A 72,089-nucleotide genomic window follows, 5' to 3' on the forward strand; every position below is an offset into this window, starting at 1 on the left:
ATTCAAACAAAATTTATTTTACACGATACATGTCAACATTATTAAAGAAAATTTAGATAGATAGATAGATAGATAGATAGATAGATAGATAGATAGATAGATAGATAGATAGATATTGAATGTCACTGAAGTTGGATCTGTATTATCACTGCTTTCATCGCCACAAACGTGTTCTTGCAGATTTACACGCTAAACGCCATCAATGTGTAATACACGAAGAGCTTTCAAAACATAAACACCAACGTGTAATACTCAAAGAGCTTTCAAAAGATTATGCCATGAGCATCTATTACGCAGCCTGCTGTGTGAAGAGCATCCGAGGACTGTAGCGTCACATCCTGCGTGCCATCCACATCATCTGTGCGGCGGGATAAATCTGTGCAGCAGATCAAATATTATTGTGCTCTAAATGTAAATACCGACCCTCAGTCACAAGAGAATGAAAGCGGAATCGGAGCGGAAGGTGAAGCGTGCGTTTGCGTTACAAACAAACTGAATCCGCTGGTTTTTAATTGAACCATGTAGCGAGGACGCGTTAGTGACGTCGCCGCTGCATATCGCGTTACGTCACATGCTGGTAAATCCGTCGCGCGTTTCGCGATCTGTTTGCCAATAAAGCGGGACGCGGTCGGCGTGTGTGCGTGCCGTGTTTGTGTAATGACACTATTAAGCGATATCTATCCGCTCGTATCGCGCAGCAGCTGATGTTTGATGGACAGTGGGCGCGATTTCACCGCCGTAAATGATGAAAAACCGCGAATATCAGCAAATAGATCCTCAGGCACTCGCGACACCGACCCCGACGCCTCCACCGCGACCTCTACCCGAGCACAAGCCCAAAAGAGCCCGGAGAAAATGGGAGGTGTTTCCCGGGAAGAACCGCTTCTACTGTAACGGTCGCATCATCGTCGCGCGTCAGAGCGGCGTGTTGCCGCTCACACTGGGACTCATCCTGCTCACCAGCGGACTCTTCTTCGTCTTCGAGTGAGTATGCCTTTGGATGCTAGACCGCATGGTCACTGAGCTGGCTTGTTGATAGAACATTTAAGTTAAGCAAGTAGTGCTGTGCAATAGGCCTTGAGGAGATCGGGGTGAATATGTCACAGGTGCATCTCAACGCGGTCAGGGTTTGGAGAGAAAAGTCCGATTACATCAATGTCTGTTTTTACTCTACCAGTGGTTTTGCATGTTGGTCTCAAACACCTGCTTCAAAGCAGTCTTAAATGTGACCCTGGACCACAAAACCAGTCACATGGGTCAATTTTTAACAAAAATTGAGATTTATACATCATCTGCAAGCTGAATAAATAACCTTTCCATTGATGTATGGTTTGTTAGGATAGGACAATATTTGGCCGGGATACAACTATTTGAACATCTGGAATCTGAGGGTGCCAAAAAATCTAAACATTGAGAAAATCGCCTTTAAAGTTGTCCATTTATGTTCACGGTTGTGCTGCATTCCTTCACAAAAATAAATGTTTTATATATTTACGGTAGGAAATTTACTACGGTAAATATCTTCATGGCATAAAATAAAAATTGATAATTTTGGCCCATACAATGTATTGTTGGCTATTGCCACAAATATACCCGTGCAACATGTGACTGGTTTTGTGATCCAGGGTCACAAATTAGAATGATTTTGTGAAATAAAGCTATGCTGACACATTAAAATGATAGATCACTCTTAAAAAAATGAGAATCTCATGTCGTTCTGTGGAACACATAAGATTTATTTTTTATTTTTTTAAATGGAAGTCAGTAGTAACATAAAAAAAAAAAGAATAATGATTTATATAAAAATATTAAGCAGCATTAATAGTAAGTTAAATAAGAAGTGAGAAGAAATGTTTTTGATCAGCTTTCAAAAAGTTTATGAATGATTTCTGAAGTGACACTGAATAATTAATTGTCTTTTAATTTATTACAATTTAAAATGATTTTTTTTTTTTTATCTAAAGTTATTATAATGAAGGATTTTTTTTTTTTGCAAGATTGTACTGTGTTTTTATACATTTTTCATTTTCATAAATGTCAGATTGGGCCGAGTTGTCACGTTTTATCAGCATTTCATAAAAAAAAAAAAGTAATTAGTGTTAATAGTAGCTAGGTTTCCAATGTGACAACTTGCCCCATTTATGTGACAATGTGCCCTTCTATAGAATCAGCATTGGACTGAATCTGATATAGTTTTTTTTTTTTTTTTTTTATCAATATATTTTATTTTTAAGTGCCTGGTTAACTCTAATGCAGTACCTCATTTATTTCATTTATTATAACTGAATGATTATTAGACTACAACAATAAAATATAATTGGCATTATGCATGTTTTTAAAATTATTATCAGGAACGATTTTTATTTAATGTCATCATTTATACAAACTAGCCTATGTGACAATGTGCAATCTATACATATTGTTTTAAATTCTCTGTTTATAAATTAGTTTTATTCATAATAATCACTAGATCATTAAACTACAGCAATACAAAATAATGGCCACTATGCATATTTTAAGAACTTTTAATAACAATAAGTAAGGGATAATGTAGAGCGAGGTGGTTGTTATAGCGAATACAACCCCGACAGGCTGATCAGGACCCCGATGCGAATAAGCATCCCGCTTATTACATGGCTACCTACCAAATAAATCAATAATTTGACACAAAATATTGATTTAAAAAGGAGATTATTGATTTGAAAACGATTGTATTGCTTCCGCTAAAGTCTCTACGGTTAGAATCATGCGTCCATAGCAACACTGTTTTTCATGGCAACGGTGTGTTATACTTAGCAGCGGTCTGTTATCAAGAAATAACAGACCGCATTCTACATTAGAATTCAACCAAGCCATGTAATAATTCTGAATAATACAAGCTTGTTTTGTGATATAAATGGTTACGGATATACTGTCAAACTACATGTATATCTCAATTGTGACAATGTCTGTTATTAAAATAGCCTAAGTTTATTTAACCTGTGAATTCTTCTGTTGCAGTTCAGAGACCCAAATAGTGCCATTTCAGTAGACTTGATATTAGTCCTGATAATACTTTGCAAAGTGTGCATATGGCAAATATCAACTGGTCAAACACGCGTCTCTTTTCTTGGGCGATAATATTGGAAATGTTCAATAGCTTCATTTGTGAGCAAGACGATTGCTACAAACTGAAAACAAACTTGCCTCCCTATTCTGATTTAAACAATAATAGAAAATGTTCTATAAATCTGCATGTGAAATGTACTGTCAATATTTGTACTGAGGCCACTTTTAGGGACTTAATTAATGATGCTTAAAAGTGGCTCGCTCATTTAATTTTAGTGTTAATCATACCCCTCATTTTAAAGCAATTCCTTGTGGATACACCATATTATATGGAGATTCATTTTCATTCTGTAGATCAAATATTCATGTTTCATTAGGCTTATGTTCTTTATTTTCAATGTACTGCAACACTTTAGACATCAGTTCTTGTTTGGGTCCTCTTACACAACCACCGCTGTCTCTCGTTCTCTTTATAGTGCATTGGTTTAGCATTAGCCATTGGATTTGGGATCCGCAGAGCTGCAGGGAATGGAACCATTTAATGGAGCACTATATTTTAAAGCTTCATTGTTCCGCAATCAATGTTTTCCTAATTGAGCCGTTCTGTGGTTACAGCTGCCCGTTCCTGGTGAAGCACCTCACCAGCTGCATCCCGGCCATCGGAGGGGTCCTTTTTGTGTTTGTGGTCATCTCTCTCTTCCAGACCAGCTTCACGGATCCGGGGATTCTGCCTCGGGCAACACCAGAGGAGGCCGCAGACATTGAGAAACAGATCGGTGAGGGAGCACACATCTCCACGGGTCCATGGTTATGTTAAGAAAGGAGAGAGTATAGGCTGTATATGGCATACTAGATTTAGTTTAATCTAGTTTGTGAAACTTAATGTGTGCACTATGCCATTTTTTAAATCTTTTAGATACCGCCAAATATGATCATCTTTGTGTGAGGGACACCCATTCTAAAATGTATAAGGCAGCTATAGATTTTCATTTCTACAGACCCAATTTATATTGTACTGTGCTGTTATAAATGTGTAAAATAAATGTTTTGTTTAAAAATATTTTGTTTATTTTGTTTACAAATTTAAATGAATTTTAAATGTAGCCCATTATAATAAATTAATTTGTAAAAAAAAAAAAGTCTGCAACACTCATATTGATTCACTGTGTAATTCAGCGAGTGTTGTTAAGTTATCTATTTAATTATTTTGCATTTATTATCCAAGTTTGTCTCAAATATCTTTTGACAATTGATTATATGAGTTAAGAAAGAGATGTCTGATGTAGTTTCAGGTTCATTCATCACTGTGGAAATGTGAGGGCAAGTCTAGGGCATTGCATTATGGGATAGAGTGCCTGGTGCAGTGTGCTCAGTTGCTGCTACATTTTTACAAATGTATTAGGTCCTCCACATTCATATATATATATACAAGCACTAGTTCCTCATCTTTCCCAGGGGGCGGGACCCGCTCACGCTACAGACCTATTACAGATCAGTGGGTGGGACTTTACTCTCTGAAACTGAAAGCAATATCCTCCATCTTGTTTGAAGCTAAGCTAACAGGCGCTGTGGAGACAGATGTAAAGTTATGACAATAGCGGAGGAGAGTGCTCAATATGATATAGAAGAAGAGGATTTCGGAAGTCTGATGCTTGAATCAGGTGTTTGTGGCTACCTTTACAAGCCGCATTATAGCGAAGAGCAGCCGAGGCAGAAGACCTGCCTGCCGCGGACGAGGAGCCCGGACTGGCTCGAGTTAGGGCGGACTGGTGGCGCCGGTGATCTCACTGTAAGATGCAACTACGAACACAGAGATAGAGTCCGTCTGCGGCAAAGAATTTCAACGATGACAATTTCTCCTGGACGAAATCTCTGAATCAGACGAGGACACGGACGTTTGTGTTGAGAACTATCCTAGTTTCGCACCGCATATGATCTGACTGAACATCCAGGTACCATGCAATAATTCACCTTTTCGAAAGAAATACAAACGAGGAGTAATGAGTTCGCCAACTAACTAGACATTTTGTGTGAATGTGAAATGAATTTCAAGCTCTGGTGGTAGCTAGCCTTGTAGACGGAAGAGTGATTTCTCTTATAGGCAGATATGCGCTTTCTGGATTAGTGGGAGTGGCTTGCGGAGCTGTGCAATGTGGTGCATTGTGGGAGTTGTTGTCTTTCATACAAATGCGTCCTGAAGTTATTTTTTGTCTTTCCTTGGTCACGAAGGCACCAAATTCAAAATTTATTTTACATTTCGACTACATATATGACCCACTTTAAATAAAAAACAATGTTCAAATGGGTGGAATGCCCCTTTAAAGTTTTCTATGCTTAATTTGATTTGATGACAGTCACGAGACCGATTACTCGATCCAATCACGTTGATGGATAAAAATAAAATTAAAACAAGCATTTAACGAGTAACGACCACAAACAGAAGGAAAATAGCGGAGTAAAAGTACCGATACATCACTTAAAATGTACTGTAATGTAAAAGTAAAAGTAAAATTACACAATTTTTAAACTACTCAAAAAAGTACAATTTCTGAAAAAAACTACTTAATTACAGTAACGTGAGTATTTGTAATTCGTTACTTCACATCCCTGCCGGGTAATAACAGAACTGACTGACTGTAATGTATGCCATGACTGATTTTGAAGGCAAAAGTCCCGCTGAGCTCATTGATTTCCTTCAAAAATCTGTGTGAGAGCATGGGTCAGCTGTACACATCGTCATGTTTTGCGGTGACTGTCCCTGTGTCCACTGCTTCTGTCGAGCAGACACTCTCAGCCCTAAAGCGAATTAAAACTTATGCCAGAAATACGACGGGACAGACTTGACTTTCAGCATTAGCCTCGATGGCGATAGAAAAGGTCGTTGGGACTGAAACACAGATAACCTGTACAACAGAGTAATTTAAAGCGGCGCTTTGCAGTTTTGGCAATTTCTTCACTGTTTTCTCGCTTTTTGCTCGCGGGTTTCTCTATAGAGCTCCCCCTACAGCTTCGGAATAGATATTTGACAACACTGTCAAAAACTCGTTTGCGACTCTCCACCCTCCCATCTTCTCCCTCTGGTCATGTGCATTTGTTTTCAAAGAAGCCGGCGACGCACAGAGCCATGTCCACTGAGGTATGTATGATACACAGAAGGCTGGCATATAAATGTATGTGTGCAGTGCCGTAAAGCAATTCATTACATTGCGAGACCTGATGTCACGCGATACTTCCCGCTGGCCCAAAGTTGCAAGGGTGTTTTTTCCGCTCACAGGCGCTAGGGGGAAGCGAGACGGCCACCATTCAACCTGAAAAAGAGTCATATAACCATTCCAATGACTCCGAAGCTGTTCAGTTAAGCTAAATTAAGCAAATTAAAACAATTAAAATTGTTTTTTGCATTGTGTCTTTTTGAGGAAAGAAATTAGGATGGATTTTGTGTAAATAATCAGTAGTTTTGGTGAGTATAATGTATTTTTTGCCCCCCGGTTTTCCCGTGGTGAATATGATGTTCTTCATTTTCTTGGAAATTTATGATCGAAACTTACTTTGCTTGTTTACATACATGTGTAACATTTCAGCCGTAAATAAATTATAAATATTAGCTAGATTATGATCATGTGAACATTTCAGTGTACTGGAAGGATTTTGCGATTGAGACAGCCCTTAAAATGGCCGACTCCTTCATCAGTGTCCTGACCAGGGGGGCAGGGATTTGTATTATTTTGAAGGTACCCCCGGGCGCCGCCATTGGCTAGCGGAACCCCACCTGCAGTTAGCATCCCATTGACTCCCATTCATTTTGGCGTCACTTTGACAGCGAATAACTTCACATCTGAGGCGTGTAAAGACTCCATTTGTCCATTATTTATTTCTAAAGAAACACGAAAATGTATAAAAGGCTCCATTACCTTGTATCTTACGTTATGGCCCTGAAGAAGCAGTTTTTGTAAAAGTAGGCTAACGATTGCGCCATAGCCACGCGACTCTCTGTCGCACAGTAGGAAATTACCGTATGGACAGGAGTAGAAGCTCGCGGGCAATCGGGAGGACGTCGAGGCAAAATGACAAAGTAATTAATCAGAACACCTACAAAAAGTTTCTCCTGCTCCAAGATCATGGACAGCTCATACTCACGCTCTCCGTCTCTGCGAGTTTCGGAAGGTAATGATTCAGATTGATCTTGGCACAGCTACTAGAAGACAGACGGTTTGCTCACGTCACATCTACGTCGTCGAGCTCAGTTTGAGTCTGCGCAGTACGCTGGACCCCCAGGAAGTAAGAGTTTCTAATTGGCTTCACTTTGTCTCCGTTGAATCCAATGGGGTCGCTGTGTCCATTTCTTTTACTGTCTATGGTCCTGACTGCTGATCTAGGGAGCTGAATGAGATGCACCTCTTGTTCAACTGGATGAATCATCCTTTTTGAACAAATCTCTTGAATGATTCGATGACATATGCATTTTATTAAGTAACACCACCTACTGGTGCAACAATGTCATTGATACAATCTTTATTTTAAGTGTCATGTTACTTTCAAAAGGTAATTTACATTTGATCGCTACTGTAGACATCAGTGTCTATATCCAAACTATACTCTTTTATCAGAGTACTTCTGTGATCATTTGAATTATTGTAACAGAAATTATAGTGTTTAGTTAAAAATATTGTTTGTGAAGTGGTTTCATACCTAAACATGACAACTGCTCTCTCTGGGTCGACGGCAGCGCAAACGCAGTTAATCGCTAATAGTAGCCTAAGTAAGAGACGGTCATAATGTTATTCTAAAATTTCAACTATAAAACTGGAATAAAACAATTGATTTGAAAACATTCTTATGAACAAAATAAAATAAGTAAATGAAAACTGAACAGAAATTGAGTTATTGTTAGTTATTTGACCCGTGTCTGTGATCGCATTTACCGTTGGTTGTTTGACAAATTTTTGCGGACAACATTACATAACTGTATACAATTACTTTTGTTATTTATTCATTAAATTATAGCCTTAATAATTAGATAATCATGTTTTAAATTTTTTTATTTATTTTTTATTTAATTTAATTTGTTTACGATAGCTTCTGACAATTAAAACAAACATCAGCCTCATTATTTATGACCTCAATTACTGCTTTATTTGTTCAGAAACAGAAGCTTAAGATAACTTAAAATGTTATTTGTGTATTTTACTTGTCATATTTTGCCAACACAGGGAACTCTGACGGCATGCCCACGACAAACACCCATTTTATATATATAAAACTTATTATTAAAGCCTATTATTAAATTGTATATAAAATAATTTATTTACTAGTTTCGTTCTTGCCGTTCTTTCGTTCTTAAAACATCTCAAGTTAACGCTGACTGCATAGTTCTAGCTAATTACATCCTTGTGTTGGTTTGGCGAACATGAACCAATTTAGAAAGAAAAATGGATTTACCCCAAGCGGCAACATTCTAATCTGAAAAATGAAGCCTACCCGGAAGTGCGAAAAACTGCAATACATCGAAAATCCGCTAGAGGGAGGTCCCAAAAGGGAGCAAATGTCCATAGACCCCATGTTAAAATGTCCGTTTTCACAGCATAAATTCATGTTTTTACAGGTTGGTCCCATGGACTTTTATTGTATTTTTCGATAGGTTCCGAGTGCCTGACAACTGTGAGGGGGGTGAATTTTTTTCTAACTCATTAGTTTAGATCTTATTTAGATATAAAATGTATGACAAATAAGGGCGTGGTTAACTTTGATTGACAGCTTGATTGACAGCTGATAACGAGCATAGGCTGCTCCAAGGAGAATGACAACATAAGCGCCATTTTTGAACACAGTTGAAATATAATACTGCTGTTTTTGAATCATGAAATGTAGTTTTAAGAGTTTTTCAGGCGAGAATGTAGTTTAAAGCTCAAATCTGTGGTTTATTTATAAAGATTTATGAAAATTTTATCCAGGTTGTGAGATCCAGCGACGACCGGGCGCTCGGCGCTAATGTACCCCGCCTGGAACAGCCTTTCCTCGGCTAGTCGTTCTGACATTTGCCGCTGACTCTGGCGTCTCTGTAGTGGTTAAACATGAGATATAATTCGTCTTGTGTATATCTAACGGGCGATATTTGGTCTCGTGAATCTATAATTTGTTCCCTCGCCAATCGTTTTGGCTGAGGGGAAGTTTCATAACTTTATAAGCTATATAACTTTACCGTTGTATGGTTAGACTAGAGCGCTGACTTTGTATGTTTGACTGAATTGTTTGCTTTATTTGTATAGCTTCTTGTACCTTTTATTTATACTTTTATAATAGCTAATATTGATAAAACTGAAGTTTAACAAAAAGAGACTGGGTTGAGTTTTGTCATTTTAAATTTTAATACAACGAAGATGATCTGTAATATTGTTTACTGCAACTGTTGTTTACTGTTTAGTACAAATGCACATATTGCCTGGACCATATTAAAATGTTTAATATTTTTATATTATATTTAAAACGAAAAGAGGCAGGTTTGTGTTTTATATTTCGTTTTGTTATAAATAGGCAAATATGCAGTGAATATAATCAATACGTGTTGCCTGAACCACATTTGTGTGGCTATAATGTTTAAGATTTCTTTAAATGAAAACGAAAAGAGTTAGTATGGTGTTTTATAACATATTTCGTTGCCTAAAATATACAGAGATAACTGGAGTAGCAGAGCGAGCTGAGTGACGCGCGCTGCGTCCTTTATTGGCCAGAAGGTGGGCGGGGTTAGGATTTCCCAAGATTTTCCAAGATGGCGCCGCCCATACCCCCCATAAACGGCTTCAAAACCGTTCTTCAGAAAGTCTATGGGTGATGTCACAGACGCTTTGTCCATATTTTTTACAGTCTATGATTTACCCACCTGTCCAGCAAAAACAGAGCAACTGAATGTCGGATTGGAAGCCCTTCTGCCGGTGGAGTTCTCGCCACCTTTCGAAGGTTTTTCCGATGTAAATTCGGTACTTCGCGCGTTCGTTATCCTTGTCCCTCTTCTTTGTAATTTGTTCATCGGAACGTCGTCTCTTTGGTTGTGTGTCGGCCCCCCCCCCCCCCCCACACACACACACTTCACTTTACACTTTGTGCGCTCTTAAAGGGATACTCCACTTTTTTCGGAAATATGCTCATTTTACAACTCCCCCAGAGTTAAACAGATGAGTTTTACCGTTTTAGAATCCATTCAGCCGAACTCCGGGTCTGACGGTACCACTTTTAGCATAGCTTAGCATAGATCATTGATTCAGACGAGTCCAGTAGCATTTCTTTCAAAATGACCAAAGAGTTTCAATATTTTTCCTATTTAAAACTTGACTCTTCTGTAGTTAAACCGTGTACTAAGATCGACGGAAAATGAAAAGTTGCGATTTTCTAAGCCTATATGGCTAGGAACTACTCTCATTCCGGCGTAATAATCAAGGAACTGTGCGGCCGTAACATGGGTGCAGCAGGCGTAGTGATATGACGCAGCGCCTAAAAATAGTCCCCAGCTCGGTAACTTCTTCCAACGTGACCGGGACTAAGTTTGTCTAACCTATTAGACCTATTTTCAGGCGCTGCGTCATATCACTACGCCTGCTGCACTCATGGTACGGCAGCAAAGTTTCTTGATTATTACGCCGGAATGAGAGTAGTTCCTAGCCATATAGGCTTAGAAAATCGCAACTTTTCATTTTCCGTCGATCTTAGTACACGGTTTAACTACAGAAGAGTCAAGTTTTAAATAGGAAAAATATTGAAACTCTTTGGTCATTTTGAAAGAAATGCTACTGGACTCGTCTGAATCAATGATCTATGCTAAGCTATGCTAAAAGTGGTACCGTCAGACCCGGAGTTCGGCTGAATGGATTCTAAAACGGTAAAACTCATCTGTTTAACTCTGGGGGGGTTGTAAAATGAGCATATTTCCGAAAAAAGTGGAGTATCCCTTTAACACTACAATCCCGAACTGTGATCAATATAAAAGGGCCGTTAATAAGACAATGACAATTGTCAAAGACAATAAGACCTTCTTTCCCAACAAAATTTTGTAGAAGTTTTGCAAATGTGATGTGCCTTAAAACATTTGGAAAATCAAATCTATAAAACCCTTGTTTGAGAAGATTAGAGGACATTCTGCCCTAATTACAGAGGGTGACACTGACATGATGACTGTCACATGACAGGATGATTGTCATCTGGAACACACACTCCCGCAGGCCTTGAAATATCTTCACCCGCTCAGTAGTAGCACACTCTTGTCTGATTGTTGCAATGAAATGTGACCTTATTCATCCATGCAGATTCATCTATTATTGTCCTGCCAATAAGAGAACTGAAAGAGTCTCTAGATTTTAGTTTTACTAATAAAATAAAATGTCTGCTCTATTCAAGCTGTTCAGGTTGAACTGTTTGAGAAGAACTGAGAAATGGAATATTGCATGATGGATCACTTTCTGACCTGTAACAGCGTTTAGTTTTTTTCCCAAGTCACATTTATAACCTGTATTTCTTCTCCCTTCTGACCTTAACTGGAAAAAAGGCTTAATTTGTTTGCTGGAGTAATAATAAATGTTTTTTTTTTTTACATATTTGAACCATTTATTTCTGACCTGTAAATTTACCATTTGCAAAATGTAATTTCATTTTCAACAGGAATGCTGTGCTGAATTTAAGTCCGAAATGACATCCAAGTGGCAGAAATTAAGTCTAGTTTGAGGATCAAATACTGTATAGTTTATGATGTGATTGGCTGAATTGGAATCAGAAAATTACGGATTAGAGGCTTAGAGATTAGATTAGAGAACACCGCGAAAGATGCAAGATTGGTCAAAGACTTCTGTCAAGCGCAGATTTACATAGGAAAAACAATGAAAATGCAGCACAGTGGAATGCAAAAACAAGTTCTGCATCTTTTGTTAGTGTAGTTTACAGTTTATTGAGGTGATCACATTCATTTAAATGTACAATTTTCCATTGTTTCATTTACATGTTGGATTGAATTTTAGTGTAAGCATGATTGTGTGCCTCTGGTTAGATGAATTGGATGGAAAATATTTTCCAGTAAATAAAACAAGAGACCAAATTAGTTTGGTTAGTATGACACAGAATAGGACCGTGTGCATTCATTTCTTTTACTTAATGTGGCTTACAGAGTGGAATACAACGACAAGCGCCAAAGTATTTTATTTTTTTTCTCTGAAGCAGAGCTTTTTTTATTGCTGTTTTGCTTAATGTTATTAATGTAGTTTTTTGCATGTGAAGCAGTGAGGTTTATTTTTTTAAAAGCTTACAACAAAAGCAGTATTATCTTGCTTTAGAATAGTTTTTTTTTTTCTTGTTTTTGTGCTTAACACCTTTAACCTTATTCTGTTCATCTAGTTGTTCCGATAAACAGGAAGTCTTAGCTGTTTGGAGCCACTTATTAGAAACTGTTCAACAAGAGCTTTTAAAAATCAGAATGATCCTAACTGCATAGTTTTGTTTTCGTTAACTTTTGTTATTGAAATTCCTTCATGCCACAAGTATGTTTCTCTCTCTCTCTCTCAGACAACCCAACAGGCTCGTCTTCATCCTACCGCCCCCCTCCACGCACTAAGGAGGTCATCATCAATCAGCAGGTGGTTAAACTCAAGTACTGCTTCACCTGCAAGATCTTCCGCCCACCGCGCACCTCCCACTGCAGCCTGTGTGACAACTGTGTGGGTGAGTGTTGAGGAGGAGATGTACGGCAGAGAACAGTGAGATCCAGCTTTGTTATTTGGCTTGGTTTGCAAATCTAGTCATTTTACTATTGCTTGTACTTCATGTTAGAAGTTTACATTTACCTTTATGCATTTGTCATATGCTTCTATTTAAAGGTGCATCAATTCCATGACATTAGCAATGCTAGCGCCATTCTGTACTGCTCTAGAAAGCAGGTCGCCCAGATATCACCTAGAACACCATAGCAATTGTTCACACCAGATTTTTTTTTTTATCGCAATCACAATTTTTATCATAAAAATCGCAATTACATTTTTTTCTTTAGCAAGTAATTCTATTTATTTTTCCCAATTCATGTTTGCAATAGGAATTCTTTGTTAAATTGTTATAAGCAAACCAAACTAACCAAATTTTTTAAAATCAGACGAAAAGACAAAGGTACAAAATTGTGTACTTAATGCTTTAGTGAGGGAAAGAACTACAATCCCATGAAGCATTGTGATTGTCAATTCAATTAAAAACTATGCAGAAATGTATATTATGTATATAGTGCAAAATGTGCATATGTATGACTACTTAAATTCTTAAGTAGTTCAAGAGCCTCGGTAAGACATTCAATGTGGAACTAGGCAAAGCTAGACAGACTTTCTTCTCAAATATTATAAACAGAAACATACACACCACATACGCACTCTTTTTGCTACTGTAGAGAGTCTAACAAACCCCCCAAGTCAGATTCCCAGTGAAATGCTCTGACAGCAAGTGCAGTGAGTTTGCTTCCTTCTCTGAGAAAATGCAATCAGCATATCCTCGTGCGGCACTGAGGTCAGACAGATCAGACCACATCTGCAGAAAGTTACTATGTCTGATTTTGAAGAAATTAGTGGTAACATTTTGGAAGAAACAGTACAGCACCTTAAAACATTAACCTGCGCCCTTGACACAATCCCCACTTCCTTTTTCAAAAGTGTGTTAAACTGCTTAGAAGCAGATCTCTTTGAAGTGGTAAATTCCTCACTTACCTGTGGGATTTTTCCAAAGTCCCTTAAAACTGCAGTTGTCAAGCCCCTCCTAAAAAAGAGCCATCTGGATAGCAACATATTGAGCAATTTCAGACCAGTCTCAAATCTTCCTTTCAAAGGCAAGCTCATTGAAAAAGTTGTCTTCAATCAGCTGAACAAATTCTTAAAGGACAAGTTCGGTATTTTACACTTAAAGCCCTGTTTACAGATCGTTTCTGATGAAATAGAACGGTTAAGAGTAAAATTTGGACACATGCTGCTGTCCCGAGAATTTTAGGTTTATTTCGCTTCCCCCCCCCCACCTACAGAGTGGCTGCATAGGTGCACTCGAACATATCCTTCCTAAAACGCATTAAACTTTCGTTTACAAAGAGATGAAACTCACCGAGTGGTCAGGGGTGTTCACTGATATACTCGTATAAAAATCGCGGCAAAATATGCTTTCCAACAGGTTTTATCGTAGTTTTTGTCCAACTCCATTGACTTGTATTGAAAGAGATATGTGAGGTATGGTATTACTCCGCCGCTTCTTCTTCTGCTGCTTCTGTGTATTCAATGAAATGCCAGTGGTTTGCTTGCAATTGGCAAAGGTGCATTATCGCCACCAACTGGGCTGGAGTGTCTATTATTCAAGCTCTCAACGGAATAATCTACGGGTGTGAGACATTTGGAAAAATAGATCCACAGTTTTACAACGAATGGTAAAACACCTGTTGGAAAGCATATTTTGCAGCGATTTTTGTATGAGCATATCAGTGAACACCCCTGACCACTCGGTGAGTTTCATCTCTTTGTAAACGAAAGTTTAATGCGTTTTAGGAAGGATATGTTCGAGTGCACCTATGCAGCCACTCTGTAGGTGGGGGGGAGAAAGCGAAATAAACCTAAAATTCTCGGGACAGCAGCATGTGTCCAAATTTTAATCTTAACCGTTCTATTTCATCAGAAACGATCTGTAAACAGGGCTTTAAGTGTAAAATACCGAACTTGTCCTTTAATCTCAAATGGATACTTGGACAATTTTCAATCTGGTTTCCGACCACATCACAGCACAGAGACAGCACTCATAAAGATAATAAACGATATTTGTTTAAATACTGATACAGGCAAAACATTAATTCTGGTACTACTCAACCTCAGTGCTGTGTTTGACATTGTCGATCATAACATACTTCTTGACAGGCTGGAAAACTGGGTCTGGCTTTCTGGGATAGTCCTAAAATGGTTCAGGTCATACTTAGATGGGAGAGGTTATTATGTGAGTATAGGAGACCATAAGTCTGAGTGGACATCCATGACTCCCTCAAGGCTCAATTCTTGCGCCAATCCTGTTCAACCTGTACATGCTCCCACTGAGCCAAATAATGAAAAAGAACCAAATTGCTTACCACAGCTATGCAGACGACACACAGATCTACTTATCCCTATCGCCTAACGATTACAGCCCCATTGACTTCCTGTGCCAATGCATTGATGAAGTCAACAGTTGGATGTGCCAAAACTTTCTTCAGTTAAACAAAGACAAAACTGAAGTCATTGCGTTTGGAAACAAAGATGAAGTTCTCAAGGTGAACGCATACCTTCACTCTAGGGGTCAAACAACTAAAAATCAAGTCAGGAACCTCTGTGTAATTCTGGAGTCAGACCTTAGTTTCAGTAGTCATGTCAAAGCAATAACTAAATCAGCATACTATCATCTGAAAAATATTGCAAGAAGATGCTTTGTTTCCAGACAAGACTTAGAAAAACTTGTGCATGCTTTCATCACCAGCAGAGTGGATTATTGTAATGGACTCCTCACTGGCCTTCCCAAAAAGACCATAAGACAGTTGCAGCTCATACAGAACGCTGCTGCCAGGATTCTGAGCAGAACCAGAAAATATGAACATATCACACCAGTCCTCAGGTTTTTACATTGGCTCCCAGTTACATTTAGGATTGATTTTAAATTATTATTACCGGTGTATATAAATCACTCAATGGCCTAGGACCTCAATACATTGCAGATATGCTCACTGAATATAAACCCAACAGATCACTCAGATCACTAGGATCACATCAGCTAGAAATACCAAGTGGTCACTCTAAGCATGTGATTATGCTTTTAGCTATTATGCCAGCCGCAGCTGGAACCAGCTTCCAGAAGAGATCAGATGTGCTCCTACAGTAGTCACATTCAAATCCAGACTCAAAACACATCTGTTTAGCTGTGCATTTACTGAATGAGTACTGTGCCACTGTACGTCCGACTGATTGCACTGTATTTTATGCATCCTTCTTTTGATTCTAATCTCAAATGGCACTGAAAATTGGATAAGAGACAAACATAAATTACTTAATTGGACAAATTGAGAGATGAAACCATGCTGATGACCTGGGTCTGTGGTGGAGTAGTGAGTTTGTGTCAATTAAACTCGAGGTTCTGTGGGGTGCGGACTGGATCGACTCCGGTCCTAGAGCTTCCGAACAAATGTTTTTTTGGGGGAAAAATCAAGTCTATTGGTCTCCAAATAGATTTTTTTAGGCGTGTCGAAAGATCACCACAGACACAGTACAATCCACATGGGATAATCTCACAGTATAACAAGCAGCTGTACAAAATATGATACACCAGTGTTTTGCCAGTTTATCTCTTAATTATTTTTATAACTGTATCCACTGTACGTCCGACTGACTGCACTGTATTCTTCCTTTTGACTCTAAACTGAACTCAAATGGCACTGAGAATTGGGTAAGAGAGAACAAAATTAGAAACACCAGTGTTGTGCCAGATGAGAAGTTTATTCTATGTATCATCTTTTTACTACTTTAATTAATTTTACTCTAATAAATTTTATAACTGTATAATTTATCTCTTTTAATTCCTTTTTATAACTGTTTGAATTTCCCTTGCTTTTATTTTGTGCTTATTTTTTTTATGCAAAGCACTTTGAATTGCCATAGTGTTTGAAATGTGCTATATAAATAAACTTGCCTTGCCTTGCGTGAGACATACTCTATTACGTAATTTGCAGAGCTTTATAGGAGTGGGTGGGCACTAAAGTGTAATTTTGTCGCAATTTTGCCAAGTGATTTTTTTTTTTTTTTTTTTTTTTTTTGCAGAATCATGGGTAATGTAGTTTTTCACTAGGAATTCAGCTGTCAAACACAAATCAATTCCAAAATCCAATCAGTTCCCCTAGAAAGAAAATTAATTAGATTTGTACTTCACTGTTGCACTCTATTTTGTTCTCACAAACACCACTCATAATGTCTTCATAAAATGTAATCCAGTAACATTCTGTGTTAAATGGCAATATATTTTTTCTGTTTGCAGTTTCACACTATTCTGCTTGTGAATCCACGTGGGATGTTATTTTTCTCAGATGTAGCAGTGTTATTAATAGTGATGGATTTATGCAAGCCGGTTTGAACCAGTTTGTATTTTGGTTCAATCTCTCAAGTTCTCATTTGTTCTTAAGCCAGCAGACTTTTTAATTACTGCTGTAATAAATCAAGAACCATGTGACGCCCTGCTATCTTGTGTCTTTGATAGAGCGATTCGATCATCACTGCCCTTGGGTCGGGAACTGTGTGGGAAAACGAAACTACCGCTTTTTCTACACCTTTGTCGTCTCGCTCTCTTTCCTCACGGCCTTCATCTTCGGTTGTGTAACCACACACCTGGCTCTAAGTATGTGTCATATCATTTACCTTGCCAACAGTTTCTGTGTCTTTAAGCTTGAGCAAATATATGTAACAGAGTCATGTCGTGTGTGATTTGAAACATTCGTTCGGTGATGGCAGATCATTTTCTCTTGTGTAAACAGATTTGTAGCTAGACTAGGTATTTCTTTCTAATGCTTCTGTTTTACACATCCACATGCATGAATGAATCACAGTTTCCACAAAAATATGAAGCAAAAATGTTTTGAACATTTGCTGATCAAGATACATCTCTTATCATCAATCATATTAGAATGATTTTTGAAGGATCATGTGACACTGAAGCTGAAAAATCAGCTTAGCCAAATAAATTACATTTTAAAATATATACAAATGGAAAACTATCTTATTTTAAATTATAATATTTCACTATTACTGTTTTTACTGTATTTTTGATCAAATACATACAGCCTTGATGAGCATAAGTGGCGTACACACTATATAAATATACTTTTTGCTAAATTTAAACTGCAAGAACTAATTTCCAGTTTTTCTTTTGTATTTTACAGTCTTTGTTACAAGTTACATACTTACTATAGCAATAACAGTAAATTATGCATACTTACATGCAACTAAACCAAACCCTACTCCTAAACATAACCCTATTGTAAGTAGTATATGTTGTGAATTAATATTACTCAGTACTTAAATGTATAGTTAACAAGGACACCGTAAAATAAAGTGCAACCAAATGTGTCCAGACGTTTGGTAGTGTTGTGATTTTACATCAGCTCTTTTTAAAGAGTTAGTTTGGTTGCACTATGCTGCATTTGTAAAGTCAAACACAGTTGCCAAATGAGCCTGTAAGAGGCCATGTGTATCTCTTATTGGGCTTAAATGGCTTATGATCTGAGATAAGCTTTTATTGACTAATGTTCTCTTTTATAGGGTCACAAGGAGGAAATGGGTTGGTTTTTGCTCTCCAGTCGAGTCCTGCCAGATATCCTTTCTTTTTTTGAATGTCTGATTTCAGATGTTTATCTTCAAATTAAATTATTTTATTCTAATAAAGGAATGTTTTGGGTTAATATAAGTGAAGCTTTATGAACAGTATCTGAGATGCCAAAAATGGTTTCAACTTGTCCCTCAAAATCGAATCTGTAGTAATGCACTTACAATGGAAATCTATGAGGCAAGACATTGCACTGGAGTAAATGTTAAAATACAGTGTTTTGATAGATAATATCTGGTAGTAAAAAACTTTTTACGTTGGACACTTTTTCTGCAGTTTTAATTTGAGTGATTGTTCATAGTGGCTAAAATATCGCATTTCTTTTTTTTTAAACAAATTACAGATATCTTGGCTACAAATGAAGAATGAGTTTCCACAACTTAATTTGCGGCCATGTTGTATTAATTGTTTCAGTAAAATCGTTCCCAAGACTAATTAATTTGTTCCCTTTGTTTTAGGTGAACCATGGCCATGTTTTACGAATTCATTCCCTGATTTATGTAAATTGTGACCAGATTGTACAAATCTGTCCTTTCTTTTTTATTTAGTTCTATTGTGGCCAGTTTAACTAAAAAGAGTGAACAGATTCCTAATTTCTGGCCTCGTAATTTCCCTCCCAAGTCATGTGCGGGGCTTCGTACTTTGTTACACTTGCCCCCATAGGCTTCCATTGTAAGTGCAAATGCACTGCTTGAGTGACTAGTCAAAGTTATAGCCACAGATGCTGTTGATCAAGCTGTAATTAAAAGTAAAGATGAAAAACCGCACTCTCAGGTTCTATTTTCATACATTTATTATTACCATGTCCTCACAGACGCGTTTCGGCCTAAGCCATCATCAGTGTGTACTATGAAACACCGAAAAGATTGTTTTTTTAAAAAAGAAACACCTCACAGGTGAACCTCATTCCGCAAATCATCAGCACCTTCAGGTGCATCAAGTTACCAGCATTGTGGAAACACCAGGAATAACACAACATACCATATGTAATATCCATGTGACCCTTATGAACAATTTATACAAAATAAGATTTTGTACGCGTCTGTGAGGACATGGTAATAATAAATGTATGAAAATAGAACCTGAGAGTGCGGTTTTTCATCTTTACTTTTGATAAACGTTTTTTATTACTCGCACCCATAAACTATTTTGAAGAAAGAGTTGAGCGCGCCTGCTCTTAATACAAGCTGTAATTAACACAGTATATTCCTGTGTTGTGTTAATTTGTATTTCTGTATTTGTTCAAATTCTGAAGCCTTCCTTGACGTCTTTCCACTGCTCTTGAGTTAGTGGTTTGCTTCTTTTCTGTATGGTCCATTTTGGGCCTCTCAGGCTTCCATACATACCTGGTGGCTGCAAATCTTACTACCAATGAGGATGTGAGTGTTTTCTTTCATTGCCTGAAAGATGTATTTTTAATTTCAGGGCTAATTTATTCTGAAATAAAGCTGTTTTTTGTCTCTACACTCTATAATACACTATTTTGACCTAAATTTAAAGTGCAACCTCGCCTATTTTCTACCCGCTTCATATTGTTACAGTGTCGGCAGTAAATGGAAAAATTAATGTGTACTCTTTCTCCATGTTACCTGGAACACAATATTCACATTCCTTTTTGTTGTCAGCAAAAGTCTTTCAAGTACTTACAAGTACTTGCAAATTGTTAACAAACTATTAGTTTATAGTTCGTATATTGTAGTCTCTACATCTAGGGCTTTTGTGAAAACTATAGCTTGTATTTCCACATTTTTTTGTATCCCTGCCCAAGGTCGACAGAGGGTTGTTAAATTCCCCGTAGTCAATAATTGTATCCCTTAAAAGTCATCTTTAATCACCAAAATTACATATTTAAGTTTTTTTTCCTTGAAAAAAAAATAAAAATCCATTCCTTAAAATATAGCTTGTATTTAACTTTACACCCTTGCCTCATTTAGCATATGTGGTTCTAGGAATATGCTAATTAGCCCCGCCTCCACTCACTCACACCAGCTCAGATATCCACTCGTTGACGATCACTCGTTGACGTGATTGGTTACAAGGTAGTTTGTGATGTCCGAATCACCAGCGATTTGAAACTGCGTTTTTAAAACTGTCTTTGGTTCACTGCAGTTTAAAGGAGAAAACACTCTGCAATGGTGTTGACTTATGAATTTGCGCATGGTTTGTCTTAAAGCATATTAAAAACACCACGTAGACACACAAACTTGCTTGATTTTCAATTTTGAAATATTATAAGGCTTATTATAAGGGTAGATTTATCACTGGAAATTGTATCGTACGTTGTCTACTCTTTGAACAGCATTATGGTAAAAATGGAACACATTATGGCAACAGCTTTCTTACGCCGTTTTGGTTCGTTAAGTTGGGCAGCACTGACAGAACGGCAGTTTCTTTGTTTTTCCCCTCCGTTTGGCCTAAACCACTGTATTTGTGGTCAACCAGTTTGAAAAGTTGACTGGTGGTTAAACATGTACAATCCAAATGAATTAGAAATTGAAGGAAACTTTATATGCAGTTCAAATACATAAATCTTGGAATAAGTATAATTTTTTTTTTTTTTTTTTCATATTACAGATTAAAGGTTCCTGGTCAGGGAAAAGTGGAAACGAGGACGTTGGAAATCCTTACAGCTACAACAGTATGATGAAAAACTGCTGTTCTGTGCTCTGTGGACCCATGCCGCCCAGGTGAGACGAGTGCAGATCAGTAGGTTAAGCGTATTTGCCATGGCAGGCTGAAAGCCTGTGTTTATTACTGTGGCTTTATTGTGATTCCCATTCTTCCTCTCTCGTCTTGTCAGTTTGATTGACAGGCGAGGTTTTGTGCCCTCCGATGACTCCGTCCAGACCAGTCCGGTGGAAATCGAACTTCCAGCTGCTAAAAACGACATAAACATGGTAGGACGTGCAGTCACCTCAGGCCGACCTCGGCCTCCTCCTCCTCCTCCTCCTCCACCCCCGGTCGTAACCCTACAGCAACCTGCCATCTCCATACAGAACCACTCGACCGCCTGACTACTTGTGTCTGTTCCAAACCGAGCATCCCCCCTTCTTGCTGTGTTGTTTGATGCGTTTTGGCATGGGCCGCACCCTTTATTTAGATGTCAGACAGCGTTCGGTTCGCTGGGCTGCCGCCAAGTGCGGCTGTCTCAGATTTGTTTGGTGTTGAGTAGAGCCGCTACGGCTGTGCTGCCTTGGTCAAAGTCAGATAGATGAGATTTGTGTTTACTTTGAGTTTGAAAGGGAAATAAATGTTTATAGACTCATTCTCTGGTTTAGCTCCTTCGTAGATCAGTGGGTTGGAGTGTAGATGGTTTACAAAGGAATGGGTGTAGCTGACATGCTTCATGTTGCACATTTACAGAAAGAGGAAACGAAACTTCTGTCTTCCTGTTACATTAGGTAGAATTCTGAGTTAGTGAGCAGGAAAGACGCTGTAGTTTCATGTGATGGTGGTGTTCGTTTTTAAAGCCCTTTAAGGTCTTTGAACCTTCAAATGCTCACAGATGTGCAAGATTATGGCATGCAATCGTGCTCTTATATAAACAAACAGTATAAACAAACAACTGTCAATTTTGTTTATTTTTCCTTATTTATTAAGGTTTGTGTAACTCAAGTTGTTTTTATTATAAACTGAGCATATACAAACAACTTGGGCTATTTAAGTTGTTTGTATAATTTAGGTTATTTTGTTTAATCAAACAAACAACGTTTTTTGTTAGTTTTTTCTAGTTTTCTAGTGGGTGTTTATCAACTTGAATGTGCCTTAAAGTTATTTGTTTTTCTCAGCTAGTAATGTGGTGTTTTATACTCGGATGTTAACCTCATCACCATCCAAAAGTGCCTCTCATAACATCAGTAAACAAACAAACAGCGCTATTGTTTGTGAACATTTCTCTGGTTGTAACTTGGGGCAGAAAAGTCCATGTCATTGTGTATTCTGTGAAATCTAAAGTAAAATATCTAAATATGACTCCTATTCAACTTTGGAAAGTAACAGTTTGATTTTCAGAATAAAACTGATCAAATGATTAAGGTGCTAATGCATCTCTTCACTGATGCACTGTTCACTGTTAATAGCAGTGGTGGGAGTACTGTAGCTATACTCATACTTGCCTTATTGTGTGTGTTTGTGTGTGCGTGCGTGCAAGTTTGTGTTGTGAAATGGTTTGCATGTGTCATGGACATTTCCCTTTGGGATTTTATGTATTATAACAGCATGGGTTTAAATCCCTGATTTTTATTTTTATTTTAAATGATCATTTCCTGACATTTTTGTACTTTTTGAACATATTTGTGTTTGTATATGTTAAATAAATATTTTTTCAAACTAAACCATAGAATTCCTGTCCTGCATGTACATTTGTTGTTTCTGCCATGATTTAATTATGTAGGGCGAGTTGTTTGTTTACGGCACACTGACAGTTGTGTGGTTTTCCTGGCATGTTCCGATGCATTAGTGCACATTAGTGATGTTACACTTACCGGTCTTAGCACATTAACCCTTGTCCTCTGTGTGTGTGTGCATGTGTGTTTAGGAAAAAGATTGCCAGGATTTCGCCCTGTCTTGTGCCAGCTGATGGTTCAGTGGGCAGAAGTAGGGGATTGTAGGGAGGTTGGTAAGACTCAGGCGGGTGTTTTGGGCACATTCATAGATTCCTGTAGGTGGCGTCACATTGGCTCCACATGCTTTTGGCCTGCATGCTGCCTTACTGCTGCTGGCAGAGCTAATAGTGCTGATGCATGGCATCTGGCCTGATGTTTTACAGCATCAGCACACAATCAGCACTGCTCTTTCTCCTCCCATTCTGACCACTAACCACTATTTCATGTTTAGTTTGCGTAAATATGTGTGCAATATATTTTGGACTTGGACTTTGATTTAGTCTGTTGTCAAGCTGTATTATCATGCTGTGGACCAAAATCTTAGTGATAATTCACTAAAAAATGACAAATTATGTCATTTTCTCACCCTCATGTTGTTCCAAACCTGTATAATTACTTCTGTGAATAACAAAAGATGCTAAGCAGAATGTCCTAGCGGTTCTTTCCCATACAGTGAATGCATGTTGAAGCCTCACAGTCCCGGTTTACTATTCATACGTTTTTTTTATAAGCTCTTTAGTTCATATTATTATTATTATTATTATTATTATTATTATTATTATTACTTTAGGAATTCCATTATTAATTTATTACAACAAAACTCTTTTGTGGATTTGCCTTTTTAATTACACGTCATATGAAAAACCAGTCAGTAAATATCACATGTAAGTGTCTCAAATCTAAAATGTACAATGGTTCCTGGGTTTGGTCATATCGGCATTGTGGTTTAGTGAGGGTAAGTGACTCAGTTACTGAGCGAGAATGATTTATACCGCAAGATTCACGTCTGTGAATCGGACACCACGGCTCACATTGTGTTTATTGCGTGCGTCAGAAGATACTGATGCACACTCTAAAGATGATATCTGAAGAAAACTACACACTTAAGTTTTTGCAAGTGTCAAATTATGGCTAGATTTGAAATTGTTACAATGTATTTAAAGGTGTCCTTGTTACAGTGTAATTGTATATTTAAGTACTGAGTAATATTAATGAACAACATGTACTTACTATATAGTTATGTTTAGGAATATGGTTTGGTTTGGAGTTAGTTGCATGTAATTTACTGTTATTACTGTAGTAAACGAGTAACAGACTCTGTGAAATAGTGTTACCCAAATGTGTTGCATTTGCAGCTATTTAGTTGCATTCTAGTGCCCTTTTTTGTCGTATTTGGAACGCCTATTTTAAGAGCAGCATGAACTTCTGCTAAACTTCTCCTTTAGTGTACTGGAGGTGGTGTCAAATAAGTTTGGAACAACATGAGGGTGAGTAAATAATTTTAGATTTAAATTTTCAGTGAACTACCCTTTAATCTGTATTTTGTGTCTGTCTGTTTTGATCTCTGATTCTCATGATTTTGCTGTTGTTAATTTCCATTGTTCTCTCCTGGCAGAATTTATATGACTCAAGTGGTCATATACAGTTCTATATAGCAGAACAAAAGAAGAACCATCTGCATGAGTCAACAGAGATGCTGATATCTGATTGACTGTTGCTTACTGCTCAGCTATTTACGTTTCTCTTTTAAACTGCATCAAAATACTTTTACTTCCACTTTCTGACTTGAATCTACTTCCTTTTTTTTGTCTTTGTCACACCCATTCCCATATCCCTGGTTCTTTTTTTTTCTGTCATAACCCTTCATCCATTGTTCCCTCATCCTTTCCTATCTTCCTCCACAGTGCACGCATGGTACCAAAGGTCTGCTGGAAACGGCTTCTCGATCTCCTCTCCTCACGAGCTCCTGTCCGCAGGCCAAACCTCAAGCAGCGCCGGCCTTCTTGGAGCCTCTTCCAGAGGTCACCCCTTCTCCTGCCCTGGAGCCGGCCAAGACCACTGCAGGACGCCAGTCCACCAACACCCCTCACAAACATCACTCCCACCACAGATCCAAGGGAAAACAAGCCAGTCATCACACCCATAAAACATCCAACTCCTCTCCAAGACCCCATCACAGCCACAGTTCAAGACGGAAAGACTCCAAGAACAGAGACCCAAAATTCAGTTCTCTGCGTTGAGCAATGCGACTCCGTGAACCTGCTACGTCCTGTCATATTGATGCGTTTCTTGGATTATTTGAGTTTGTCATCATAAGATTGATCAATTTGTAGGGTGGCTTCAGTTGGGACTCCAAACAAACAGGTCTAATGTTTCCAGGAAGACCTCCAGCTTTAGTAAACTGACGGTAGTGTTATGGTCTTCCTGTTCTGTTGAGGAATACAATCAATGCTGCAATCTGGAGAGCAGGTGTGAAGTATGGACTTCCGTTAACAGATTGATGACTGGAAAACTTTGTAATTCATCTACAGAGTGTTTTCATGAAGACAAGCACAAAGGTCTCAAAAGTGAACTGCAGGGCAATTGCCTTTAAGACAACTGGTCATTCTTAACAGTGAGTTCCAAAATGAGCTTCATCACAACAGCAATATTGGAACAAGAACACTGTTGTCCTCAATATGGACATGAACTCTGGGATCCATTTCTCATTGTGGATACATTGGTCAAGCTTCAATAAGCAAGAACCAATCTTTATGCAAAAAAAATAAATAAAAAAATCCACGAGCATGCCTGGAGAATATAGCTCACAATCATTCTTCATCCATCATGTTGAGTCTTGTTGAATTCTTATTTTTCCCAAAGGACCTCAGCATGATTTTGTAACATTGTGTTTGAAACATGGTATTAGTGTGCACAAGTACCTGCTAATGTGGATGAGACGATGCCTCCGAGTCTCCTGATCACCGTGTTGAAGGTCTAGTTGAAAAGTAATATGAGTGTTTCTCTCTAAACCTAGTCACATCTGCTGTTCTTCACGTTGCATTCCTGACCCACTGCTGTCTATCAGTAAATAAGTAATCAGACAGTCTTAATGCACTAAGTCTCAATGCAGCAATACTGTAATGTTTTAGTTACTCATTGTTTGACTCATGTGCTACTGTATGTGTGGACACTTTGTGTTTGAATGGGAATGGGTAGATGGGTGTTATTGTTATCCAGGTTTTGACTTAATATGCAAACTGAATGTTATTTATGAATGCTGAAATTGATCCTCTGTTTTTCAAGACCTCTGCAACATTTGCACAAATAAATATGAAGAACTAACAGGCAAGCCTGGAGTTTGAGACGTTTCTGTGTTTAAAGCTGTGCTGCCTCACAAACATCAGACATGAAGTTCACATCATGTTTAGTGCACAATTAAGTGTTTGCACAGAACGTTCATTTTCTAGTGTGATTCTGAGTGACAGAATATGTGTGAAGCTTGTTATTTTATTACCATGTGAGAGGAAATAATTATAATTCTGATTTTATTTAGGATTTATGGATTCAAAAGTGTTTTAGGTTTATGTCTGGAATGGAATACTAGCTTACTGCATTTTAGCATACTTTTTTAAGAGTATTTATTACGGAAATTATATACTTGAGACTAAAGCATGTTAATTGCAATTAAATAAAAATGTATTATAGTTTACATGTATATTAAATACAATTAGCTGTACTTTAGAGTGCGTTTTGACTTAAGGACTGCATTTTTATAATTTTGTCTTTGAAATATGATTAAAGTGTACAACTGAACTGACAAACATTTTTGATAAACTAAAATATACTTCAATGTTATTTTTATTGAAACTGTCATGTATTTAAAAATATTAACTTCAAAATGCAATATTAACACACTACAGTTAAAGTTACAATACGTAGACCTAGTTTAAGTGTACTTTAAACTATTTGCTTGCTGTGATTTAAAGTAAAACTTTAAATTTGACATTACAGTTTACTTAAGACAGTCATAAAAGTAAACTCTATAAGTACGCTTAAGCTATCTTTAATTTTGATTATATTATCTGTAAATATATAGCCTACAGTATGTGTATAGGCCTATATACACTTAAGATTTGAAGTGCACTTCAAGTATAGTCAATACAATTAAGCACTTACTTTTTCACAAGGATACACTTCCTAAAGTTTAACTGCCTATACCATTTTTACATGATGCTGTATGCAACAATAATTGTTTCAAACAGTAATTATGCTACATTGTTGTCACGTGACCTCAGCTGCGCGTTTAATAATCGGTCTAGTTGTCATCTTGAAAATAAATTTGGTTGTTTTTTAAACATTTTTAGTGTGTTTGTTTTTTAAAAACATTTTCCAATAGAAATATTAACTTCTGTCAGTCAAATCAAAAAGTTTGTAAAAATCTGGACCGATACTACCGTTTCATCAGTAGTCAAAGTCAAGTTGAGCGCATTTGTGTGTCCTGTTGTGTACAAAAGAAGGTTCGGCTGGTTAGAATGGCTCTGTTTTGCCCCCTGCTGGTGTAGCGTAACTGCAGCATCTGGCGTCTTATTCAACAGCCGTTAAAAAATATTTCCGAATTCTGTAGAAATAATAATTACAAAAAAAAAACAAGTAACATTTAATTTTCAGGGGTTTTCTCTCTTTGCTTGAAATAGACTCACAATTCCCCACTGTCTGGTCTTTTACTTCACCCCCGTGCATGACCACTAGATGGCGATAGTACCTTCCAAATCCAATTTTACTTGGTTCATTAGACACGAATGCCAAGAAAATCCAAGTTTAATCCATGCGATTTTTGCAATGCTTACTTATAACCTCTCTGTATGCTTATCTCATATCAGCAATGATGTACCATATTATGTTACAACATGAAATCATTGGATTTTATAAATAAAACAGCCAACTACAACAATATTCATTCTGGCAGTTGAAAGTAGTGTCTGAAATTATTAAAATGTTTTATTACCTTCTTCTGGAACTAATTTGAGACATTTTCATGTTTTTCCAGTGTACCCACAGATCTGATATGCACTGCATTTGGAAAAGTGTTTTCAAGTAGACTATAGCATAGCTTTGTTTTGTTTTTTTTCTTCCAGAATTGATTCTCTGTGCATTTTAATAGTTAAATATGAATGACCTTCTATATCTGACAGAATACTGATTGTGATGCATTCAACATGACCTTCCATTTTCAGTGACAAATAAGCCAAAAGCTTACATGTGTTTTTAACACCTTTTTTTTTTTTTACTATTGAATTTAATATAATATAAACTACACAAAATTGGATAAAACAGTTTTTTATTAGTTCCTCTATTAATTAAACACATAATGAGGTCTTGTGATAATAACGTACAACATCATTTCAATTAGGCTAATGTTGCATTCGGTAAACAGCCGTTCAGCGTAGGCCTAAATCTTTTCTGAACAAAGCCAGTGAATGCCTTCGTGGTAATCACCTTAGTGAGCAATGAAACATTTTCACAATTACAGTTGTGGTCAGAATTAATGGCACCCCTGGTAAATATGATCAAAAATGGCTGTAAAAAATAAATCTGCATTGTTTATTCTTTGGATATTTCATTAAAAATCTAATTTTGAAGTAAAAGAATTGAAAGTGCGGGGAAAATCACATTTTGAAATAAATACTTTTCTCCAAAACACGTTGACCAAATATATTGGCACCCTTTTATTAAATACTTTTTGCAATCTCCTTTTGCCAAGATAACAGCTCTGAGTTTTCTTCTATAATGCCTGATGAGTTTGGAGAACACCTGACAAGAGATCAGAGACCATTCCTCTATACAGAATCTCTCCAGATCCTTCAGATTTCATGGTGGTGCTTCTTCTCTTCAGTTCACTCCACTCATCACGTCAGGGAACTGGGACGGTCATGGCAGAAGCTTCATTTTGTGCTCAGTTACACATTTTTGTGTTGATTTTGATGTTTGTTTTGGATCGTTGTCCTGATGGAAGATCCAACCACGGCCCATTATAAGATTTCTAGCAGAGGCCGTCAGGTTTTGATTTTTTGTCTGTTGGTATTTGCTAGAATCCATGATACCATGTATTTGTACAAAGAAGTCCAGAACCTCCAGCAAAAAAATAGGCCCACAACATTAAAGATCCAGCTGTGTATTTAAAAATATTTAACGTGGGTATGGGGTATTTGTTATCCCTGTTTGCACCAAACCCATATGGTGGCTTTGCTGCCAAAAAGCTCTTTTTTTAAAAAGTTTCATCTGACCATAGAATCCGGTCCCTTTTGAAGATCCAGTCGTGTCTGACAACTGAATATGCTGGAGTTCTTGAAACCCTCCTAAACAACATGTGGTGAAGTAGGGGTTGTTTGGTTTTTGTTTTATGGGTTTTCTGACCCCCAAGACTTATCTCTGCAATTCTCCATCTGTGATCCTTGAAGAGTCTTTGGCCACTCAAACTTTCCTCCTCACCGTCCATTAAGACAATATAGACACACGTCCTCTTCCTGGCAGATTCGTAACATCTTTAGTTGATTGGAACTTCTTAATTATTGTTCTGATGGTCAAAATGGGGGTTTTGCTATTTTTTATCTTTAGCTATTTTCTTAGAGCCACTTTCTATTTTGTGATGCTCAACAATCTTTTGATGCACATCAGGACTATATTCTTTGGTTTTACTCATTGTGATGCGGATGATTAAGGGAATCTGGCCTTTGTGTTTCCTCATATTTTAACTCCTGTGAAACAAGTCATAGCTAGACAATTTCATGTTCCTAGTCACACTGGTGTGCTAAATAAAGGTAAATATTAATGGGAATATACTTCACTCAAAAAAAAAAAAAAAAAAAGAATTCTAGGGGTGCCAATAATTGTGGCCAATGTGTTTTGGAGAAAAACATTTATTTCATAATGTGATTTCCCCCCCACTTCCAATTATTTTACTTCAATGAAAGGTTCGATTTTTTTTACATTAATTAAAGGAACCGTATGTAAGAAATGTATTTCAATTAATCATAAAATGGCCCTGATATGTCACTAGACATTAAGAAATCATGTTCATTTCAAATACTTATATCACTGACAACAGTAGTCCGTAGTGCCAGGATAGAAGTTGCAGCCCTCAACTGATGTTGATGTTGTCATGTTGTGTTTTGGCCTGATGCCCCACCCTCCACCTATCTACCAATCACGAAGTCAGTAGTGTTTCGGCATCCGGGTTGCCAGCTCTACTCTAGTTACCACAGCTGCAGCTACAAACGTGTCGGATAAAAAATGTCTAACGTTACGAAACCTAAAAGACCTCGTTATGAATCCGAAATACGCAAAACATCTCTCATGAAGCATAAACATAATTAACAGAAAAAAAAACCTACTGTGTAGGACTCGTCACTTGCCATTGGAAGCTCCTTGTAGCACCCTACGTTCCTGCTGGATCCTGCAGCCTATCTGGCAACCTCGAGTTAGAGGGGAGGGGGAGGGGATACACCGCTCTACAGTAATTTGAAAGTGATTGCAGTACCAGTTTTGGCCACTATCTTACATACGGTTCCTTTAATTCTAACCACAACTGTATATCATCTGAGACATGAATTTGTAGTGCAGGAAAACCAAAATCAATGCACTGGAGAGCAGCAATAGCTGCCAAGACAAAGTCCTTATTAGTGCGTGCAGTTTATTCAAGCATAATATCATGTAGCCTAATTTGAGCTGTGCTAGACTGCTTTAAAGGTGCTGTATGTAAGAATGACACGCAACAGGAGCGAGCGCAATTGACGATGAAAACCGAGGAGACTTACAGACTGTGGGCCCTATCTTACACCCGGCTCCAAGCGCGAGCGCGACGCAAGTGTTTTTTGCTAGTTTCAGTCCGACGCAGTCATCATTTTCATGTCCTGCGCCACGTTGTTTAAATAGCAAATGCATTTGCGCCCATTTGCTCGCCCATGGGTATGCGAGGTGTGTTCTGGCGCATTGTTGGCGTGTTGCTATTTTGAGGCAACAGAAATAGACCGCGCCATTGACCAACTGAAACCTGGTCTAAAGTCAATGGTGCAATATTTTTTTTGTTATTTAATGAGCGTTAGTAATGTGCGCCTATAGGCGGATCCACAACGCGCGTACACTCTGCTTATTAAACACACAGCAGCACACAAACATGCCAAATATTTAAAATAAAAGGATTACAATGTAAAAGATTATTATTGTGTATATAAAGATATGGTGCTTGCGCACTCTTACCTCGTGCATGAGCAGCTCCATTGTTCTCTGGAGACACGTTCGGTCTTTCCACTATCAAATTCCGTCATGTAAATTGCGAATCTGCCATGGCGCGAGCGCAACTGGGATTTAAAGGGATTGGGAGATGAGACTCTGATTGGTTTAACTCACGTAAATCCGAAAACACACCTATTACTCATTATGAGAATAGGGACAACCCTTTTAGACCATGGCGCCTGGTGCGCCGACCATTTTTCCCGTCGTTAAACTAGCAAAAGTGGATTCAGACACGCCCTAAGTGAACTTGCAGCCTGCACTTTAGACCATGCGCTTAGATCGTTAAAATAGGGCCCTGTAAGTTAATAAGTTGATTTATCTGCATTTTAATATGCTCTCGTTCATAGAGATTTTTAGATGGATACCGAGGCTTTTTAGGTTGTGTGGAATCTGCAATCTCTGACCAGTTTGTTTGCTCGTTTCCAATGCTGCGATACACTGTGTTTCCTGCCAACTGGCATCCCGGGGTGTCGAAATACTATTGGGTGAACAGGCAGTGGGCGAGATCACACTGACCAAAACAAAACCCGACTGACAACACGGAACGTGTAAAATAATAAGTAAAATAACTAGCTGTAGAAGTGTTTTTCAGAGAAACGAGTATGTGAACTTAGCATGTTTCCTAAATATCTGCAAACATATTATGGTATTTTTATGCTTTAGTAGAGTAAAAAAGTTACAAACTGAACAGTACCTTTAAGTAGGCTACTTAAATTTGTCAGCCGCAATTTTTCAGTTCATTTAAATGAAGTGAAATTAAATCAAAGATGGAAATGCAGTTTTTGCATCTATTTTTAAAGAAACAAGACAGTAAATTTTAATTACAAGAGAACAGTGAAAAAAAAAGAGGCATGCAGATCTTCTCTATACACAAGATCATCAGAAGTTGTTACATTCTCTCTCTGCCTGTGATTAGAATCAGAGTTGTGTTTCTTTGTGTTTTTGTTCATGTGTTTCTTCTGCTACCATCTAGTTTAGAGGCCATTTACACAACACTGTATAACTAAAAACACACTATTTTGAAAACGGGTTTCAAAGTACAAGTTTTTGAAAACAAAATCGTGATCATCTCCGACAAAGTGACATTGCCAACTACTGGCCTGGCAGCATAATACAGCGTTTTTAGTCGTTTTTGCAGATCCATGTGAACGGGATTCGATTTTGACAATGGTGTCGTCTGTACACGGAAAATGCAACTTTTCCAGATTTTTTGTATCTCACTATCATGTAAATAGACCCTTAAGGCCATTGCACACTGAGTCCGAAATTTTCGTATGCGTTTTTTCGTGTTCGTCAGCAGTAAAATTCGTCACGCACAGAAACCTTGCACACTGAGTCCGATGCGTATTTATTAAACCTTTGCGGGAAAAAACGCAAAAAATACTAAATGGATTCGTCAAGCAGTGAGGATGAATTTGTTGCCCTCTTTCTTCTTAAAAAGAGAAAAAGAAAGAGGAAATATTGGGTCCATCCAATCCTGAGATTGCGCCGAGAGGAAGGAGAGTTTCACCTCCTTATCAAGGAGTTGCGAAATTATCCCAAACGATTCAAAATTTACCTCAGAATGTCAGTGGAACAGTTTGATGCTTTGCTAGCGATACTGGAGCCACATATTAAAAAGAAGACCACCAATTTCCGTGAACCAATCGATCCTGAACAGAAACTGGCAGTATGTCTATGGACGGACACACACACACACACACACACACACACACACACACACACGCGGCCGGCAGAAGCGCTGCAGACAGAACAGCTGTATACAGGTTATATTTTATTCAGTGTCTTTGTAATCCGCATTTTGTTTTTCATACAGTACTTGTGCTGCGAGACGAAGTGTATCAACTGGTCAGACGTCATTCTGGATTTTGTCGTTCGCTTGTACGGTGGCTCTGAATTTTCAAAAAACCTCACAAAACACTGGCTGTGGATGCGAAAAACGCAGAAAATCGAACCCAATCCGATTTTTTTTTTTACGGACGAAAGTTTCGTAGACAGTGTGCAAGCATGATTGACATAACGTGAGGTCGAAATTTTTTTTTAACGTGCGAAAATTTCGGATGCGAATTTCGGACTCAGAGTCCGAAATTTTCGTATGCGTTTTTTCGTGTTCGTCAGCAGTAAAATTCGTCACGCACAGAAACCTTGCACACTGAGTCCGATGCGTATTTATTAAACCTTTGCGGAAAAAAAAACGCAAAAAATACTAAATGGATTCGTCAAGCAGTGAGGATGAATTTGTTGCCTTCTTTCTTCTTAAAAAGAAAAAAAGAAAGAGGAAATATTGGGTCCATCCAATCCTGAGATTGCGCCGAGAGGAAGGAGAGTTTCACCTCCTTATCAAGGAGTTGCGAAATTATCCCAAACGATTCAAAATTTACCTCAGAATGTCAGTGGAACAGTTTGATGCTTTGCTAGCGATACTGGAGCCACATATTAAAAAGAAGACCACCAATTTCCGTGAACCAATCGATCCTGAACAGAAACTGGCAGTAGGCCTATGTCTATGGACGGACACACACACACACACACACACACACACACACACACACACACACACGCGCGCGGCCGGCAGAAGCGCTGGGCAGACAGAACAGCTGTATACAGGTTATATTTTATTCAGTGTCTTTGTAATCCGCATTTTGTTTTTCATACAGTACTTGTGCTGCGAGACGAAGTGTATCAACTTGTCAGACGTCATTCTGGATTTTGTCGTTCGCTTGTACGGTGGCTCTGAATTTTCAAAAAACCTCACAAAACACTGGCTGTGGATGCGAAAAACGCAGAAAATCGAACCCAATCCGAATTTTTTTTTTACGGACGAAAGTTTCGTAGACAGTGTGCAAGCATGATTGACATAACGTGAGGTCGAATTTTTTTTTTAACGTGCGAAAATTTCGGATGCGAATTTCGGACTCAGTGTGCAATGGCCTTTAGTCTTGTTAACTCTTTCCCCGGCATTGACAGAATTTTCCGTCATTTATGAGACAACACTTCCCAGCCATTGATGGATTTTTCGGGCTTTTCCTGTTTTCAGTATTATATGGTGAGCGCTATTACGCAACTAAGAGTGAGATCTCCAGATCAAAACACAGGCAAAAAAGGAAAACAAGCAGAAGCAAGCGATAAAAGCAAGCATTGCTTATGCATGTTGTAGTCTTTGAAAAAAAAAGAACACCTTTGCTTTTTTATGAAACTTACCCACAATCAAGTTTTGATAATAAAAAAAATAAAAAAAGAATGCATGAAGCTAGAATAAAAAAAAGTGGCTCTGTTTTCTCTTTTGATGTATTGCATGTTCAGATATTCATACAACAAAATATTCTGGGGGCAATGACATTTTTGTGAAAATGATCAAAACTGCTGTGGTTGGAGAAAGAGTTAATTAGTTTCCTCGGTTACTAATTAGTTACACCTACAGTATGTCTGGTTTAGTTCCCTTGTTTTCTCCCGTCTATTATACTCCCTGTTTTGTTCAGTTCTTTGTTGGTCATCATCTTTGAGTTATGTGTGGATAGCGTTGAGATTACTCCTGAGATTCTTCTATGCATTCTAATATTTTCGTAAGACTCATTGTTTGTATTATCTGCGTTAACAGCGTGACAAATAGCATACCATTTTTTTTAAAGAATATTGCAATATTTTTAATAAATTATTTATCCATGCACATTTTAAAATCCATGTACCCCTGTAATCTTTAATCAAAATAACTTCCCCTCCCATATACTGTACATCACAATAGGGAAGAAAGGACTATCACAACTTCCATTTCATAAGTGAATGAATCATGAATGAAAAAAGATATTAGATATGTTTTGTTGTCACATATAGAAAGCTTAAATGCTTTCTCTTGAGTCTCTTAGATCTGTACATACATACATTTAAATAAATCTTGTTTACAATTGAACAAAGACTTGTTTTCATTTTTTAACGATGAGGAGTGTTCTTGTTACAAACCGGTTATGAAACGCCAACAGACACGATTGTCGGATCAGTGTGTTACCCCTGTCCATATCTGTTGCAGTTGGTCGCCGCTTGTTTTTGCAGGTGGAATATGTTCAATCTGCATTTGTTGGGTCGTGTAATATCTGAGAAGTTTTGTCTGGTCTATACGATTATTCTCTGCAGTGAGCTTGTACCGTGTGGCTGTTGTCATCTTTAAGGACAAGATCTCAACCGTCTCTCTCCACTCCACATGCTGTTCTATGGCTCACTCTCCTGTTTGTCAGATCAGATGAGGGACAACGGAAGAGGAGACTTTGTAGCATTTATGAGCTCTTTAGAAAAATATATATGGGTTTGGAGAGCAGCCAAGCGGGGGGTTGCGCTCGCGTGACTGGCTGGTATGAGATGAGAGGGATATCCCACGTCTGGGGCACATGAGAGGCACCTTTGTCTGGGCGACGGAGCTCTGGGTCACAGCTTTTCAACACAATTTACTATACGCTTCTTGCCAAGGCTCATGTTACTCCGGTCTTGCCGGAGCACGTTAGAGGAGAGCGTTCCAAAAAAAAAAAAACGATCAAAAACAATGTACGCTTTTGAAGTGAGATAAAGTGTCTTTGAGTACCCACGTGCGTGTCTGAGAAGATGAAATGGAGGCAGTGTGTTTACCATGTCAGTCGTAAGTTGCTTTCACATCACATAGGAATCATTAGGGTTCTTAATTAGGTGGATTTTGGGAGAGTGAAACTGCAGCGAGCGGTCACATGTATCTGGGGTGTGTTTGGAAATGTGGTACACTATGTCTCTCTTGGGCTGGACAGTGTGTGAACTGCCCTTCCTGTCTGGCTCTCTGTGGCTGCAGTGAAAGGAGAGACACAAAACTGTGTGAAAGTGTGTGTCACAACCTCCTTGGTATTTAGGGTTCCCACGGTCATAAAACATTGAAAAATCAGGGAATTTATGAAATTGCGATTAATGTGGGAAATTCATGTAAATGTGGCTCTCCTCTGAAATACTTAAGTCTTTCAGTGTGTGATTCATTAGATGGAAAATGTTACTTTTTAACTACCATCTATGTGACAAAGTAGTAGTAGTGGTGGTTGCTCAATATGAAATCTGAAGCAAATATAGGACATACAGTAAATGAAATTTTTTTTGGGAACTCCTAACTATTTTTTTTTAAATCAGCTGAACCCTTTAGAAGTACAAATACTTTAGGTACCAATTGAGATTTTAAGGTAATATTTCAATATTTTTACAGCACATCTGCAAATTCACAGTTCTCTGATGTTGGCTAATGGTCAGGTGACATGCAGGTAAACGGATAAAATATATATATAACAATTTTTGTAAATATTGTTTTATTTAGATTTATTATTATTATTATTATTATTATTATTATTATTATGTACAGTGAGGAAAATAAGTATTTGAACACCCTGCTATTTTGCAAGTTCTCCCACTTGGAAATCATGGAGGGGTCTGAAATTGTCATCGTAGGTGCATGTCCACTGTGAGAGACATAATCTAAAAAGAAAAATCCAGAAATCACAATATATGATTTTTTAACTATTTATTTGTATGATACAGCTGCAAATAAGTATTTGAACACCTGTCTATCAGCTAGAATTCTGACCCTCAAAGACCTGTTAGTCTGCCTTTAAAATGTCCACCTCCACTCCATTTATTATCCTAAATTAGATGCACCTGTTTGAGGTCGTTAGCTGCATAAAGACACCTGTCCACCCCATACAATCAGTAAGAATCCAACTACTAACATGGCCAAAACCAAAGAGCTGTCCAAAGACACTAGAGACAAAATTGTACACCTCCACAAGGCTGGAAAGGGCTACGGGGAAATTGCCAAGCAGCTTGGTGAAAAAAGGGCCACTGTTGGAGCAATCATTAGAAAATGGAAGAAGCTAAACATGACTGTCAATCTCCCTCGGACTGGGGCTCCATGCAAGATCTCACCTCGTGGGGTCTCAATGATCCTAAGAAAGGTGAGAAATCAGCCCAGAACTACACGGGAGGAGCTGGTCAATGACCTGAAAAGAGCTGGGACCACCGTTTCCAAGGTTACTGTTGGTAATACACTAAGACGTCATGGTTTGAAATCATGCATGGCACGGAAGGTTCCCCTGCTTAAACCAGCACATGTCAAGGCCCGTCTTAAGTTTGCCAATGACCATTTGGATGATCCAGAGGAGTCATGGGAGAAAGTCATGTGGTCAGATGAGACCAAAATAGAACTTTTTGGTCATAATTCCACTAAACGTGTTTGGAGGAAGAAGAATGATGAGTACCATCCCAAGAACACCATCCCTACTGTGAAGCATGGGGGTGGTAGCATCATGCTTTGGGGGTGTTTTTCTGCACATGGGACAGGGCGACTGCACTGTATTAAGGAGAGCATGACCGGGGCCATGTATTGCGAGATTTTGGGGAACAACCTCCTTCCCTCAGTTAGAGCATTGAAGATGGGTCGAGGCTGGGTCTTCCAACATGACAATGACCCGAAGCACACAGCCAGGATAACCAAGGAGTGGCTCTGTAAGAAGCATATCAAGGTTCTGGCGTGGCCTAGCCAGTCTCCAGACCTAAACCCAATAGAGAATCTTTGGAGGGAGCTCAAACTCCGTGTTTCTCAGCGAAAGCCCAGAAACCTGACTGATCTAGTGAAGATCTGTGTGGAGGAGTGGGCCAAAATCCCTCCTGCAGTGTGTGCAGACCTGGTGAAAAACTACAGTAAACGTTTGACCTCTGTAATTGCAAACTAAGGCTACTGTACCAAATATTAACATTGATTTTCTCAGGTGTTCAAATACTTATTTGCAGCTGTATCATACAAATAAATATTTAAAAAATCATACATTGTGATTTCTGGATTTTTTTTTTAGATTATGTCTCTCACAGTGGACATGCACCTACGATGACAATTTCAGACCCCTCCATGATTTCTAAGTGGGAGAACTTGCAAAATAGCAGGGTGTTCAAATACTTATTTTCCTCACTGTATATACAGGGCTGCACAACTTGGCCAAAAACATATATTGCAATTATTTTGTCATATAAAAATTAATATATGTAATTTAAAAATGAATATTAATAATTATAAAAATAACTTTATTTTACACTACAAGTTACCAATATTTTTATTTTATAGTCTTAAATTCTTTCCTTTCAAACGTTCAAATCCTCAAGCTTTATTTTAGCAGAATATCTGAAATTCTGTAAAATTCGGTAAACTGTCCACATAAATGTTCTAAATGTTGTGCAGATGTGTAAATAAAGTTAACCAAGCACACACTCCACAGTGCCATCGAGCATGGTGAGCAGAGTCTCGAAGCGGTGCGGGTGCGCTGGAGTTGCCGGGGGGACGAACGAGCTCGCTGCCGGCCGCCTGGGTATTGGAGGGGCGGCTGCGGTCCATGAGGGAGCAGAGGAGTCAACCACCGTTCGCCGTGGGCCGGAGCCTGTTGCCATCCGCCATGATGGGGAGGAGCAGGGAACGGGGGACTCCTGCCGATTGGAGGTATGTGGCGTGCAGGACGAGGTTGAGGGCCGTGGGAGATTTATACGTCTGCGTCGGAACTCACGCCGTAGCTACGTTGTAGGCTGTGTGTAGCAGGCGTACCCTTCGGCGTACCCTGACATGCACCTCTCCAAAAATGTAACAACACGTCAATTCTACCCGGACGTAAGCATACCTCACGTAATTACGTGTTTACACAACAGTTTCACACATTCTGGCTCTTTTGGCCTTCCATAAGAACCGCTCTCTCGGGTTTCACATGCTCCCTCAAGTAAAAAGGCTTGTTTGAGATGCGCCTTGCCTGAAATGTAGTCGAGAGTAGACGGCTGCAGTGAGGGGAGTGAAAAAAGTGCAGGCAAGATGGACCGATCTCTTTTCTCGCAGTGGATCTGACACCTGTGAGATCAGGTGGATATCGCGGGATTCACGCTCGTGCACGGTGTTGCTAATAAACTGGATGTAATTTAAGTTCTGTTGCTTTTATATGAAAATAAATATAATGAACAAGACACCCAAAGTATTGTTATTTAATTCCATTCCAAATACGTGTTTATCAATCATTTTTACTTTAATACAGACATATGTTTATATATAAATATATAATTTTTTTAAATAAAATGACATCACATAACCCATATAGAGATCACACTATCAGAAAGTTTGGGAATATTTGCGAGGAGGAAACACGATGCTACCAAGCGGACCAATCACAGACATTGCGGTTGTCGCGACGTGTAGTTACATTTTTGAGGAGGTGCGCGTCAGGGTACGGCGTATGGTATACGCCTATGCGTATGTTACACGCCTATGCATATGCTACACCGTACCTACTGCGCGCACCCAACGCAGAAGTATAAATTGGCCTTAACTGCGCACGACTGCAGAATCCAACACGTCTGCCTTGCGCTCGCGACAGTTTTTTTGACATACGTCACACATCTCGCGGTGATCACCGGTGATCGGTTCTGCGCAGATTTTGCTTATCTCAAACAAGCCTACTGAAAAACAGCGTGTAGCCTACAGCGTAGAGGCTCCGGCGTAGGTCCGACGCAGAAGTATAAATCAGCCTTTAGTGTTGAAGCAGCACGGTTAGCAGAGTGTGTATTGCATACCCGTGCGTTGGAAATATATAAGTGATAACTGGATAAAACACCAAAAAGGGTGAAAAATATTCACTTGTATTAGCCCAGTATTGAATTGGTGAGTAGTATATTGAGGCGATTACATTGTGATATGTGACGATTGATGACAACTGATTGTGATCCATGTGAAGTGTTTCTCCTCGTGTCAAAAACACAGTTCATTGACCAATCATAGAGCGTAAGTTTGTTTTATTTACTTACCTGTTCTGTAATGAGAAATATTATTTGTATAATTGTTTATTGTGTAACAGTTAAGTGATACATTTATTGTTAAACACAAAGGGGAGAAATAGTGCTGAATAGGCCCTCTGTGAGATCCAGATTGTGTTCGTCAATAAAGAGTGAGTTGATTATTTCTTTGATATGGAAGTTTTCTATACATTTCATGCAAGTATTGTGAAACTTGAGTAACTTTGACGTGCATGTTAAATTATTTTGTGTTGTAAATCCAAGAATAATCCGCATAATGAATCTGTGCTTAACTGTATAACTGTTACTGTATAATTAAGAGTTTTAGACAGTTTGAATGATAAATGTGGCCTTATAAATACAATTGTGTATTGTTTGTATTTACAGAGGGTGTAAAGGCCACTACCATTGTCTTTTGTTATCCTTAAAGAAAAGCCACATTATGGGTTTTTATTGTTTTGTACTTTTGTAAATTCCTAGATTTAAGAATGGAATTCTTAGAACTGGAAAAAAAACTGGAATTCTTAATTTTTTCTCCTTTTTTTTTGTCCTGGTCTGTTTCCTAAAACATTTTCAACCCCAAAAAGCCAAAGCTATTTTTAATGCTATGTCCCTACGGTCACAGTTGGAAATAAAAGACCCTAAATTTAAGTTTGCCAGTGTTTTGGACCTTTTATTCCTCTGACAGCAAGCTGTTAGCCCGACAACATATAGAACAAACTTTTTTAGCAGTCGAGAAGTAAGAACTTAATCAAAATACTTAAAATATGCAATTTTTGGATGCTTCGGATGGAGAATAGGAGCTCCTGTGCTTCTGCGCTCAGGCACTCTGGACTAGAGGTCTTCTCAGGTCCTAAAATCTGACTGTACCCGACCCGAACCTGCTGTCCAAGAACCTGAACCCAAATCACTTGCCCGAACCCGACATGCATAAATTATTTCTTTAAAAGAAAAACCCGACCTGAGACAGACTTGAAAAAGTAGACCCGAATTCGACCTGACCCGACAGCATTTATTTTTGAACCCGTCTCGACCCAAATGTAAGCACCATTGACAAAAGTGAAAGATCCCGGTGCCTTTGGACTGATTTGGCTGCTGCTCAATTACTTTCATTTATTTATTTATTTACTTATTTATTATTACTTTATATTATTGCCTGCCTGATGGAAACAAGTTATTTCTAAGTTCGGCTTTCAATTGTGACCAGTGGATTGGAAAAATAAACATAATAGCTTGATAAAGCTTGGATTTTTGGATCCAAGTGGACCCCTTGAAAACCTCTACTCTGGCCTTCATCGCACTGTCAAAGTCATTTTCAATATAAATGTCTCACTACCAGCACTTAAAAGAGTAGTTCACTTTTAAATTAAAATTACCTCATGATTTACCCATGCACCCTTAAGCCATCCTATGTGTATATCACTTTCTTCTTTCAGACGAATACAATTGGAGTTATATTAATAAACACCCTGATGCTTCCGAGCTTTATAATGACAGTGAATTGCAACCATCAGTATGAAGCTCAAAAAAGTGCATCCATCCATTATAAAAGAACTCCACACAGCTCCGGGGGGTTAATAAAGGCCTTCTGAAGCAAAACGATGAGTTTGTGTAAGAAAAATATTCATTTTTAAAACTTTATAAAGTAAAATAACTAGCTTCTGGCCAAATGGACATAGGGATTCCACTTAAGTGTAAAGCACAACTTATGCGAGTAATATGCCATACTGCTGATATTTACGCTACTCCATGACACACTACACTACTTCTGACGTTGTAACGTTCAGCCAAATCGGTAGGGATACAAAAATGTTAAAATGGGGTCAGACTTACTAGTGGTTAAAAGGATGAGACATAAACAGAGATAAGATTAAATAAGAATGGTGTATTTACAATGTTCACATGAGACTTTAAAACAACACAATTAAACCAGAAAAACTCAGTCTGTTAAAAGTATAAGTCCAAATCGCCATACCCTAAAACAGTCCAAGAATTCTATTGTGTTGATAAGTCCCAATTTGAGTGTCCACCAGTGAATATACAATCTAAGAATAGTGTAATCCAAAAGTCTGAAGTTGTCTCAGGAAAGGTAAGTCCACAGGTTGTAAACTCCACAATCCAGGTAAATTGTGACTATTCGTGAATTCCCCCTCTTTGGTTGCCATGCAGCTCTCTTATAAAGATGTATTTCCTGCTTCCAGTCATGTGACATGAAAGGCCAACCATACATTGCTTAAAGACATACACACACTTAAAATGGTAAGAGAAATAAAATGGACCAAAAACCAGGCCCGGCGTCAAGGACGTTAAAATGATCTCAAGCCCCCCCTTGCGGTGATCTGAATGATGATTATGTGACGTTCGTGCAGGGTTCGCCTAAACACTTTATGAGTAAGATATCAATAAACAAGAACTGTCTGAACTGTTCTTGACTTTGGGCTATTAAACGTCTCACACACATGTGAGAGGAAAACCCGAAGACCGTGACACCCCAAGTACGCAATGCATGACCTTAATTGCCTATCTACAGCAAGCCCCGAGGGGAAAATGCATTGCACACACACATAGAACGAGTGCCAGCACATCCAGAATTAATGCATCATAACACACTCAAACATAAGGTATGTTACAATTATTGTTATGAGGCTACTTTTATTATCAAATCAATATTACAATTAATTAGCCCCGCAATAATTTCATAGCGCATCACTGCATATAACCGACGCACAGGGATGAAGATGTTATATTAGTCCTCATTTAAAAAACAACGTGTTTAACACGAAATAATTCTATTTTTTTTCACCAAGGGCCACAAGAGAAATATTAAGAAAATAAATTAAGGTTAGGCCTATATACGTTATCAGAACATGTTGAGTAGATTCAGCTCTCATCGGTCAGTTTTTGCTTTCACTTTCTATAGTGAATAATTGAATGGGATTTGATTACTTCTTCACCGACAAAAAAACGTGACGTTTTTCTTTTTCAACAATTGCGCAGAATGATGGACAACAATCACATTTCACGCACGTCTTATCCCCGCGAAATGTTTCCAATCACATTTCGCGCACGCCCCCCTAAGAATTGTAAAAGCCCCCCCAAGTAGTTGGAGCCAGGACTGCCAAAAACATGTAAACCCATTAACACTATTATAGATAAAACCATACTATTAAATAGAGTGGTAAAACATGTTTCTTATGTGACAGTGTCACAACATCATAAGTTGCGCAAGTTGCACTTTAGGCGTTCGTTGTAGTATGTTCGTTTGGCCGGAAGCTAAAATTATGAATATTTTTCTTACACAAACTCATTGTTTTGCTTCAGAAGGCCTTTATTACCTTTATTAAACTTTATTAAAATCATGGGGTAATTTTAATTTTAAAGTGAACTACTCCTTTAACAGCCAACCAGAAAAACTTGTCGACCAATGCCGATAATTTAAGAATGCCAAATATTGGTTGATATATCAAGGGGGCACAGTCTAATCTCTGGACATAATATTGTCTGCTGGAGTTAAAATGTGAACTTTCAATTCTATGTATTCCAAAGATTAGTTTGAAAATCTTTTAAAAATGTTATTGTATGTAAATCTTAGAAATGTACTCTTTGTATAATTTTGAAAAATGTATAGTATTATTAAGGAAGGAATAGTTTAATATCATTCCAATATATTAACATTCATAGTATTCCAAACTATATTCACGTTAGGTTTTTAAAGCATCATCGGTCACTGTCCTTTTGGAAAATGAATCATCTTCCAGGTCCCAGTGCTCTTGTGGAATTCTGCACACTGTTTTAGGGGGGATTTTTCTGCACTTAGCTTCATCCTACTTTGTGAGTTTCCCAGTTCCTGTCAGAGAAAAGATTCCCAAAGTATGACGCTGTCACCACCATCCCTCATTGTGCCAGTAGTACTTTCTGCTAATGCATTCTTGGTTCTGCATTTCTTTAGTGTAGATGTAGGCCTCTTGAAGACCACTCTACTTCTAACAGCTCTTCATGTCTGGAAAATCGGTCAGCTCTGAGCATATTCACAGTTGTTCCACTTTTCTTTTTCTTTTCTTTTTTTTTTACCATTTTATGATGGATTTCACCTGTTTCACCTATCTTTGGTGTTGACTGGTATTTATCTTTTCTTGTAATTGTGTTTCCTTGCTGCAGAGATTTTGCCAGATCTAGGTCTGTTTACTCTGACATGTGAAACACTTCAAAAACACTAAGGTGAGAAGATTGGCAGGGCTGTCCACCTATCACAACTCCATGACATTTGACCCTGATCTTAACACAAAATCAAAGCTCTGCAGATGTTGGACTGGCCTAATATTCCAAAGAGTTTCTGAATCTTCTCTTCGGATCATCCATATGTTTCTCTAGCTTCAGTTCACTTAAAGACTCTTGATTTATGAGTGAAAAAAGTTCAGGGTGCAAGAATTTATGTAAAAAAATCAAATACGAGAGACCGGCGTAACTTGAGTTAAAAGGGTTAGAGCCCAAAAGTTAACAAACCTGTGTGAATATGTGAAGGCCGGGGGCACAGCATGAGTTATGAGTTAGTTCCAGAAGCTTAAAGGAAAAAATCCAGAAAGCACAGGAGGTGTTCAAACCAAGCATTTGTTGAGTTTGCTAGCGGGGTAAAAAATCCCTTTGAGAAAGAGTGCACTGATTGAACAGCTTAGATTTAGCTTAGGAAGCTTATAGGGTCACCCAAAAATTATAATTCTGTCATCATTTACTAACACGTATGTTGTTGCAATCCTGTAAGACTTTCTTCTGTGCAGCAGGGTCAATGAACTGGTTTATCTGGTTCATGAATCAGATTGATTAATTCACAAAGCAAAGACTCGATTATGTGATTGCAGTTCTTAAGTTAACTAAAAAGGAAATGTTATCAGTGAATAAAAACAACAAGCTATCATATGACTTCAGAAGACTTGGAATATAGTCATATGACTACTTGAATGTATTTTCAGTCATATTTAGAGCTTGACATAATGGAGTCAAACATAGAATAACCAATCTGTGTTTGCCTCAGTCTGAAGCAAAACTGTAATTCTTTGAATGACATTTGTTTACGGAGGTGTTGAAAATAAAGATCTGACAAGCACTGTCAAAGGAAAAACTTCTATTTGCCCAAATAAACTGCATGTGCAGGTATTGTGCATTTTCACTATGCTCGCAGTTCTTTCTGCATTAGTTTTTTAATTGTTAGTAATTGCATCAGATGGATGATGGACTTTGGTCATCTCATTGTTTTATTCAGCATGAGCAAAGCATTCAAAACAGTATGTCAAGATTTAAAAATTGTGTCTCAAGACCTATAAGACAGTCACTGCGTAAGGTTACTGTCCACCTACTGTATGACTAATCAGACTAATCAGAAGGTACTAATAAGTGTGCATAGAAAACACTTATTAGTTTTATTAATACACTTATTTTTACTGGTAATTTTCTTCTAGGACATTATACGTTAAGTTTACAGAAATTTCTTTTAACCCTAACAAAACACAATACAATGAGTAAAATTCCTTCATATTAACACATTACATTGGGCTCTATTTTGGGCCCTTCCTCTATACTGTAGAAATCATTCACTCTGAAACATTTAGAAGTAAAAAAATCAAGTCCCGCATTATTTTTTCACGATCGGTCATTGCTGTTGAATGAATTCAACATAGTTACAGAACAGAGAATTGTCATTATGTAGTAAATTATGCCTAGGGTTAATTGACATAAAAGTTTGGTAACACTTTATTTTAGTGGTCCACTTTAAACATTCTACTAACTATAAGTAACTTTGCAACTCATTAGAGTATTAGTAGACTGTCTACTGAATATCTGCTAACACTTTATTTTGATGGTACCCCAACAGACATTCTACTACTATAAGTAACTTTGCAACTACATGTCAACTAACTCTAATTAGAGTATTTGTAGACTGTCTGCTTAATATCTGCTAACACTTTATTTTGCTGGTCCAACAGACTTTCTACTAAGTAACTTTGCAACTACACGTCAACGTATTCTACAAACCCAAACACTTATTCCTAACCCTAACAGTCCGCTACAGTCTAGTAATACTCTAATGACACTCTTTAATAGACATATAGTTGCAAAGTTATTTATAGTTAGTTGAATGTCTAAAGTACACCATCTAAATAAAGTGTAACCCAAAAATATTCTAATACTGACCATCATCAACCAGGGATGCATAGGTCAAGCAGTTTGGAAAATAAATGGAGAGATGGATGGAAAATGTGCTAATGCTAAAATGTCAAATATAGCATATAGAGTAAATTAGAGCATTCTGAGAAATTTTCCTCCTTCATAGTCAATCACATAAATTAATTTGATAAATATAATTAAATATTTTGCTAGCCATTAGTGGCAGTTAATAAGGAGGTCAAACAATCAGCTGGTAGTTAAGGTCTATGGGAATTTCTTAACTTCCTGGGTTTTCTTTGGAAATGCGCATTGTGAGGTATATTTAAGTTAACTGGACTGAACACACAGGAATGAGAAGAACACTGAAAATTCCTGGCTTATCTTAAAACCTGGCAAATACCAGTCTGGAAGGCAACAGTAACATACCTTGGCAAGCAAGTGGTTCAGATCGATGGTGCCGAGTGCTCATGGACATTTTTCAGTGTTAGATAAATTCAAAACAAAGGCTAGAGCTTATTATGTTGAGTTATTTTGTTAATTAATTTAATGTAATTTACTTCGGCAACCTGGACTATGGCACATGTTTCCATATTCCAGCTGAATGAGTAATCTTTTCATGTTGCAATGCTTTTACCTTTTGAATTGTAATTTTTAAGAGAACTACCTGAGAGTTTCTGATATGTTCAATATATCACGGTTTTATAAAATCCCACTAAATCCTAAGTGAGTGAGAATGTTTTCTAGGCTCAGTCTTGGATGCTGTGTGATAGTATAGACGTTACAGTACAGTTTCCATCCATGATAAAGTTTAATGGTTTGTCTGTATTATATCCGTGTGATTGATTCTCCTTATGTGCTCATGACAAGACTGACAATCATCTTCACAGACTATTTGACTGTAATGGTGCATTCATTTGTGTGCCTTTGAGTATGCAATGACTTTACAGTTTGTACCTCAACATAGCCCATAGTTACAGATCTTCTGTGCACTCCTGAAAACTGTCACTGCAGTTTCTAATGGTTTCTGAAGGCTGGCTGATAACTACATCAGTGTCTCTGAAACTAGTTAAAGGAACTCACATCCATTCCCTCCCTGCCTCTGCCACTCTTTAAAAGAAGGTAAGTATTTTCCGGTTTTCCTGTCATTTCTCTTTCCCCCATCCTTGTAAATATTCAGTGGCCGGCTCTCATATAGCATGTGAATGGAAACAGTGATGGTAAGCCTGGCCAGCACGTGTAGCCGTAACTTCTCAGAACTGCAAACCCGAGAAAGAGAGGCAGGAAAAGAGATTAAGCTTTTCCTCTGGGCTCTCATGCACACCCTGTGATTTTCGTACCTCTGGCTTTGAGGACTTCTGTTGTGATGGAATTCCAGCAAATGCTTGTGGTGGTGTGTGATGGGACTGACAACAATCATCCAGTGGAATCCTCACATTTCTGCTTCTCATTTTCATTTGCTACTACCTTACTGTCTTGCTGAATACCTTTTTCTCTTTCTGCCTTTAATCTATTTTTCTTTGTATAATAAAAAATTACCTTAAAACAAATTGCACACAAAATTGAGAAGCACAGGCAGAAATAGCCAATTCCAATCTGACACAGTTTCTCAGGAATCAGAGTGCACAGGTTATTATCAGTCTTGTACAAGGAGTGTTCTGAGGAAGAACTACCATATTTTCCAGATGTGTTTTATATATCATCTGAAATGTTTTCAAAGTGACTTATATAATGCAATCTTCATTGCCTGTGAGTGAGAGAGATATGTGAGCCCAGCGCATTTGCCAAATTAATTCATTTGTTTATGCTTGGCGTTTATTATACATTTTGTTTATAATGAGTTTGTTTTATACTTTATTTTATTCCTCTTATGTTCTGAATAATGTTAAATTTTAACCCTTAAATGCATGAATGTTTCTCCAATCATTATTACATGTTCGGGTCTTTAGCAACCATGATCTATATCTAACACGGATAGATCTCTACCTGTAGCGATACTATCGAACTCTCCTGATATTAGAGTAACAATTACAGAAATAGCATATTCTGTTACCTTTTGGAGCTGGGAAGGATCAGTTTGAGCAGATGTTTTATAACATCATATTGTCCTCGTAACAGCTAATTTCCCAGTACATTCAGCATCTGGCTCATATTCGCAATCTCAAACATATTCTCAAAACTATCATTTTCAACATCTTCAAAGTCATATTATACTTATATTAAATATGATATTTGATTGTGTTCAGTACTTGCTCTGCAGCAAATTGCTGAGCCATTTCAAGTTTTGCTGATGACACTTCCTATTCTTTTGTTTTCTGCCTGCAGTAACTATGAGTGAAACGTCACTTCATCATTGTGTATCGGACATTTCCACCTTGTAGAATAAAGGTGAATTGCACTTATTCACTCATCAAAGATTCAATTATTGTTGTGCTGAAAAAAAATATACTTACATTGTTACACACCTCGGGTCGTTAGCGACCCTGTACAATTTTTACAAAAAATGAATGGGGAAACTGGCATTATTTTATATATTTTCTCTTGTTATATTGATTATAATGAATTGATTAAGGAATACTAAGAAGGTTGATGTCTAACTTTAAAAAAATGAGGGTAGTGAATGACGTCCCTTGTCACTAAAGACCCGAGGTGTGCGTTTAATTGTTAAAGGATTTGTGGAGTGAGGCGAACTAAAATACATGTTTAAAGTGATTATAATGTTTGTAAACCTTTTATTTTATTTACTGGTATCTTAGCTACATTATTTATTAAATACACCGATGTAACTTTTTTTTTTTTTTTTTTCTCTCAATGCAATATTTAGCTTGTTCAGTGTATTTTTTGAAAAATACTAATCACTAATTTTGACAAGAAAGGACAAATTTACATTCTGCTGGTCATTATCACAAAATAATCCTTGACAGGTTGATCAGGACCCTGACATGGAGCATTTTTACTAGTTGCGAGACACACCAAAGAAGCACTGGTTTCAGTTCCCCGGTTGAAGTATTGCAGGGAGCTGTGTAATGTCATCATGGCATCTATCTTTATATATTACATTTTAGTTTTTTATGAATTTAGTAGGAAGTTAACACAGATATAAATAATGGATGTCAGATTTGTTCACGTGGTTGGAAGCTTCGCCCACACCGTTGGATTCCGTCGTTGGGCCAATGGGTGGTTTTACACTATTCAGGTGAGTCAGTTTAGCATTGATTCCGTCAGGTATCGGATATCTAGTTCTTGGAAACACGGCGTTCTTAAAGCTATAGTGTATTGGAAATTGCTCTAAAAACACTGCTTGTTCTAAAGGCTATCTAGTTGCTACTGAAAACTGCTTGCTCTAAAAGCTGTTTGTTGCTATTGGAAACATAGTCTTTTTATCGTCAGTTCTGCCAGGTCACGTTAGACAACTCACATCAGCTGACTCTCAGCTGATACACATCTACCTATAGGAATACGATGCCTATCACTGTATACATATATATATATATATAAGCTCCTTCAGTATTATCAGCAGCTATTGCGTTTCTCAGGAGCCAATTCCCTCCTCCATCCCCAGCTCCTCCTCTCGTCAGTCAGGATTTGGCATTCTGATCCCCCCTGAATCAGACTAAAATTCTCTAATTATGTTGTACATTAAAATTAATTAATGATATCTTCAATACATTCATGTTGGTTCTGTTCTGTTTACCCTAAGGGGGTTATTGCTGCTCTCCCTGCTCTTATGCTAGGCTGCATGGATGCGCAGGGAATTCTTGCCCAGAACAGAACCATACAGCCAATCCTAACTTTATGCTAATTGTCAATCGTATTTGACAATAGTGGTCCTGACAGAACTTATGAACATCCTATTACAATGCTGCGTGCATGGCTAAATGCGCTCGCTGTATATGCGTAGCCTGCATATGATGGTATTTTGACCAGCAGAGAACTCTTGAAGAGCTGTGTGTAAAGGAGTCAAAACAGCAACAAGAATCCCTCCGTCACACACACAAATGAAGATCTGCTGTGAGGAGACACAGATGCCTGGAACGACCTGTGATGGGCAACATCGCAACAGTGATGAGAAAAAACAGGTATGCTTTAGCATTATGTCTTTTTTAGGGTTGCATCTTGTGACATCATGCAGCGTTTTTGGTTGGTTTACATGTCTTTGGTCCATGTTGCAATCATATTTCATTCGAACTGCACCAGAGTTCGTTTGGAAGCGGACCGAGACCAATCTTTTCAGCTTATTTTGGTGCGCACCAGGGTTCAGATGGTTTCACACTTATAGTTATAGTTTTCACACTTAGGGTTTGTTTTAATCAAACCAAATATGCCAAGAACACAACCCTAAATTGCAAAGACTTTGTACCCACAGTCAAAAGTGTGGCTATGCAAGACTAATATTCTCAGCATCATTAAACTGTTACTTTGCAGGCAAGCAGAGCATCAGTACAAAGACTGTGGATTCAGAGAATTCAGTTAATCATGCAATACTCAGAATGCACCATTGGCAACAATCGTGTGAGTCCAGTTTAAGAATGGGTGAGTTTTTTTACTGGCTTGAACCTCTTCAACTTAAATTGGCACACATTTTTTCTTTAGGTGTTTTGAGTTAGAATGCCCATATTAAGCCTCTACAAATCCATTACAAGGATCTCAGAGGCATCCTGGCGCTCAGTTAAATACCCCCTGCCTGTATCATTGTTCAGCATCAGGAATATGTGAAGAAAGTGGGTGGTCTTGATAGAAAGGTAAGGTTGGGTTTATTGTGTTACTGGAAGATACGTTGCTAATTTTTGTTGAAAAAGGAGTCTAGTACAGTTCATGGTCTCCTATGACCTGTGAACATTTCCATTTTACCATTGAGCAAATAATCCCATATTTCATGTTATAATCTCAGGTTGTCTGTGATGTATCATGTTTGTTTTCAGAAAATGTAAAATTACGCTACAATTCAAAAGTTTGGGAAATTTTAGGTTAAATAAAAATTAACACGTTTATTCAGCAAGGACGCAGTAATTTGTTCAAAAGTGTCAAAACCATTTATACAAACTATTTATTTATCAAAAAAGTGCTGTTTGGTTTTGAACTTTCTGTTATTTATTAAATCCTGAAAAACGGTTTTAACATTGATAAGAAATGCTTCTTGAGTAATGAAACTGAAAATTCTGTTTTACCATCATAGTCAAGTCATCTTCATTTATATGGAGATGTAATATTATACAGGAATCATTTCATTTTAAAATATATTCAAAACAGTTATTTTAAATTGTAATATTTTACAACATTATTTTTGATCTAATAAAAGCAACATTGGAGCATTATTTACCATATGTCTCTAAAACACTTATCCTTACACCATTGATTCACAGCATCCTTCATATATCATCTGGACAGTCACTCTATTCAGATTTTAAATTGCAGCTTAAACAGCTTAAATTGCTGTGCTGTCCATAAATAAAAAAAATCTAAATTGTGTGCCATTTGCTTGGCTTCAAACTTGTATGGCTCTTTGAAGATCAGATAATTTAGTTGAGTGAAATAAAACTAATATATAGTCAACACACCTGGAATTACTTCATAGCCATTTTATTAGTGTCACTGTATTCATGAAGGAAGTATGTGACGTCACTAAGTGCCGGAGGTTGATATGCTCTCTAGGGAACCTCACCTGTCTGCTCTTCAGGCTCCAAGGTTTGCTGCTTTCTGACGGAGCCCCTGGGAAATGACTTCATTTGATCCTCTGTCTATACTCTTACTTGATAACGTCCATTGAAGCAATCAAGATTGTTCTGTTTTGTTGTGTTGCACTGACGAGTGGAAACTAAAGTTTCAGAAACTAAAGTTGTGAAGGGTGGCACCTTTCACCGCCTGCTTTTGTTTAGTTGTTTTTGTTTGTTTGTTTTGTTACCTTTTGTGTGAGTTTAATGAAAATCTGAAGACAGAAAGCAAAAAGGGCTATGACCATGTGCTAGTGTGAGCAGAAGTTGGAGGCGCACATGAAAAGAGGACAGAAGCTACGTTTGCATGCATCCAAATAATCAGTTTAAAATCAGACTGATGATTCAATCTGGAAGGACTGAAAAGCCTTCATATAAACACCTCAATCAATCCAATTAAGCTCGACCTGAATGAAATTTCCATCGTTATTGAAAGAGGTAATGAATAACTGAAATCATCATCATCATCATCAAGATGATTGTTTCATATGTATTTCATATAAATAATTTTATATAGTTTTGTGTTATATATTTCGTGAGCTTAGAATTATAAGGTTCTATCTCCACTTTTGGTCGAAATTGAGTTTTTGACATATCTGATCCATTAGGTGTTTATTAATGCCTGTGTGGTGTTATTTTTGTAAAAAATAAATAATTTGTTAGTAGTTATTAATAAAATAAAAAGGTTCCATCTCACAAAACATAAACCGAGTTGGGATTATAAGGTTCTATCTCCAGTAGATTCTATATCCAATCAAAACCCTGAATGAACACGGGCGGACCAATCAAAACCCACCTCTTAGTTCTGTAGCCTGGACACAGAGCTAAGGGCTGGACATTAGCCTGGACATTTGAAGCCGGCGATGGCGCCCAAAAGTACCTGTAGGGTGATGGTCTTGTTGAGCTATAATAGTAGATTATACTACATAACAGTTTTGCCAGCTGGGATGTAAAAACTTTGATGCTCAATATCTCAGAACTACCCTAAACGGAGATAGAACCTTATAATTCTAAGCTCATGATTTGTTTGTGACCTGATTTTTTGGACAGCATTCTTAAATGACCCGATCTGAGTGGCCGCGATGATTTGTGTAAATGCACCAAGATTATGTAATGATTTAGAAACCAGAGTTAAAATTTTGAATTCCACTCTAAATTTTACGGGCAACCACTGCAATGAAATCAAAATGGGGTTGATGTGCTGAAACTTACGTGAGACAGTCAGAAGCCTGGCCGCTGCATTTCGGACCATTTGCAATCGCTCCATGGACGACCAATTAATCCCATAATAGAATGAATTGCAATAGTCTAAGTGGGAAGTAAAAAAAAGCATGGATTACTTTTTTTCAAAGCTTTTTAAAGATAACAACAATTTGACTGTAGATAGGCAATGAAGATGGGCAATGAAGATGGAAAAAAACACGACATAACACGACATAACTCACCCTAAAGCCATCCTAGGTGTATATGGCATTCTTCTTTCAGACGAATACAATCAGAGTTATATTAAAAAATGTCCTGGCTCTTCCAAGCTTTATAATGGGAGTGAATGGGTATATTTTTTGGGAAGTCCATCAAAGCGCATCAATCTATGATAAAAGTGCTACACACGGTTCTGGCGGGTTAATAAAGGCGATGCGTTCGTATAAGAAAAATGTCCATATTTAAAACTTTATTGACTAAAATAACTAGCTTCCGGCAAAAGGTCGTACGCACCGATTTACGGCAAAAGACTTACGCTACTTCTACATCATACATCATCAAGTGTTACTCTTTTGGCGTAAGTTGACTTGCGTAGGCCGTCTGCCGGAAGCTAGTTATATTAGTCGATAACGTTTTAAATATGGATGTTTTTCTTACACTAATGCACGGTTCTACACTAATGCACGGTTACTAATGTAATTCTTACACCTTCGCTTCAGAAGGCCTTTATTAATCCCCCAGAGCCGTGTGTACAAACAGAGCTCCCATTGCATGTTATCATTAGGTTGTAAAGGGAGATACAACTGAGCATCATCGGCATATAAGTGAAAAGAAATCCCATATTTATGAAAGATCGGACCCAGGGGCAGTAAATATATCATGAATAGAGTCGAAGCAATAATGGAACCCTGGGGAACACCACAAGTCAAAGGAGCAGTGGAGAATGCATGTTGTCCAATACGAACAGAAATCTTACGGTCACTTATGAAGGGCTGGAACCAGTGATACCTCTAAGGCCAACACAATTTTTCAAACGAGAGATGAGTATATTATGGTCAACCATATCAAAAGCAGAGCTTAGATCTTGTAAGATCAAAGCAACAGCATTTCCGTCATCTGAGACTTTTAATAGAGCAGATTAAGTACTGTGTAATTCCCTGAAACCAGATTGAAAAGATTCATAAATATGGTTTGTACTAAGAAAGGCCTGTAATTGAAATAACACAAATTTCTCCAAAATTTTGGACATAAAATAGGATAATAGGATCAAAGGAGGACCAAGTAGCAGAGCTCTATGGTGTCTCATGGATGTCAAAATCAGAATGGAAATGTTGGGGTCTCAGCCTAACCACTTTCTCAACAAAAAAAATTCACATGTAGTTTCAGATAGGTACTGTGTGGTTTTGTTTCTTTATACTTTTTTTCTTGATATACCTTGAAAAAATGGAAGTGAAATGTGACAACATGCCCCATATTGTAACATATGAGGGGCACATTGTAACATGACAATATGACAGATTAAAATGTTTTCTTTCATATAAAATAATAGCATTTTTTAATAATTAAAAATTAACAAATTTTTGAGTTTGAAACCAAACACACCGGAAGACACAGCTATACAGCATAGTACAAAACATAATAATAATTAATAATTTCTGAGCATTGACTCAGTCTTTATTCACCTTTTTCTCATGGTTTCTCAATAGAATTCATAAAAGTATAGAATAGAATAGAATAGCATAGTCCTATTAGGGGCACATTGTAATGCAGTGTTACAACATGCCCCACCTGCACAACTGGGATTTAAACCCTGCTAGTGTCTTCTGCTAGTTAGCGAAGCATTGAAGAACTATCTCATCTGTTAAAAACAGATGTAAGATTAAAATAATATCAGATTTGTCTCATTTTAAATAAGCACAAACAACAGATGAAAAATTAACATAAGTAAGAAATGTACTTTTGCTATGGTTAAATACATGTTTAGTGATATCTTCCAAAGAATTTTGGCACATTTTTTCTCTATATAGTGTTGATCTGGCAACTAGTAAATACACTAAGTTTAGTCATGCTAGCATGTGTGGAAGTACTTTAAACAAGTGTGTTACAACTGGTCCAGCGTTAGGTTGTGCCCCGCTCAGCCCTACTCATCAGCATTTTGTATCCTGGATGGTGAATCCATTGAGCCAGGGACATGAACTGCTGCATAAGATTAAGCAAACTCTTCAGCAACATTTGCTGTGAAGTGACGAGTCCATAGGGCTGGAGGGGCTGTGACACCAGATCGACCAGGAAAGGTGGCAGTAAATAAAACAGATTTATGGTCAGAGAAGCCAGTTTCACAAATTTCAATGTCCTAAATAGAAAAGCCACGAGTAAAAACCAGATCCAAAGTGTGACCTTGCATATGCGTGGTTCCCTGCACCCACTCTGTAAAATTTTGTAAGTCAGTAAGTATATTAAAATAGGAAATATGAATATTAAAGTCACCCTGTAACAAAATATTTTCAAACTGTGTTACTACACCCCCCAGAAAGTCTGCAAACTCATTAAAAAAACACACTGATTATGGAGGTCAATAGATTATCACCAACAGAAGATCAGCAGCCATTTCCATTTGAAACATTTGTAGCTCAAAACTATCCTATACCTCCGATGGGATGATTTGGCCATGGAAATTGAAGACATGAAAACTTCCGCTATAGGCTACCGAAGGTAGCTTATATATAAATGTGATGCGATCTGGGAAAACCCATTACATGGTGAAATTTTACTTATTACAGGTTTTGATACCATATTAAAGCTTGTTTCAAGCCCTTTCCAAATCTGTTTGTATTTCTTTCATCGTTTGTCGGTTGATGAAAGAAACGGATGCTCCGCATCTCATGAAAACGTTGGATAAAAAAAAAAAACTTAAAGGGGTCATATAATGCCATTTTTGTACAAGCTAATATGATTCTTTAGGGTCTAAATGAAAAGTTTGTAATACACTTTAATTAAAAATTCTCATTAGTATTGTAAGAAAACACTCATTTTACCTGGTCAAAAACAACTCTGTTTTCAGCACACTGTTTAAGTGCATTGTGTATTTAAATGATAATGAGCTTTGCTCACCCCGCCCCTCTGTTCTGTGTGTACACAGTTTGTAATAACACAATAACCATAACGCGTTGTTCATTATAAACTTGGGATTATGAATTATATTGAGAACGTTGTACATAGAAAACATGCCGTAATGTACCCTGAGTGTAAACCTTAGCCGCATTCATCATGAAGCGTGCTAGCGATTTGCAAAGATTAATATAAAGGTTAATAAAACGTTACACTCACTTCTTCTGGAGGTGCAGCAGGAACAGGAATAGATGGTACCGATCCTTTTTACAGGAGCAGCTTCTTAGCAAAACCAGCTTTATACTGACCCTCCTTTATAAAGCAGTCTGGTGAGAAATGATTCGCGCAAACATGAAAGCATTGACGTTGATCGTGGGGAATATTCCCTTCGAAACAAAACTCAGCCACTGCGTCTTCAGCGGTTCGGATTTAGGAACATCAAAATGACTGCTGTGTTCGTTATTACACCCAAGAGCAGAACACCACAATCGCTTAGACGCCATTCTGCTCCAGCGTATCAACAATGTCCGCGCGGACTATGATGACAGACAGCTCGCTCAGGGCGGGTCTGTGATGAAACGCTGCTGTCAATTAACAATCGTGGGAGGGGCGTCCGACCGTGTGACGTCACACGGTCAGACGACTCGATTTGAGACGGGGGAAAACATATAAGGAGGTTAAAAAAAGACCACTGGATGGATTTTTATCATTATATCATGGTTGTGTACAGGCACTGCCAACACACATTTCAGTACAATCAACTTGTAAAAGTGCATGTACCATTATATGACCCCTTTAAGTGCTGTTGTAGTTCACACAGGACTGGCGGGAAATGCACATTGATATACCTTTATTCCAGATGTTATGTGGTTAATTTTGATGGGTGAACTGTCTTTGTAGTATTAAGATTTTTTTTTTTTTTTTTGCACCTCCGCTGACGTGCGTGTTCTTAAAGAGAAAGACAGTCTTTTAAGCTTGCCATTATAAATCACTATTTCCTGCACTAAACTGGTGAATTTTGCCAAGATATATTCAGAGATGATAAACAAGATGTTATAGAATAATAATTTTATGAAAACCCAAATTTGACAAAAAAACTGACATTTGGCCTATTTTTAGACCTTACTGAAAACTTACCAGCGCACATCTGACGGGTTTTCCCAGATCGCATCACAAATATATAGGACAAATCCATTGATAAGAGACATCCTGAATGCGCCAAACAGCACGGTAGCCACAACACCCCCCATTTAGCTTTCAGTCTAATTGCAAGACCGCTCCGCTTGCTACGGTGCCTACGGTGTTTATTCCATGGTGTAACAAGAGGCCGTCGACGCAGGTAGTCAGGGGTATCCGACAGAAACTGTGGAGGATCAGAACAAGAAACATCCGAGTCCAAAACTGAATTTGCCAGTCGTAGGCCTATATAAGTGTATCTGAGCCATAAGAAGCTAAAATTGTACCAGGCACCAGGAGAAACCGACGGTATGCCAAACACAATGGCGCCATCTTTCACAATCACAGTACTCCCACGGTAAAAGTAGTGCTGCTCAGCTGCAATGCCACTCAGGGTCCCTCAATGGTATGACCAAGGCGAGTGGCTCAGATAGCCCACCCCAACACAGAGAAGCTGACAAGATAACAAGGCAAACAAGAAACACATGGAGATACGATCAAGCGAACCAATGACACAAAAGGACTACAAAGGGACTACAAACTATCACAGAAAACAGGAAATATAACATAAAAGTCCAAGCAAAGTAAATTCCTATGCATTATGCATATTAGTTTTGTATATGTTTCCTCATACAGAACAGTAAAGTAAATATAATGAATTCTGGTTCAATATATTTTTAGTTTTATATAATCTCCAAAATGTATTTTCATACATGCTTTCTATTTTTTCATTATTAATCCTAATTTTAGCTTGATTTGCCAATTTCTAAACATCCTAAACTTTGTTTTACTTACATTTAATTATAGCCTGATAACATCAAACCATTTAAAAATTAAATAAATAATAATAAAAAATTAAATATCCACAATCAACAGAAAAAAAAATGAAGCATGTAAATGCTTGAATCTGACGATTTTCTCAATCGAATTCAAGAATACCTCACACACGTGCAGTGCTATGATGCAATTAAGATGTTAAAGGGTAAGTTCACCCAAAAATGAGAATTCTGTCATTAATCACTCACCCTTATGTCGTTCCAAACCTGTAAGACCTTCGTTCATCTTCTGAACACAAATAAAGATATTTTTGATGAAATACGAGAGCTTTCTGACCCCCCCATAGACAGCAACGTTATTACCACTTTCAAGGCCCAGAACAGTAGAAAAGACATTAAAATGTGACTACAGTGGTTCAACCTTAATGTTATGAAGTGAAGATAGGGTAAATTTTCTGCGCAAAAAAACTGAACAAAAACAAACACAGTGCAAGCGCTTCCGGGTTCTACGCCAGAACGCCGGCTCAGCATTGGCCGGATCCTGCGTCAACATCACACGCATGCATTGTGGTGCTCGCATGAACAGCACGGAGATTGAGGCAGGGAAGAGAAGAAATTGTTGATTAAAGTCATTATTTTAGGGGGTTTTTGAACACAAAAAGTATTTTCATCGCTTCATAACATTAAGGTTGAACCACTGTAGTCACATGGACTGTTTGAACAATGTCTTAAACACTTTAAGGCACAGAAAGGTAGTAATGACTTTGCTGTCTATAGAGGGGTTAGAAAGCTCTCGGAATTCATCAAAAATATATTAATTTGTGTTCCGAAGAAGAATAAAGTATTTTTTGGTTTTGGAACAACATGAGGGCGAGTAATTAATGACAGAATTTTCATTTTTGGGTGAACTAACTCTTTAACAAGTTTCAAATCATATGACCGTGCATACAATATGTTTATTTACATCTTGTGTCTTATGAAGTGGTCAGTGCTTTTTTGAAGGTTGACAACTAGTCACCGTCTGCTTTCATTGTTTGGATAAGAGCAGTGTGCTGCGAACATTCTTCAAAACTGTTTTTTGCATTACTTTCAGAAGGAAAAAATGAATACAAGTTTAGAATAACAGGAGATTGAGTAACTGGTGACAGTCTTCATTTTTGGGTGAACTTTTCCTTTAAGCTTACGGTCAGGGTTGTTCTACATGTGTGGAGAAAGTGGGTTCATTACAGACTGAAAAGTGAGCTGTCAGCAGACTGTGGTCTCCAGCAGTGGAAGGTTTTACACTCAAATGACTCACCATGAGACATATAAAGCTCCTACTCTCCCACAAGCTTTAGAGAAGGTCCCCATGCCCTGAGGGAAGCCCGGAGAGAGGGGGTCTCCAGCAAATCTGTATGGAAAACCTCTGAATCAGCTTTGCGAGCAAGGTCGTTATCTGTGGCAAGTTATGGCGGTGGGAAGAATGTGGTTTACCACTGGGGGAAAACATCACTTTTCATCATCAGGAAACTGTTAGTAATTGTTTCCAGAGTCTGATCACGCAATAGCATATTTATAAAAAAATGTGACAATGTGCTGTTTTCTGTCAGCCCTTTGAGTTTTAATTTTTTGTTTTATGTGCTCATTCCAAAACAAATTGCCGTTCATAAAAAAAAAAAAAAAATCTGTTTTATTAGTCATGTAAATAATGCAAGCTAAAGGTGTAGTGTTGTGAGTAATTTTTTTTAAATAAGGTATCTTGGTCTGCAAATCAGCGTATAACTGGTATGTTGCATCTCAAAACAGCTACCACAGATTGAAAGTGTATAGAAATTTATAAAATCAAGCTCCTAATAAATAAAGAAAAAGAAAAAAGAGCATAATAAAGTATTATATTATATATAAATATAATAGATATAAATGCATAATATTATGCGTAAATTTAGAATAGAAATAGTCATGGTCTGACACTATATTTATGAAAACAGTATAAATGTATAAAGCTTTATTTACAGCGGGTATATTACTATCGAGACACACATCTTCTCACATAATAATTTATAGGAACAGATGTCAAGTTATGTAACAAACAATCTGGATTGTTCAATTCATCACACAGCCCAACACATGTACTGTATGCAACATTAACCAAGTCACTGTGGCATTGCTGTGATAGATGAAAGTAATAAACTCCAAAGCTCTGGTATGATTTTGGATTAAAAGCGTGTTGTTGCCATCTATGTGCTATTTTGATGTGTGTTGGCAGGTAGAAATGATGAATGAGAAACTCAGAGCGTGTGGCAAAGATTACAGGCTGTTTAATATGAAAGTGTCCCCCTGCAGGGGCGAGACCACCCTTGATAAACCACAGTCTCCATTTAAATTTCAGCACATTAATGAGATTTATGCCCATACTTATATTGTAATTACACAACTTATTGCCAAAAGGGATTAGACTGTCTAAACTAAAACTTTATCCTGTATTTTATGTTATTTATCTAAGTTATAAAATCATCATCTGTTGTTGAAAAATAAAAAACTTAATGAAATAAATAAATGTAAATATATTCGGTATCCTTTAACAATATGTCTGAATCTTGTTATGCATTGCTTATAAGTTGTTCTTAGTAGATTTTAGCATGTTGCTAATCAGGTGTTCTCGGTTGTTATTAAGCCCTTGTGAAAAGGAAGCACACTTTAGCATACTTTTAAGAAAAATTCTTGTTTCAAAAATGTTATTATTTAAAAAGAACGTCTTTCATACACATAATTACAAATTAATTGCAATTAACTGAAAATGTATTATACAGTAGTCAAGATTTCAAGTGGATCAAAACCTTTCATCAAAGTTATACATGAATTTTAAACAGAGTGCTTTTAGAGTGCTTTTTCGACCCACTTAAAACTTAAGTAGTCCAATGCTATCTCACGACCAATTCGTACGAGTGAGTAAAAGGTGGCTAATTCGCACGACCATATATGTAATACTGATTGATTCAAAGCAGCTTTGCAGTGATAACAGGAAAATGATTAAATGATGCAAACAGTTCATTCTGGCTGTACAGCAGCTCTAAAAGAAAATAGTGTCAGTTCCGTTGTAAAGATCATCAATTGTTACATTAGTTAATTTCATCTATGACAGTTCTGCAGAAAAACAGTGATGTGACAGTGAACAGTGAACTTTATATGAAGAGTTCAGATGCAAAAGCCTCTAAGTGCCATCTGAAATTTTCTTCTAGAAAGATAATTTTTATCAAGCTTGTATATTTAAGTTCAGTAATTTCTCTTAAATGACAATAAATAGGTCATTTGCATTGCCATTTAAGTGAAATGACTGAATTTAAATATACGAGCTTGATAAAAATTATAATTCTAGAAGAAAATTTCAGATGGCACTTAGAGGCTTTTGCATCTGAACTCTTCATATCTACTTTTTTATGTAATACTTCTATTGTTTTTGAAATTTGGTTACTGCCAAATGTACTGACAAGCATTTATGGTAAACTAATGTCATTTCTATTAATATATTTGTAATTACACATTTGGAATGATGAAGTTGCAATTAGTACAATAACCCCCAGTTACGCAGACAAGGCTTAAGCCTTGTCTATTAAACATTTATAAATGCCCTAATTGAACTAAGGCCTAATCCTTTGCTTAATCTAAGCCCTGTCTGTGAAACCAGGCCTTAAAATATATTAACTTAGAATGTTAAATAACACTGTATTAACTGTAATATTGAATAACACACTATGATTGAAATTTTAATCAAGTACTTTACATGTGCTTTAATATGTATAACTTAAAATAACTTATTTCAACAAAATAAGTACGTCTTTAAAGCACAACAAAAAAATGATTAAAACATAATGAATCAAAATGTACTTAAACTTTTAATGTGATATTTTTAAAAGTGCACCAAAAGTGTACTTAATTGTGTTCAGAAACATAGAGAGTGTACTCTCTTTAAGTACCTTATCTTTTATTTAATTAATATTATATTATCTGCATGTATATATATATAATTGTTTTTTTGTTTTTTTTTACCAAATGTACTTTTAAGATTTAAATACACAGGGAGTACGGTGTACATTTTAGGACATCCTCAGACCTCAGACATATGAAGACAAGGCATCATGCCTCAGACTAAAAGGCTTCAGTCATTGGACAAAACGGCATCGCGCCTCAGACTGAAAAGCTTCAGGTCTCAGGAAAAACAATGTCAGGTGTCAGGTCTCGTACAATTAGGCATCAGACGAAACAGCCTCAGACAAAAAGGCATCAGACATAAAGGCATCAGACAAAAAGGCATCAGACAAAAAGGCATCAGACTAAAAGGCATCGGACAAAAAGGACTCAGACTAAAAGGCATCAGACTAAAAGGCATCAGACTAAAAGGCATCGGACGAAAAGGACTCAGACTAAAAGGCATCAGACTGAAGCTTTTCAGTCTGAGGCGCGATGCCGTTTTGTCCAATGACTGAAGCCTTTTAGTCTGAGGCATGATGCCTTGTCTTCATATGTCTGAGGTCTGAGGATGTCCTAAAATGTTTTTTAGGTTTATACTTATGTCTGAAGTCAGATGAGTCCACCCCCAAATTTAGTTAGGTTTAGGGGTGTACTGAAATCCTTAAAGTCCCCCTGTAGTCAATAATTTTATCCCTTAAAACTTATCTTTGGTCACCAAAATGACATATATTTAAAAGTTTTTTCCTATGGGAAAAAATATTCTGCATGCCTTAAAATAGCTTGAATGTAATACACCCTTGCTTCATTTAGTATACATGGAACCATGAATATGCTGATTAGCCCCGCCTCCACTCACTCACACCAGCTCAACTTACCGAGGTAAACGCTGGACAATAACGGTCACATAACGGCAATTAATATGATTAGCCTTTTGCTTGATTATGTAATCAAACAGCTAATAATGTGTTGCTAATGTTACACAAACCATGTTCCCATTTGCCATCGCTTTGAACTACTCAGTACATCAGTGGAGTAAGGCGTATAGTTCATCATAACAGCGTAATATACACCATACACCCGCTATATTGCTCAAGGCTTCTCTTGAGACTTCCCTGATAGTTTGCAGTTAATTAAATGCTACAGTTTTGAGACTGTCTTTAGATCATTGCAGGTTTAAAGAGAAAATACTCAGCAATGGTGTTGACATGAATGTCCACATGCTTTGTCTTAAAGCATATTAAAAACGCCACATAGACATATGTGGGACAGGGGGGACTTTAACCCTAATTGTGAGCAATAGTAATAAAGATGCTTGCCTTAGAAAATACCACTAACCAGCTCCTAACAGCAGTCTAATCTCAAATCAGTTCAGATCAGAGCCTTCACTCTTTGGAGAATCACAGACTCTTGCCAAATACAGTGAATAAATCAGGTCACTGATGTCATCAGATATGCTTTTAAAGATTTCAGGAGCATCTCGGATCAACTTCAAAGTGCAGGCATATGTCAGCAATATAACACACATACTTTATACCATTCCTTCAAACACATGGGTCGTGATAAATTTATGAGGCCATAAAAGAGGATTTTGGGCTTCTCACAAACTGTTTGACATCTGGGCTCAATTTTTGGTATGGCGTATACAAGAGTGCAGCAGGCCTTTGTTCTCTTGAGGGGTGTCAGGCAGGGGGTCCGTGCTGCGGCTGCATGCTGCAGGCCTGCTGTTAACAGTCCAAAAGAGGAAAAGGGGCTGATCTGGTGGTGTAGCCTACAGCAACTTACCCTTTAAACTCTCAATACAGTTTAGCAGGATCTGCTTCTGTTTTGGACTTAAGAGTGTTTTATTTTTATTTAATTTTTTTATATTCCTATAAAAGATTTATAGTTTATATTCTGTATTTATAACATCTTAAATAAACACCATAAATCTGCTTCATAACGCCTTGGTAATTGTGCTGGAGGCAGCATGCAGTTGTGTATTTGCTTAGGCATCTCTACAGAGATTTTTTTTTATTTTTTAGAATTGCTAATAAATTTCACAATTAATCACAAAGAAACTAGCCTGGCTAACGTCAGACCACTTTCTCTTTGAGACGTGGTCTGGGAACCACATGTTCATTTTCTCGTATTTGAGGCGTGGTTTACGAATGCCCAGATGAGTTTATTGGGCGCTACAAATGTCTATCAAATGCGCCTGTACGTAGCTCAGCCAATCGTTTCAATTATACCAGATGACGTATGTAGAGCGACAGATATTCAACGAAGAAGACGACGATGGGTCAGAGATTTATGTGTACACCAGAGTCCTGCACGGGTCCGATTTTGTAAATCCGCACCCGCCCGTACCCGCAGTGCTTAAAACAGCACCCGACCAGTTTTCCGACAGCAGCACTATTTAAAATCTTCACCCGACCCGCTTAAAATAGAACCGACACCCGACCCGCACCCGAAATAAAATCAGTTTAGACAATCACATTATAGACACACTTACAAAAATGTTTATTGCCAGGTCATACAGAAGTTATTACACAACAATTAACACAAGGACAACTTCAACCGAAGCTGTCAAAAGGCCGGTACATGAAGAACATGGCTAACGTTACCACAAAACTGAGTAGCCTAATAACAGACGCGGCTACAACACTATATCTGCCACGCAATTTCGTCTAGCCTACATCTGACAATTCTGGGTTCAAACACGCCCTGCACACCACACATACTTAACAGTGTTAAATATGAAAAATACCGTTCGATAGAACTGCTTTGTTACCACAGTTTCTGCGTGCTTCCTCAGGGATGAAGTTCCACATTTGCGGCTATCCAACACGAAAATGTTTGCAGCAAAGCCTTTCACAATATTTTCTTCAGATAACTCCAAATTTCTCCCACACACTGGACTTGATTTTTGATGACGTATTGTCGACAACTTTACAATCTCCACTAGCTATTCTTTTCTTCAACTCCTCAGCATCCATCTCGACGACTGCAAGCAGATCGCGCACGCGCGCAGTTATGATGCATTTTTAAAAGTGAAAGTAGCCTAGGTAACGTTATAGATCCTGGGAGGGCGTGGTAAATAATAAACTGATGTGGATTTTAAATTATTTTATCAACTTGAAATACAGGCATATTTTTGTAGATGTGTTCCTAAAAATATGCATATATTTTTACGTCTGTCATGTTGGAGCCATAGATATAAACAAACTGCTTCGGTGTGTCGCATAGATGTCGTCATTAGGGGTGGGCGATATCTCGATATTTACGATATCTCGAGATTTTTTTTTAACTCGATATGGATTTTGACATATCGTATATATCGATATATTGTTTATATTTAATTCTGATTTCGCCACTTTGCTTGTTTGCCTTCTCTGTGCTGTGCTCGCCCCCGCCCTCCTCTGCTTTTGTTCCCCCTCCCCTCGCGTGTTGTCTCCTATTTTTTTACAGTCTATGGTTGTCTCATTCAAGTTAAATGATTCAACCAACCAAGTCCCCCGAGTCCGGTCACGCACATGATCAATCTTTCCCCGCCTAGCGAGTGCTTGAAGTGCGTCAGAAACAGCGCGCGCGCGATCAGTTGTTGTTCGTAATTTGTTGTGTAGCGTCGCCTCTCGCCGCATTGCTTTTGTTTTAGGGCGCTTAACACACTCACACTTAACATGCTCCCCTGTAGAAACGGGCCTGGCAGCTCGCGCCAGGTCTAGACACGGTGAAAGTTTCCTGATTAGCCCCTTTCACACAGAGATTCCGGAAAATACACGGATAAAGTGACCCGGGATTTGACCCGGGTTCATTTGATTTTGGTTCATTCACACTGCCAGTGATTTTCCGGAATCAGAGAGCGCGTTCACACACAACCCGTGTATGTCCCGGAAAGACACGTGACATCGATGTGACTTGTAATGTCTCAGCAGCGTCTTCAGTTTGCTTATGAGCTGCGATTTCTCTCTCGAGAAACCACGCTTGTGCATTTATTTCTCTGATTCGATCATAAAATTTCGCATTTCGTACCGTTTCACAGCTGGCGAACGATCCCGGCTTCAGCGTCATCACTACGACACGGCATTATTACGGCTTTTGTTCACACAGCGCGCGTCCCGGGACTGAACACGGCAATGTTACTAGGTCCCCAACCCGGCATCGATCCCGGCATTAAACCCGGGTCGTGTTTGCGTTCACACAGAAGGCGTTCCGGCAATTTGCCGGCAATTTGCCGGGTTCAAAGCGCTGTGTGAATGGGGCTATTGTGACGGATGGCCGAATTTACATGACACATTATAAATTAGCATTAGCCTACCTATTCTGCTATAGATACAGAGCCAAAAAGAAGAGAAGAGGATAAAGGTGGATAAAGACAGAGGTAAAGTGATGTAATGAATGAACAGTTTATCTAATTGCATAGTAGTAAGATACTATAATTTAATGGCAGTTATTTTTACCTTAAACTTTATGCTAGCAGTTGTTCTGAGTTCTCCAGAGGCCCCAGACAGTGTGATTTTGTAACAATCATGTCAGTTTTTAGATGCATTTTTATCACTTTTAATCTACAAGTGCAGTTTTACTCTACAGTTGTGCAGTTTTTTGGGGGTATATGGCATTTTTTTAAAATTTATTTGCCAAAATTAGTAATGGTATTTCTATACAGGTTTATTAAAAATAGTGCAATATTTTGTTTTTTTTCCTTTATTTTTCAGTTAAATTATTATTTTAGTATACAGGACTTTTTTTTTTTTTAAATGTCACAGAAGCACTTTGTTCCTACATGAACTGCCTACCTATTTGCATTTCAATAAAAAAAAAGACTTTGTGGTATTTGGCATATTTTTGCAGTAGTTTTTGGGGGGTTATTTTTCCTGTAAAGATATCGAGATATATATCGTATATCGAGATATAGCAAAATATATCGAGATATATTTTTTGCTCCATATCGCCCAGCCCTAGTCGTCATCGTCAGCAACTAACACATAATTAAACATGAAATTTTGAATTTACAGCTTTGTACTATTGCTCAAATGTACAAGTAGTGGTTTGAAGCATTAAACTTTTGAGCATATGTAATGGCCGTAGGCCAGTAAGTGTTGTGCCTGTAAACCTCACTCTCTTGGCCTCAAAAGGCACGCTAGCAACTGCGGTCTTTAGCGTCCTTGTTAGCATGCCCACTTCCCATGCCGAAGACGCTGGTTCAAGTCCAGCTCAGAGTGGGTTACATTTGGTGCTGTGACCTGGATGGGTATAAAGTTTAGGAGTGTAACAGACACAGGCCAATAAGAGTTGTGCGTGTAAACCTCACTCCTCAAGAGGTGTGCTGTGGTCTTAAGCGTCCTTGTTAGCACTCCTGCCTCCCATGCCGGAGATGTCAGTTTTAGTCCCGCTCGGAGCAGGTTGAGTTGGACCGGTTACACAATTATTTTTTGGGGTACGTTTTCTGTATAACAACATAACTGTTAAACATTCCAAAGTGCGGTGCATTGTTGGAAAAATTAACTAGCAAGTCACGAATGTTTACCAAAAGGTTTTTTTTCCCATACAATGATAGAACTTCTTGCTTAACCACCGTACGATGCATCGTTGTAGAAACTAACTAGCTATAGTCATGACTGTTACCTGAATCTGTAGTAATAGCTTTCATATTTTGCTCAAGAGCATGATCAATTTAAGTCCACATGAATGTCCATACTAGAATTAGCCTTTATTTGTCATTGCATCGGGATACAACATACTAACAAGAATTATGCTTCTAAGCACAGGTTGAGATCTGTAGTTCCAATCACACAAGTTTGCAATGCTGTTTGCAAATTTTTGTTGGAAGTATGGTTTCGGGAAAGGCCAAATCATTGAACTGGTAATGATGGAAATTGCAACCGTATTTGGCTGACGTGTCTTTTGGGAAACGCACCCTAGATTGGTTCAACAAAATAGAAATGTTGTTAATAACATCACACAGGGGGTGGACTTATGCTAATGAATTAGTTCAAGGTCAAATTAATGTCAGATTATTGCTGTAAAATAAATAATGAACATGTGATCTGAGGACTACTTCATTATTCTGTTGATTTTTATTTATTTACTGATATCTAATTCAAATCGCGGGTTCCCCACCGTACTAAGCACTTATGTCACGGGTGGTTGCAGGAAGGCAGACGGACATGACGATATATTTCCAAAAAGGAAGGTTTAATGTAATGAAACACAGGACAACAGAACAGGTAGCAACACACTAAATATAACAGAGATCGGACCAAGACTGACAGAACAGATGGAACTTAAATACAAACATAGATGACACTGATTAACAGAACACAGGTGATACAGATAACGATGATTGACTAAACAGGTGATACAACTGAACTGATAATGACAGTAACCATAGAAAGGAAGGAGTGAAGACAGGAAAAGGTTTTAATATGCTCTGATTCTTTATCAGTCTTGGCAAGTTTAAGGTCATTCCATTCAAAAGCTCGGCAAGATAGCCTGTATGAAGTACTTCAATTAAACACAAGATTAAGTCATATGGGATGTCAGGTTAAATTTATGTGGGTCCCAGCACATGTTGGCATTACAGGTAATGAGATGGCAGATAGGCTGGCTAAAAGGGCACTAACAAAAGAGAATGTAGAAGTGCAGGTTAATGTTAGTAAAACAGAGGTTAAAAGCATAATTTGGGAGAAAATAAATAAAAGGTGGCAAGAGAGGTGGGATAGAGAGGAGAAAGGGAGGCACTTATACCAAATTCAGAGAAATGTTAAAGAGGATAGGGTGGGAAGTGGGAATAGGAGAGAAGAGGCTGTGATGACGAGGTTAAGGTTGGGACACTGTTCGCTGAATAAAACACTAAAGATGATAGGGAAGCACCAGACAGGGTTGTGTGAGGGATGTTGAGAAGAGGAGTCAGTGGAGCACATAATTATGAGTTGTAAGAGATATGAAACGCAGAGGCAGGTAATGAAGAATAAGTTGAGGCAGATTGGGGTGCAGGAGATTACATTAAAAAGAACAAAGGAAAACAGGAACCAATCAAAACACAAACTGAAAGTCCAAACAAGCACAGACACGTGACAGCTTATGCTGGGTACACACCAAAAGATAATCGGGCTGATTTTGGGCCGATTTCCCCCCTTCCGACAATCCTAGCTATGTCCCGATTATCTTGATGGTTCTACAGATTATCTTATCAGATTTTCCCTTGGTGTGAGGTGTGTTAAGAGTGTCCGAACCTGATCGGAAGAACGTCGGAGCCGCCCCGATCGCGAATCGTAAATATTCAACATGTTTAATATTTACGATCAGAAATCCTGATGTGTGGGGGGAACCCCGAGGACAAACACGTGCACGCTCTGGAGATTATCATGTGAAACGAAACAATATCCAATCAGAAAGCGAGATGATGGAAGATGGAAGCATAACAAACGCAGTCATGGCGCAGCACAAAGTGAAATTGATGTGGACAGCAGAGATGGAGGATCAGCTTGTTGATTTGTGGCAACAGCACGAATGTTTATACAACGTGTTCTGTGAAAATCATTCCAAACACTATCATCGCAGTTTCTTCCTGCATATCGTCCACAATGCTTATTCAGAAGTCTCGCGAGATTTTGCAAGATTTCCTGTGTTCACAGTCGAGACTCTGGTTGAAAATCTGTTTGTGTGTGGTGTGCTGTCTTTGTCACATCATGGCACACCACACAGGAGCAAAACGGTTAAATCTAATCTAAATCTAATCTCATTTTGAAAATCTTATAAGATCTTTTGGTGTGCGCAGTCTTCAAAAATTACGCTTTCATTCTCCTGACAAACTAAAATATGTAAATTGTCCTGCATGTTAGCTTGCTTATTTTGCTCAAGAGCATGATCTATTTGAAGTCACGTCACACGAACAAGAATGTATCCTTCGGGTCATCATGATGTTTGCCAAGACAGACATGTTCCTGGATCAACATATTTTGTTGATCCTGGAACAACTTTCCTGTCCAAATATTTTGTCCTAACTCTGTCCCTACCCCTAAACCTAACTACCCATAGCTTATCCTTAAAATCAGATGGAAATGATAGGTGAATAACACTGATGTAGAAACACCTCACCCTGCTTTTAAGCCTAAACTTGACACAAACTGTAAACTTGTCCCTCAAATCTGGTTGGTTGATTGGAATGTTGATCCAGAATCAGTAAAGATGTTGATCCAGGAACATGTTGTACTTGGTGAAATCACATTCACCGTATGTTTCTAACCAAAGGTCGAAAGCTGTATGAATGTTTGTTGGAACTACGGTTTCGGGAAACACAGAATCGTTGAACTATTTATCTAACAATCCTGCTACAGCCCTAAATCAATACACTTGAGAAAAAAAAACCCTCTTCTTTCTCTTCTCTTTCTTTCTTCTCTGCTCTAGCTTGTTTCCCAATCTAGCTTTCTAATAAATATGCCATTAAACTATGAGTATTGTTAGCTCTGTGACAAATTACTTATGATCCTCTATCGTAAGTCGCTTTGGATAAAAGTGTCTGCCAAATGCATAAATGTAAATGTAATTTGTCACCATAGTTGGCTTTAATTATATTAATTATTATTAATTTAGTCTTACTTACAGTTTCTGCTGGGCTGACAATAAAATGTAAGAAAAAAACATAGATCAAATCTAGAGATCAAGGGACTTTTGCATAAACGGCTTAGACTACAGGTCTAAGTATCCAGTACTTTCGTACTCTTCTCTAATTCAAGTCATATTTAAGAACCTGAAGATGGCTTTCTAAAACTACAAGATTTGAAGAAAATGTTGGTGGTAATTGCCTGTAAAACTTGCCACTTCGATGCTATCATCTAAGTCAAAAGAATCCACCCACAAGGCAAGTTGCATAAACACAGCCAATACATTAAGGCCATGTTTAAAGAACTAGTCTGATCAACTAGCAATGAGCCAAGGGAAAGTGAGTCTTACTTTTCATAGAAAATTTTTGTACAACACTGCTAGTTGATCAGACTAGTTCTTTAAAGTTCTTTAGAAAGCCATCTTCGGGTGCTTAAGTATGACTTGAATTTTCAAGGGCATGTGTCCTCTAATATCATTTTAAATCCAGGTGTAGCCTTGGCTCTGGTAGCACTAGTTACAGTCTGCCAAATAAACTCACTTTGAGTAACCTTGTAACTTTTAGGACCAGATGTCCTGTAAGCAGAGAAAACGTGAAGAAGCAAGACTTCAGGTGTATAAACGTGTAAATCTTTGGCAAGCTTCTTTTCATTTCAAAGAAAGCCTCACCCATTTGTTTAAGGTTTAAGCCTTTGAAATGGAAATAAAAATATTGCATTGAATGTTTTTTTTTATGTATCCAAATCAGAAGGCAGCACATGCAGCATGCATTTATCATTGCAAGAATCTGAATATGAGGATACAATTAAATTATTACAATAGAATGTTCAAGTCATCTAACACAGAATTTGGATTTTGGTTATAAACGAAAACTTGATTTATAAAATCAGCTATAGTAATCATCTTGTATCTGTCCTCCTTTAATCCTTCAAATAATGCTGCTAAATTCATATAGCTGGTGCTACAGTTTTTATTTTTACAGAAGCTGAATGATTATTATTATCTTAGTAACAGAGTTGGCCTCTACTGATTTGGGGCAGTGTGCTGATACCATAGCAACTGCCTAGCCATGACCTAACAACCATCTATGGCACCTAGCATCTACACAGAAACCACTGAAAACACCTTAGCAGCTGCCTAGCAATCACCCAGAGCATCATAGCAACTGTCTAGCAACACCTTAGCAACACCCAGAATAACCAAGAAACGGCCTAGCCACCACAGATAACACCTTAGCAACCATAGATATCATATAAAGGCTAGATGTCTCGTCCGCGCTGCTGGCCAATGGAGCTCGACATCCGCACACGGCGGCCATCTTAAGACAGGATGCTCGTTCACTCATAACATGGTGCATGTACTTTTAAATAACCATAACTTGCTCAATTTTATACCGATTTTCAAACGGTTTGGTTTGTTATAAACGTCAGAGATGTAGCTATTATACTGCATACATATGAATAATTATGTTCAAAATGTTTAAGCATTCAGAATTATAGCCACGTTAATAACGTTTGTAAGAAACCAAACCGTTT

At 37.9% G+C, this 72,089-nt stretch overlaps 1 protein-coding gene across 1 annotated transcript; it reads left to right on the forward strand.

The window, feature by feature from the left end:
• Positions 1 to 318: 318 nt before the first annotated feature.
• On the forward strand, positions 319 to 26,139 carry zdhhc18b (zDHHC palmitoyltransferase 18b). The gene is made up of 9 exons (XM_084423185.1): positions 319 to 984; positions 3,664 to 3,824; positions 12,589 to 12,744; positions 17,302 to 17,439; positions 18,360 to 18,411; positions 19,700 to 19,802; positions 20,998 to 21,110; positions 21,224 to 21,320; positions 24,713 to 26,139. The coding sequence occupies exons 1-9, from the start codon at positions 743 to 745 to the stop codon at positions 25,046 to 25,048; spliced, it is 1,398 nt and encodes a 465-aa protein (XP_084279311.1). The 5' UTR covers positions 319 to 742; the 3' UTR covers positions 25,049 to 26,139.
• The last annotated feature ends 45,950 nt before the right edge of the window (positions 26,140 to 72,089 follow it).

The sequence above is a fragment of the Rutilus rutilus genome (assembly GCF_951802725.1).
Source record: "Rutilus rutilus genome assembly, chromosome: 11".
Lineage (NCBI taxonomy): Eukaryota > Metazoa > Chordata > Actinopteri > Cypriniformes > Leuciscidae > Rutilus > Rutilus rutilus.

Coding starts and splice junctions, on each gene's coding strand:
- zdhhc18b (XM_084423185.1), top strand. CDS start 743: ATGATGAAAAACCGCGAATATCAGCAAATAGATCCTCAGGCACTCGCG. Junction 985..3,663: donor GGACTCTTCTTCGTCTTCGA/GTGAGTATGCCT, acceptor CTGTGGTTACAG/CTGCCCGTTCCTGGTGAAGC. Junction 12,745..17,301: donor CCTGTGTGACAACTGTGTGG/GTGAGTGTTGAG, acceptor TGTCTTTGATAG/AGCGATTCGATCATCACTGC.